This window comes from Daucus carota, chromosome 5 (assembly GCF_001625215.2).
Source record: "Daucus carota subsp. sativus chromosome 5, DH1 v3.0, whole genome shotgun sequence".
Lineage (NCBI taxonomy): Eukaryota > Viridiplantae > Streptophyta > Magnoliopsida > Apiales > Apiaceae > Daucus > Daucus carota.
Genome location: NC_030385.2, coordinates 7,997,170 through 8,066,023, shown reverse-complemented (window position 1 = coordinate 8,066,023; position 68,854 = coordinate 7,997,170). Strand labels below are relative to the sequence as shown.

At 34.6% G+C, this 68,854-nt stretch overlaps 11 protein-coding genes across 12 annotated transcripts; 1 reads left to right on the top strand and 10 right to left on the bottom strand.

Annotated features, from left to right (window-relative positions):
- Positions 1 to 10,821: 10,821 nt before the first annotated feature.
- Positions 10,822 to 11,743, bottom strand: LOC108222022 (auxin-responsive protein SAUR71). The gene has a single exon (XM_017395902.2). The coding sequence runs from the start codon at positions 11,477 to 11,479 to the stop codon at positions 11,090 to 11,092; it is 390 nt and encodes a 129-aa protein (XP_017251391.1). The 5' UTR covers positions 11,480 to 11,743; the 3' UTR covers positions 10,822 to 11,089.
- Positions 11,744 to 34,054: 22,311 nt separating this feature from the next.
- On the bottom strand, positions 34,055 to 35,587 carry LOC108220931 (alkane hydroxylase MAH1-like). Its single transcript, XM_017394830.2, has one exon. It carries the CDS (start codon positions 35,585 to 35,587, stop codon positions 34,055 to 34,057), a length of 1,533 nt encoding a protein of 510 aa, XP_017250319.1.
- A 3,319-nt stretch (positions 35,588 to 38,906) lies between these two features.
- LOC108221275 (alkane hydroxylase MAH1-like) lies at positions 38,907 to 39,810 on the bottom strand. The gene is made up of 2 exons (XM_017395163.1): positions 39,543 to 39,810; positions 38,907 to 39,214 (listed from the first exon to the last, which is right to left on the bottom strand). The coding sequence occupies exons 1-2, from the start codon at positions 39,808 to 39,810 to the stop codon at positions 38,907 to 38,909; spliced, it is 576 nt and encodes a 191-aa protein (XP_017250652.1).
- Positions 39,811 to 39,950: 140 nt separating this feature from the next.
- On the bottom strand, positions 39,951 to 41,483 carry LOC108221274 (alkane hydroxylase MAH1-like). Its single transcript, XM_017395162.1, has one exon. It carries the CDS (start codon positions 41,481 to 41,483, stop codon positions 39,951 to 39,953), a length of 1,533 nt encoding a protein of 510 aa, XP_017250651.1.
- A 3,307-nt stretch (positions 41,484 to 44,790) lies between these two features.
- LOC108221273 (alkane hydroxylase MAH1-like) lies at positions 44,791 to 46,395 on the bottom strand. The gene has a single exon (XM_017395161.2). The coding sequence runs from the start codon at positions 46,393 to 46,395 to the stop codon at positions 44,791 to 44,793; it is 1,605 nt and encodes a 534-aa protein (XP_017250650.2).
- A 1,704-nt stretch (positions 46,396 to 48,099) lies between these two features.
- On the bottom strand, positions 48,100 to 49,635 carry LOC108221271 (alkane hydroxylase MAH1-like). The gene has a single exon (XM_017395160.1). The coding sequence runs from the start codon at positions 49,633 to 49,635 to the stop codon at positions 48,100 to 48,102; it is 1,536 nt and encodes a 511-aa protein (XP_017250649.1).
- Positions 49,636 to 52,024: 2,389 nt separating this feature from the next.
- Positions 52,025 to 53,865, bottom strand: LOC108220603 (alkane hydroxylase MAH1-like). The gene has a single exon (XM_017394410.2). It carries the CDS (start codon positions 53,699 to 53,701, stop codon positions 52,190 to 52,192), a length of 1,512 nt encoding a protein of 503 aa, XP_017249899.1. The 5' UTR covers positions 53,702 to 53,865; the 3' UTR covers positions 52,025 to 52,189.
- Positions 53,866 to 56,000: 2,135 nt separating this feature from the next.
- Positions 56,001 to 57,987, bottom strand: LOC108222168 (alkane hydroxylase MAH1-like). The gene has a single exon (XM_017396072.2). The coding sequence runs from the start codon at positions 57,670 to 57,672 to the stop codon at positions 56,161 to 56,163; it is 1,512 nt and encodes a 503-aa protein (XP_017251561.1). The 5' UTR covers positions 57,673 to 57,987; the 3' UTR covers positions 56,001 to 56,160.
- A 671-nt stretch (positions 57,988 to 58,658) lies between these two features.
- LOC108221094 (alkane hydroxylase MAH1-like) lies at positions 58,659 to 60,366 on the bottom strand. Its single transcript, XM_017394996.2, has one exon. It carries the CDS (start codon positions 60,334 to 60,336, stop codon positions 58,819 to 58,821), a length of 1,518 nt encoding a protein of 505 aa, XP_017250485.1. The 5' UTR covers positions 60,337 to 60,366; the 3' UTR covers positions 58,659 to 58,818.
- A 404-nt stretch (positions 60,367 to 60,770) lies between these two features.
- Positions 60,771 to 68,533, bottom strand: LOC108220877 (hevamine-A). 2 transcript variants are annotated; one of them, XM_017394759.2, is made up of 2 exons: positions 68,345 to 68,417; positions 60,771 to 61,684 (listed from the first exon to the last, which is right to left on the bottom strand). In XM_017394759.2, exons 1-2 carry the CDS (start codon positions 68,400 to 68,402, stop codon positions 60,846 to 60,848), a joined length of 897 nt encoding a protein of 298 aa, XP_017250248.1. In that variant the 5' UTR covers positions 68,403 to 68,417; the 3' UTR covers positions 60,771 to 60,845. The 2 variants fall into 2 exon arrangements, with proteins under 2 accessions (XP_017250248.1, XP_017250246.1); XM_017394757.2 differs by lacking the exon at positions 60,771 to 61,684 and having other exon boundaries at positions 66,724 to 68,533.
- Positions 65,393 to 66,418, top strand: LOC108220878 (hevamine-A). Its single transcript, XM_017394761.2, has one exon. It carries the CDS (start codon positions 65,441 to 65,443, stop codon positions 66,335 to 66,337), a length of 897 nt encoding a protein of 298 aa, XP_017250250.1. The 5' UTR covers positions 65,393 to 65,440; the 3' UTR covers positions 66,338 to 66,418.
- Positions 68,534 to 68,854: the final 321 nt, after the last annotated feature.

Below are 68,854 nucleotides of genomic sequence, written 5' to 3'. Positions count from 1 at the left end.
TTCACATTACTATTCTAAATAAATGCAAGAAGGCAGTCTGTAAAAGGGAACTGTCGTGTGGCACTTGCCAGATTAATGCAAAACTCTTGCTCCCTTCGTCCCACCCAATTATATACATTGGGCGTGGACACAAAAATGAAGTAAAAGTGTAAGAAATGAGTAAAATTAGATGAAAAGTGGGTAAAGTGGTGGGACTTATTTATATTAAATAATAAATTTGAGAGAGTGGGGAAAGTAGTGGGTGTAATAGTGTTTATATTATTATAGAATAGAGATAGTGGAAAAAAGTAGTAGGTGTAATAGTATTTTATATTATTAAAATTTGCTATTTTTGGAATATATATAAATGATGAGACATTACAAAAAGGGAAACTGTATAAAAATGAATGGGACAGAGAGAGTAATGGCTACGTCTGTGTTACGTTTCTATTTGCAGGGTTTTTAGTTGTATTTGATTGCACTATTGACTTGCTTTGTTGCTTGACATTGTATCATGCTTGATTTATTTTATTATTTAAAATTATTCTGAGATTTTTCTTGGAGCTATCTAGCTAGTTTCTTTTTGTTGCTATATTTTGAACAATTTAGTGTTGTTTATTATTTTTAGGAATATATCAATCTTGCTGATAAGTAGTGTAGTTTTATTTGTATTAAAATGTAGCTTATCAACAAATAGCATATTATTTGTAATATTCGTTGATCAGATAAATCAATAACGGATTATGAAGTGTTGCAACAAAACAAGTACTTTTCGGTGTAGTAGTTGGCAGAATAGGTTGATCAACTGAAGAAAAAAAATTGGCCCATCAACGGATGTGTAGTTAGGATTTCAAATTATAAATATTCTAAATCATGTAAACTTTGTGATTGAACTTAAGATCAACGGCTAAATCATACTATCAACATATGAGGAATAGAATATTCATCAATTGTTATTCACCATCAACGGCTAGTGAAAAATGAATTATCAACTGATAATTCTGGAAGCCATAAACGTCTAATAATGAAGCTATCAATGGTTGTTTATTGATTCATCAATTGCTACATTTGGAGATTATCAGTTCATAGCTACAACCCAAAGAAAGGACAAGGGTCATATGGGCTGAACAGAAAAAGTACAAACTATTTTGGAAACTAAGCTATAAAAAGTCTTAGTCATATGTTGAAGAACTCGAAGCCTACTATTTCAAGTTGTAGAACAAGAAAATATTCGACATGACTATTTTATCAAGAAGACAAATATTTCCTCAAATGTATGATCAAGAAAAAGAGTAGGGATGACGACTTTTTTCTAGAATAGTAATTTTGTTTATCTAGATTAGAAAAAAAATGTGAACTTGGATATATAACCAAGTATTTTAAATCATTTTGAGTCGTCCAGAATAATAGTGAAGAACAACAACCTAGTGCAGAATAGCAATATATTGTAAAATTACCTCTATGATCTTGTAAGCAGTTGTGTTGAACAACCATAAAAATGTTCATCCACATATAAAATTACCAAAGTGGAGAAGAAAACACCCATCTGAAATTTTGAAAGAGCTTTTGTTTATTTCGAAGTTCATTTTAGTGTTTGATTTTATTTGTTCTCTGTCAGATACATTTCTTTATCTACAATTTTTTTTTAAGAATGTATTTTAACACCCTTTCTACAATCCTTTCATATTTTGAATTGTTAAAATAATGATTATTATCAGATTAGCCTTCTAACATACAAGAAGAAAAGATCTCAAACAAATCAACTAAGGAAAGAAAAGATGAAGGTGTTTAAATTCCAATGCTAGATAAAGAACATTTCTTTCACTGAAAAGTAAAAATGAGGATGCATCTTTTATCTCTTGATACTAGTTATATTAATTGTATTCATAAAAGGCCACATGTACCAGTCAAGATCAACAATACTGTTAGATTGGATTAAAATAATTTTGAAGATAAAGAAGTCCCAGAGAACATCTCTAAATGCAAAGATGAAGATGAAAAAGACGTGCATAAGGACAATAAATCCATGAACATTTTGTTTCATGACATTGATTAAGATATATTTGATAATTTCATAAGTTGTACTACTACAGAAGAGGTGATGGATACCATCCACACTCTATGTGAGGGTCTGAGAAAAAACATAATATAGTTGTTTGTTCAACAATTCGAACACTTTCATTCCAAGACTAAAGAGTTTGCAATGATTTTTTTAGTAGATTTAAGAAACTACTAAATATATTGAAGTTGTATGGGAGAATATATCTCGTTAAAACTCAAAATAAGTTTTTAAGGTCTTTGTTTAAAATATGAAAGTTTATGATAGTTGCTTTAAGGCAAGCTCAAAATTTCAATAAGCATACCTAGGATAAGTTGTATGGTATAATAAAGACCTATGAGCTTGACATCCAACAAGAAATAGCGAAAGGATCAAGAAAGAAAAAGACTATGACCTTAATTGCTGAGAAGGCTGATGAGCAAGGGAATGTACAAAAGACTGTAACCACCAAAGCTACCCCAAGCATGGAGGCTTTTGGAGGTCGAGCAGATGCTGGCAAAGGGAGAGGGAAGCTGGTAGAAGAAGATGATGAATCTTCTATACAAATTGAGCTTGATATATTGATGAACATATGGCCTTCTTGTGTAAGAAATTCTTCAAGACCAAATTTAAGAGAAACTCTACAGCTCCTAGACAATTTAGAAGAAGTATATATTGAACCAAAATGATCAAATTTGGTTGAAAGATCAAAAAATAAATGCTATAATTGTGGTCTAGCTGGGCATTTCTATAGTGAATGCAGAAAATAAAAGGAAGAGCTCATCAACTAAAAATTTTGAATATAAAAAAGTATTTTGAGCTTTAAACAGCAAAAGGAGAGGGCACTCATAATTGAAAACAAGGACTGGGCTTCCAATGAAGATGACTCATATGATGATTTCTTATCGGTCTTGTCTTGATAGCTAAGGGTGATGAATCAGAGGCCAACCTATAAGTAATGCACAAGGCTCCAAAAATTTGAACTTGCATATTTTCAGTATTTTATGGAGTTGTGTTGCTTCATTTGAAGTTATGCCAGACTATGATTTTTTCGGTTTCAACTGTAATGTCGTTGTATTTAGATTTTATTTGATAAATTTATGACATTTTAGATTTAAGATTTAGCATGTAAATGAAAGTTATTTACTTAAAAAACTAGGTCGTTATTATCATATAAAATGATATAATTTATTTATAATAATTTGAAATAATAATAACATACTCTTTTAAAAATATAGTCAATCAATATAACTGATACTATTGAAGCAAAATGTGTTACAAGTTCAACAAAGTTTTACACAATGTCTTATAGTTCCAATTTAGCCAACCATTTTTGTCAGCACCGTTGGAGATGCTCTAAGAGCAACATAAATCAATAATTATTACTTATTTTAAAAAATTACAAATTTATATGTCAACCTTCATTTATAAATAAACCTCTTTATAATAATAATTCTTCTCAATATCAAAAATATTAATAGAGAGCAGAGGTTTTACTAGAATAAAAGAATTGTAGGAGTGTTGTGGGTTTTGTAAAGTTTATTTGGTTAACTTAAAACAATAACTTATAAATTAGTTTCAAGTGCTAAGTTTAAATTATAAATTATCTATTTGACTAATTTTGTATTATGAGTAAATTATGAGTTAGTAAAAATGTAATAATAAATACAAATTTTATTGTTTATCATTTTGGATGTTGATATTGGCTTTTATCATATTAAATCAAATAATTAAAAGAGTTATATGCAATTTGCACCCCTTATGTTTGGACAAAATGCATTTTAAAATTTTTGAACTTAATTGTTCAAATTTTGGATATCAAATATCAACATCCAAAATTTGAACAATTTATTTTTATTGTCTAATTAAAAGAGTTATTTAAATTTTGAACTTAATTGTTCTAAAAAGATCTTTTTATTCTCTACGACTTTCGTTCTTTAAGTTTTTCCGAAAAATATCGTTTAGATGGTCAGAAAATTTAAATAAAGGTCCGATTTTAATTAAATATAATTAAATTTCCCAAAATGCCCCTGCAAAAGTTAACGGTAACGGCAGAAATTAACGGAAAGGGTGCAAAGTGTCTACGGGTTAAAAGTCTGGGGTTGCAAAGTGTATTATCCAACACTATTAGGTGCAATGTGCATTTTGTCCAAACATAAGGGGTGCAAATTGCATATAACTATAATTAAAATAAATTGTTCAACAAAATGCATTAAATTATCTTTTTGACTTTTTTTAAATAATTTAAATTACACAAATAATATTTTTTTAGTTTAAGATCTGATATAATTTTAAACCAGACGGTCCAAACATGCAACAAACTAGACCAGTCAATTGTGTCCTGTATTTTCGTATTTCGTGTACCTAGAAGGGAAACCTTTATTTTTTATTTGTATCCGACTCGTTTAGGATTTGTGTACCTAATCTCAAACTCATGTTTGATTATAGTTCGCGTAATTTTCATGTGTATTTAATATAATTAATCATAATATATATAATAATTCTAATATTTGCATACATTTGTGTACAAAATTGCACATGTATGTGTGTGTGTTAATATGCTTATTTATTCAAAAATATATTTATATCATGTAATTTCATGTATATACACTGAAAATCTATATTTATTATAAATTTATCATGTATTTTCGTGTACTAAAACTTAAAAATTCAACACTAACTTTTCATGTTATGTATCAAATTATCAATTCTACTCCAAGAAAGAGCTAGAGCTAGACATAGGCATGCACTGCGCCCCGCTCGACCCCGATCGGATCCCCAGCCTCTTCAGATCGGTGATTGAGGACATTTTCAGGACAGACCAGAAAATCTGGACGGGATTAGTTCTCTCCTTGTCCTAAATACCCGGTCAAGATTATATATATTTATATAAATAGTAAGTATATTTATATATATCATGCTAAATAAATTATTAAAATTTGATATCATTTACAATTTTTTTGAAATTAAGAAAATAATCTGTAACTTTATTGATCAATTTTCTTTACATTGTGATATAATTTATGTTTATAATTATAAAATTATTTTTTGTTTATATTATACCGCAGTCAACACTGCAGAATGAGGTCAACATAATACACAGAGCAGAGCAGATCAAGTTTTCAGAAGACTTTCTGCACACAATCATACGGCTCACTGAAAGTGTTCCAACTACTGCAGAATTTTGAAATGACTAGACCGGGGATGCTGTTGAATTGATTTGGCAGTTGGTGATGCATTATTAGTATGATCAGTCCAGGAGTGTTGCTTTTAAATCATGGTTTAAATAATTGATCATTCCAGCATTACATTAAGAAAATGACGTTACTCCCACTACTCTTTGTCTACAACTACAAATAATCATTTTAGAAGACTCCTAATCTTCCCTAATGACTTTTATATTGTCATTTGGTCATCACGGACTTTCAGTTATCCAGATTAAACTATTGCTTGCTTGAAAATGCAGACTTGCTGCAGCATTACTCAACTCCATTCCTCTGACATTTATTTATTTTGCTATATATATTCACTTACGACAACATTTTTAAATTCCGGTACTCTGACATATTTATTTTGCTAAATATATTTTAACATTTAGTTGCATTTTCAAGATGCAACTCTATAACACATTAGTGTTGTAGAAGTTTGGTTCATCTTGTAACATTTGTTATCTGAAAAAAGTTTATTTAAGATTATGTTTGGGATAAATATATTTTATTTTGAATTTTAAATAATATAATTTGAGGTGTAACTTTAAGATCTCAGTTTTATATTAATATTTGAATATTTCAGATTTTAGATGAAATTAAAACTTATTTTTTTATCCAAACATGTAATTTGATCAAATTCAGGATTTAAAATGAAATTTGAATTTTAAATATGTCGCTAAGGATCGAGTCGTTTTAAAATAAGGAATGACGGAATATGATAAGATGTGAATGTGATTGCATTTTTGGGTTTATGCAACGTGTTCTCAAATCATAATGAGAAAATCGATGGGCGGTGTCAACTATAGTTATTAACCACCATTTTCATCAATGATTAGATTGTGGGATTATAAAAATTCTAGGGAAATTGTTTGGAAGGCAGAATCACAAATTAAATGAGGAATAATTTTCAACTGCTATAGGAGTTGGACTCTATAAATAATTCTTGTACGTTGATAAATCACAATCAACAACCGCAAACCATGTGCACTTGCAACAACTCAAACGTACTTAGGTACGTCCTTTGCAGAGGACCATCTTGTAATGTGCTCGTCGTCGCCGCATATCAATTTCACCGTTTTTTAGCTGAATTTGAGTCTTTTCACTTTAGAAAAATGTAAGTTGAGCGTGTGTACAAATTTCATTACTTGGGACGTTAACCGCAAGGACATAGCAATATTTGGATTTCGAGTTCTTCACAGATTCTTCTTGATTTATATTGTCCAACTCGAGAACACGCAAGAGTTGTCGGACTAAAACTACAGTTTAGTAAAATTTTATACTAAAACGCACACAATGTATACCATCTATACTTTTTGTTATATATTTTTTATTTGGTCATGTTTTTTTTGTTATTTTGGATCCTTACTTAAAAAAAGAAAAAGGAAAGGTCGATATTTAAAAATTCGCCCGTATAACTACAGATTTACAACATGTATATCTATCATAATCTTACATCATTATAACTTCATCATTAAGCTATTACATAAAATTTATATTTGGTTTCAAAATTTGTAAAAAAGAACAAAACTACTGTCAATAACATATATTAATATTAAATAGTACTTATAAATAGATGCATAACTTATAATTAAAGATAAATCACAACTCTTACATCTTTAACAATTTCAAAAACTAAAAACACATGTGATGTACTACAAAGCAAAAACTTCATTATTATCTTTTTAAAAGGAAAATAAATTTCCATTGATACTAAGTATCGAGAATACAATATCCAGCGGAACAGAGTTTCCTTCATTCATATAAGAATATATCTAACCGAAGAGTAAGTAAATACTTCCGGATGTTTAGACGTTATGATCTTTAATGTCTGAAAAGATAACTTACAAACTAAGCCTCGTTAAAACTCCTCAAGAGTAAAATTTTATGAAAATAAACTCAGGGCGAAAAATTGTGCCTTACAAAACAAAAATATATCAGTTACAAGAATTTGCAAGTAAAAATCGTATCTTCGGATAACTATGTGAATCCCCCTACTGTCAATCTTTGTAGCTACAATGACTTGTGCATTTATGTTCTTTTCCATCCACTATCTTCTGCCTCTAAACAACCAAAACTCCGTAAAATGGAAAATTTAATGCTGGACCTGTAAGATGAGCGAAGAAATTAATATAATTAAGTGAAAAATGTTAACAAACACTAAAATAAATGAATAAAATACAAACAAATTTTTTTTTTTTTTAAAAAAGCAAGCTAATAAATGGCACTTGATTGACTCTCCTAATCAAAATATTCCCACAATGAAGATTACCCATAAATGAAACAATTAAGACACAATTAACACCCTCAATTAGCACCACAATTAACGCACTCAATTAGAGTCACAATTAATGCCCTTTCTTTCCGCAACTGCCTAATAGACCCCTCGTCGATCTTGAAACAACAGTCATCGACCTCATCCTTTTTCTACCACTGTTGCACTTTCACTCTCACACGCGGTTGTGCATCTGATCTCCAAGTTTCGAAACCACAACTCGTTATCTTCGACTTTTAAGAATGTGCGATCTTTCAATGAACGGATCACCATTGAGAATGTCGAACAACAACAAAAGGCTTTCTCTTGGCCAACTATAATCGTCGATCTCGTTTGTGACTTGGTGTTTATCATTGTCTCAGTTTGTGTGATGATTATATATGTTGATAAAGTTGCGAGATCAATGTATTTGAGGTTTGGATAGATGGATTCTATTCATTTCAGAAAGTTTTGATTTCAAGACTTTTGTAAGCTTATTTTACCCTTTAAATATCAAATTCAATATATTATAATTTTTTATATAAAAAATATAATGACGTGGCTGCCTAAAGATTGGAAGCAAATGACAATTACTTTTAAGCAAGTCCAATATTTCATTGAGAATACTCTAGATAAGTTGTATGGTATACTCATGACTTATGAACTTGAGATCCAACAGGATGAACAAATGAAAAAGGGTTTCCGATAAGAAAACACCATAAGACTGAAGAACAAGAGAGTACACTGAAGGCTGTTGCTGCTAAAGCTACATCAAGCATGAAGATTTGTTAAGATAGTGTAAATGCTGGAAAGGGTAAGATAATGTAAATGCTGGAAAGGGTAAAAGAAAGCTGATAGAGGAAGATGATGAGTCCTCTACTCAAGATGGAAATGGTGCAACCATCTGTGTGCTGCCTGGCCATCCTCTTTACACAAAAGTCAAAAATAGATTTGACTCTATTTGATCATAATATATTTAAATAGTCATATTTTTAGACATAATGAAAGTAAGATAAGTGTAGAAATTAATGAAATAATTAATTTTGGACAGTTTGTTGTTAAAAAGAAGTAACCAAAAAAATTTGGAAGGAGGCCATTTCAATTACAAACTCGTAAACCCCTTGTTACTTTTTGTTGTACATGCAAGAACTCGAAGTCTCAAACCACCCTGCATACCAATTACCAAATGACAAATGGAACAACCAAACACCTTAATTATTGTCGTGACCAAACATGCTGCAACTACACAACATACATATAGACAGTACGGAGTATTATTTGATACCTTGTCTTAGTTACAAATGTACCCTTCAGTACAACCTTCTTAGCTACCCACCTACCGCGAAGACCTAATCGGTTCGACTACAGTACCCACACCACATATTTCTAGCCGCAAAAAGCCACCGAAATTACCGGATATCACAGAAGTTGTCCCCCTTTTTTTTTTTTTTTTTTTTTGATAATGAGAATGAATCTCAACAAAATTGATCCGGCAATTCACCGAGATAATTCTTTCATTCAAGAAAGCTTATCATCTAACCATCGGACATGCAAGATGACCGGGGAAATTTAGATAATAAAACTTTAATGTCCGAAAAGAAAAACCCGTCTTCTTCCAAGCATCCTGAAAATATAAACAAAGGAAACAAGGAGAATATAAGTCTATATATATAACTGATTATATATATATTATTAAAAAATAAAGAATAATATATCCAATAACTAATAATAATTAACATCATGTGATTATCATTCAACAAGTGAAAAAGGAAACTAAGTAAAGTCTCAACCAAAGATGGATCTTTGGTGAGACACTAACGAAAAAGATAATATACCGAAAAAATATAACAATTATTAACAAGCCAACAAAGTGGCACATAATTGCAGCCAACAAAGTGGCACATAAAAGCCTCTTACAAGCCAAAAATAAGCCATCAATCATGGTCACCCATAAATGGTACAAAATAAGCCATCAATAGATGCACAATTAACGTACGAACTCATTAAATGACAATCAAGACAATTTCAAAAAAATTCAAATAATTTCCAAATATACAAAATAATCAACTTTAAAATGATAAAGGAAATTTTAAATAAGAAAATTAAAATTTTTATATAAAATCTTTATAAAATTTAAGTAAACATCAATCAAAGATGAGAATATAACAAATACTAAAAAGGTTGATATCTAAATTTAAAAATATATAAAAATGAGTCGATCACTATTTAAGGAAATATCGCATAATACAAATTCCTTATGTTACAACCAAAATCATTAAAACATTAAATGCAGACAATTAAAAACCGAAAATTAAATACAATTATACAAAACTGAAATCATAAATTATGCCATAATTATAGTCAAAAATTTTATAGCCGCGAACCACCATCGCAAACCACCGTTAGACCACCATCAACTCGAAAATACAACATGTTAACACTAAACCAAAACCTATTACTGGTTGTGGTTGCATAGAAATTAATCTTTTGCAAGCAATATCAAAATGCACAAGATCTATATTATGAATAACAATATTAAGAATAGATGCACATATCTAAATTATCAACAGATCACATAAACAAGTAAGATTGTGAATTAGAAAGAGTACACCTTGATTTTGTGGAGTATGTTCACACAAAAAGAGTCATTTTCAAATATGATCCATCCTTTGAAGATATCCTTGCATAAGTCGGTGAGTAGATCGATATCCCAATATTTGAATCGGTTGAAAACGCAAATCAGATGGATCGGAATTGAAAGTGTGAATAAGAGAGCAAAAGTGTGAACTAACACGTAGACACGCGTTAGTTTAAAGAATTTTGTTGTATTTTCCCGCGAGGAGGAGACCGTTTGCAGACAAGAAATGGAATGGTGATAGCGGTGTAAAGTTGTCCCCCTTTAGTTTAGAATAAAAACACAGAACCCATACACTTCTCGAGGTAGTCCACATTTTATTCAACTATCCAACCGTTCGTCCGTTTCAAACTACTACAGTACTTTCAAACCTAACTATCTCCAAATATTAATGGATTATACAGGTATGTTTTTTCCGGTATTATAAAAACGGTCTTGATCTTTCTAATGTGTGCCTAAGGGCACACAATAAGCACGTACTTATCGGTGAAATCACGAAATATGAATTAATCAGAAATTAGTTGGATTAATTAGAAATTAATTGAATAGTCAACTATTTATCAATCGACGAGTTGCGAAATATTAGAAATTAATCTATAACTAAACGTGATTTCACTGATTTTCAGAACAATTTTTTATCTCAATATTGTGATTTTTTAAAATAAAAAAGCACACTCCTTACAAACAAAACACACACAACATTAGCATAGAAGCAGAAAAAGCAATATATTAGGGCAAAAATACAGGCAGCGATATCATTTCATGTATCACAGCGAGGAGAGAATACACATAAGATCCCTCAAAAGGCTCTCACTACACTGTAAAGTGTAAACAACACAAAAACAAACCCTAATTTAACTCTTTCGACATCAAAAGCAACACACGATATATACAAATCACATCTCGATCTACTCATAACATCACGATCTACTCATCTACCTAATCTCCATCTCTAACATGCTGAAAATTCATACCAGCTACGAAAAATCAAACTCATCGGAGATGGAATTAATCAGATCCTGCACATCAATTGAAATCTCCCCGAGTTTCAAGGCTTGTAGAACCTTCTCGAAGTCGACGACGTCGCAGGGGATCCGAAGCACGCCTTTCTGCTCGTAACCGTACTCTTGCGCCGATTTGTTGAGCAATTGGATGAAGATCGGGTGATTTATCAGCTCGGCGGACACGATGAACCGCTCCATTTCGTCGCCGACGTAGACAGGGAGGTGACCGACCGGAACGGTGTTGGATCGCCGGAGCTTCAGTGACCGGAACGAGTTTGAGCTGAGCGGACGAGTCGAGGAGCGGAGGAGAGTGTACTGTGATGAGTCGGCGACTCGGGAGAGGCGGCGAATTAACTTCTTCATGATGAGAACTGAGAGAAGAGGTGTGTGTACAGAGAGAAAGAGGAGGAGAGAGATAGAGAGAGATAGGGAGAGAGAGTGAGGGGTGAGAGGAGTAATTTATAGAGAGGTGGGACGTACAGGTAGGCGTACTTGGCAGGTACAATTATTTTATTATTATTTTCATTTGTTTAGTTATTTATTTGTTTAATTGGTTGTATAAAGAGGAAAAGTAAAGAAACATATATTCCGTATTTTCTTGCTTTTTGTTTGGGAGGTGAGAGAGAATGACATTCCAAGATATTCCAGATTATAGCAGCTCACGAGAATATTAAGAGGCATGTGATGCGAGTATACCAGTGTTTCTGTTCGGACACATAATGCTCTCGACGCCAACGGGTCGGGTCAGATCCGTTTTATCTAAATTCAAATTCTCTCTCCGTTTCAGGCTAGATGTTCACTTGCAAAAAACATAATATATGAAATGAGATTGATCTGAGAAATATAAATAATAGATATTTTCTCCGTCCTTTTTACCTATTTATTTTCAAAGTAAATTTTGTCTCTACTTACATGTCCATTTATACTTTTTTTTGAAACCATGTCCATTTATATTTTTAAAACAAATTTAATGATAGCTTTTCAAATCTATCTCCATAATTACAATTTTTATTTTCAAATCTTGACTTATTTAAAATTTGGTTGAATTCACGTTTTCAAGACATTGTGCTTGTTTGGCTATTGACACTTCTGGTGTTTCTTTCGATAAAAAATTGGTTTCTACTTTTTTTGATCCGTTTGTGCCAAAAATCAGAAGCACTTGTGAAAAACTGAAAAGGCTAGCTTTTGTTTTAAAATTTTGGTATGCGCGTTTTTTTCAAAATGAACATATAAAAGATGAAGGAGAGAGCATGAGAAGTAGAATTAACTTTGGAGTTATAATTTTTCATTAAAGGTTGAAATGGATAACTAAAGTGAAACAAATTTTTTTTTCTTAAAAATGGACATGTAAATCTAAACTGAGGGACCGCAAGTTCAAATATTTATGAGTCTAAAATTAATTTTAAATCCAGCAGATTTACGGTGATTTTGGGGGTCGAATCAGAATCAAGTTTTTATATATATTTAAAACTTTTAAATTAATTAAATTCAGGGATGTACTCTCATTGATTTCAATACTGTGTAACACTGAAATCATGAAAGAAACAAATATATATTATTTATTTTTATTTAAAATATTACTATATGTATCTATATTCTTATTGAGTGGAACCCCTTCTGTGGGAGAAATACCAAATATCCAATTATCAAAATTTGGTGACGAATTTTTTTAATAATAATTATTATCATACTACTATACTTGTATATTGGCTAAAATTTTGTAATATAATAATTATACGGCTAATAAAATTACATGGCCAACAAAATTATTTATTTTCATTTATAAAAACCAAAAAATTTAATCTACGAAACAATTATATAAAATACCTATCACGTTTTAGAATTCAAAAGAATAAGGATTCCATATTTATATTATCAACTAATCACATTAATACAGAATTTATTTCAACCTTTATCGGCCTATCTTTTACAAGAGGGCGATAAATATGAAAAAATGGTGGTAACAGTGTCGTAACACTACCAACACATTATCAAGAAGACTGAAACACAACATATTATAAAAAAAATAAAATAAATATTTTTGAATTAAAGTTATTTTACTTAAAAGATCAGTCAGACTTTTGTATTAATTTATCAAACAACCACAACTAGAATAGAAGAATTGCAACTGATGTTAGATATAACATTTACTTATTAGAAATCTAAAATAATTATAACTTAAGAAAATTTATATTTTACTAAATATTAAAGACCGTACAAACAATTGTCCATGTTACAACACATGATAAAGAAATGACAACACAATACATTGTTAGAAAATATTGATAACAAATTAATTTTGAATTAAAATTATTTAAATTAAAAGCTCAGTTAAACTTTGTCCATGTTGCAGCATAGTGTAAAAAGACGAGAAGACAACACATTGTCAAAAAATTGATTGATAAATTGTATTTGAATTAGAAATATTTAACTTAAAAGTTTAGTTAAACTTCAATATTAATTCTTTAAACAACTAGCACTACTAGAAAAACTCCAATTAATATTAAACATAACATTTACTTAACAGACATCTAAAACAATTACAAATTTTAAAATTTACCAAAAATTAAAAACCTCACAGACCAACTTTGTTAGGTCCAAAGTATCGTAGAAGGGGGGGTTGAATACGATACTCACTACAATTTAAAATTCTTTCGAATCTTGCGGATAAACAAATTGCAGTTCTGTAATGGGTTTCGTGTTCCGGATATTTATTGGGTCGGTTTCTGAGGATATGAAAATATTAAACCAATACACAATATTTTCCAAGGTATATCTGTATATTGATAAATACCTCGAAGGTGCTACAAATCCAAACCCGAAGGTTGGCTACAATGACCACTCCTCTAAATATTACAAGCCCTATCCACTACAAATATTTATGGTACAAAACTAGGCTAGGGTGTGTGTATATTTGAGAGAGTTTGTGCATAGCACTTGGCCATCCATCCCGAAGGATGATGTAAATTGTGAGAACCACAATCACATATTTATAGGCTTTCATAAACTAACCATGGTTAACGAGTTCGTCCTGGACGGATTGAGTTCGTCCTGGACGGATTCAGATATCCAAAATAAATCTAACTCCAAAACAAAGTTGCGCCACAGCTGTTGATTAGAGGAGCAACATTTGACCAGGTCAAATGTTGTTCCAATATAGTGCTTCCCTTGTAGAGTTTGTGACTTAGAAATTATTCTAAGTTACAAGGAGTTTGTGCCAAGAGTTGTTGGTTAGAGGAGCAACATTTGACCGGTCAAATGTTGCGCCCGGGTCAAACCTTGCGCCCGGGTCAAACCTTGCGCCCGGGTCAAATGTTGCGCCCGGGTCAAATGTTGCGCCGGGGTCAAACCTTGCGCCTTGGTCAAATGTTGCGCCACAGAGTGTACAAGAGGTACTTGGTGACTTAGAGAAATTCTAAGGCAAATATGAACTTGCTCCACCATTGTAATGCTTCCCTTGTTATCACTCCTTTGACTGAGATTGACTTGAGTTTGCTCCTCTCCCTACTTAGCCAAATTAGCTCAAATCTTGAGTTGGCACAAATCATATATTATATATATTATATTATATTCATAATATTATATAAATGTATGTATAAATAAAGATATACATATAAATATATATAAATAATATTTATATAAACATATAGTAATATATATATACATATATTTAAATATATTCTCATATATTTAAATATATATAATATACATATAATTATATGTAAATATAAATATAAATATATATATAGAGATATATATAATTACCTATAGATATAAATATACATATATTTATGCACATAATATAATATATATATACACTTAAATATATAAATGTTTATGTAAAATATAAATATATATACTATATACATATATATTTATTTAAATATATATACATATAAATATACATATACATATGTTTAAAAACATATATACATATATATTATATATATTATATTTAATTAAATATACATATATACATATATAATTATATTTGTACATATACAAATATATAAGTGCACACATATATAAAATGTCACTTCCTGATATGGCTTTATGTGGAAGCTTTGACGTATGGCATTTGAGCAGTAAGCTTTGGCATAGCTGGCATTTGGCTTGACTTGGCTTGGCTTTGGAACAAATGACTTGATATGACTGGATCAATTTTTCGATCGATAAATACTTTGCAAAACTCCGTACGTGCTGACGCTTAGTGCACTGGTCTGGTTCACAAGCGACTAACACTGAAGTTAAACATTGTACCGTCTTGGTCAGCAAACATTGATCAGTCGGTTCCGGGTTAGTTTATGCTTCAGTTTGTTGATTATAAATAACCAACCAAGATATATAGAAATATCTTGCTTCAGAGGTTGCACTGAAATCTTTCGAGTACTTGGACAACATCTTCATTGCTTCCACAATCTTGAATACTTCAATCTTTATTCTTCACTGAGGCATGAACATATTAATGAACTTCTTCCAGTGAACTTATTCCTTCAAGACTGTAGATGGCTTCTTCAACCTTTGTCTTCGTATCTTCCAATTCCGGTGCAGGCGTAGTGTTATTTACTAGTCCTGTTCTATTGTTGAGTTATCATCCCTATGTAACAGATAGGGTTGTCTTTACATTTAGACTTACAATCTCCCCCTATTTGTTTGTTAATCATAACAAGCAAATCCTCTGGAGGATAACTCAACTAACACTAGAAAAAGTAAAATCCTGGACTAGTAAATAATGCTACAAAGTTTCTGGATCATATAATACATTTCCAGATTTCATGAATAGAAATAACAGATGTGCATATCACCTTTATTTCTCTGGTTCTTGCTTACCTGCCAGATAATCCTCATAGTCTGTCTTGAAGAGAATTCAAAACATTCCATTATGCAAAGACCAATCAGCAGCTTCATTGAATTCTTCAGTGGTAATGAATGAGTTCATGTCTACCACTTACTGAAGAATAATTGTATCACCTTATACTTCTCCTCCCGTTACCTTGATCAGGTTCCCCTTAGTGATAAGTAGTTGTCTCCCCTTAGATGAAAGATCAATCCTCCTCCTTAGTTGAAAGATAAATCTCCCCTCAGTAGTACACCACTAAAGAGTAGTTTACTCCCCCTTAGTTGTAGACAATAGAAGAACGCTAACTTACTTTTTCTTTCCCCTTTCATATATTCTCCCCCTAAATATATTCTCCCCCTTAGTTGTGGAATCCTCCGAGGATATGTGGTATCAAATAGGTCAAGGAACGTGTACAATACTTCCTGTACCAAAAGATAATCTCCCCATAGAGAACTAAACAACACTAAAGCTGGGGTCGAAGAAAGAGTTCAGAAGAAGGGTTTACTTTAATTGGGTTGGTCCCTATACTGAAAGAATAGGTTCCAAACGGAAAAGTAATGAGTAAAACTGACATTCCAGTAACAACATCCACTTTTTCTTTAGGTATAAATTTGGTAATTAGTGGGTGTCTCACTAAAATGTTCTGCAGGTGTATCACTCAACACTCAATTTTCTCTCGGTTTTTTTGGGTAAGGGTGTCACTCACGAGTTCTGTAAGTGTATCCCTCCACACAAATACTGAGCTTCCAAAATGCTGAGTACCTGCAAGAAAATCACCTTAGCCACCCTTAAAGGGGGTCACCGGTGGTGCAATGGGAGTTCATAATTCCCAGTCCCTGTAGACTCATCAGATAAATCCGAATCATGGTCCACAAGTTGCCAACCACTAAGTGGCTTATCCAATTAAGGATCCAGAGTTGTTTGCTCTGGGAGGTTAGACAAAGGCTTAATTATGGCAAAGGCCTAAGTCCTCCTCAATGTCTGTGAAGACACTCGATTCATGAGAATCATCAACCATAAGTTCACACCATGAAATGGAATGAACCGTAGTTGCTTCCGTCAATTCTTTCAACAACTTGTGAGCTTTCAATACTAAATATTATAATATGTACCTCACAAGTGTTTCACTCTTCTCAATTTCCTATGTGTTTGCACTCACTCATGCTCACATATTTCTCATTCTGATATCTCACTGGTCCTTCTCAGAATCTCACCAAGTGTTTAACTCTCAGTGTTTGGCTCACAGTGTTTCTCTCAGCACTCAAAGTATGGTCTTCTGTACCTGCATGAGAAAATCACCATAGCCCCTTCAAGAGAGGTCACTGGCGGTGCAATGGGGTTTCGTAAATCCCCGATCCTCAACTGACTCATCAATAAATTGACTCATAGTCAGAGAGTTGCCGATCTCCTATAAATAGGAAATCCATTCCGATTGGATCCAGATCTGTTCTTATCTGGGGAGGGAGACGAGAATCCTGAAGATTTGGCAATTGAGATCCTCGTTTCCTCCTTACACCTGTAAAGGCATCAACCATCTTATCCACCGTAAAATGGTAAATGAAGAAGTTGCTTCTGGAACAAAACCTTTAACTTTACTGTGCACTCTCTTGTATTGTGTCCATAAGATTTTTGTTTAGGCTCTTCATCAGAGTGATTACTGATGATGTGCTTGACTCAATACAAGATGCTCTGGCTGACGAGCGAATTTCAATGGACTCATCCTTTTGAGAGAATGATTCCAGAGACTGTTTCATTGCCTTTTCAGCTCTATATTCTTTTGAGAAAATACAGATGAGCAACAGTTACCTCAAGTTCAAAAACACCTTTTCTTCTTGAGAGGTAGAGCTGTGGGTACACTATCCCTCACATCCTTATTTGCTGCAACAAGTACAGTTTCTCCCTCATTGACTTTTTGTTTGAAAAGTTCCTTATTACTCCAGGGGGAAAGTTGGGATGTGTTTAGAATTTGGTTTTATAGTCTGGGATAAAGATTGTTGGTTTTCAACCTTATGACTATCTAGGAAAGCCAAGAGGCTGATAGAGTTCCGAAAAACATAATGAGATATAAATGCACTTTAGAAAATCTATGATTTTGAATGAAAGCAATTGCATTTAATCTTTTGAGAAAAAAATGAATCAGTTGTGATTGTAAAAATGATTTTCATAAAGAGTGACAATCACAACCGATGAAAGAATCAAAGCTTTCCATTAAAAACTGGTTTGAGTACGAGAGTCTGAATCTATGCATAAAAGGTTTAAATGAACTTGTCTTTAAAAAAGACACAGACTCCTGTTTCTCACTACAATTTAAAAAGGAAAAAAAAAAATTTATGTGCTACAGTGTATAAAGCGCTCGCCACAATAATTAGTGAAAAGGCATCATACTAGCACATCGTCAAAACAGACGCTGCAAGTGACAGAGATCACCAAGTACACATATACAAGATAATCAATGTCTCGTCTTAGGACGCTACATGTATGGATGCAAAATATTCTAAGAGATATTTATGAAATAGAGTAGTGGATACCAATTATTGAAATCAATTGATAAGAAAATTTCTTTACAGAAACTCACCACCCCAGAACATAAATACGAGACAGAATAAAGATTTTGTTGTCTCCCTTATACTCATAATATTAAACACCTAAAGTATATTAGCACTAGTGATTTTTTAGAAATATGCAACAATATTTCACCAGTGCCAATACATCACAATTAATTCACAAATAAAACATCAATAAAGCATCAAAAATAGATACCAATTAAATATTTCAAAAATGAATTAATCATGCATCTATTATTCTATCAAAGTCAATCATGAAACAAATAAGCATATAATTGTCATGGATCACAATTTAACTAAGATAAAATAATAATTACCTACGCAATATCATATAATTATCATATCAGCATATAACAACTAAAATCATGACAATCATACAAAGATATACGCAAGCCCGAGGGAAAGTTGAAGAAAAGTTCACGAGTCTTACACAGATAATCATTAAACACAAGTGAACTCACACAACTCCTCGCAGAAAAATATTAACAATTAATATTAGTGATCTACATATAAGCATGCAATAATATCACTAACACTAAAAGTATCACAACTATATGCAGTTAGACATGAAACAAAATATCAATTAATAAATCATCAAATATCCAACACAAAAAGTTATGCTTCAAGTATATACACTAATATAAATGGATTTAGCCTAGTGAGAATCTAAGTAACTCCACAAATACTAGTATATCATGACTAAATTCTAACTAGATTCTAACCACATACCAATTACTGATACAAGTCACAAGTCTAGAAACAAATAAGTCATGCTTCAGATTTTATACCTATAAAAATGAATTCAACCTAGGAAATAATCCTAAGTATGTTCACAAATACAGATATATCGCAACTAGATTATGATAAATTTCTCTACTAGATACCAACTGTTAAAGAGGTATAGATCAAGAAAAATAACATAATTAAGTCATGCTTCATGTCATCCCTAATCATTTAAACCATGAACAAATAAGTCACTTAATTGTCATGCAACACAATTTAAATAATTGAAATAACAAACACTCATGCTAAAACATATAATCACCATCTAAGCATGCAAAGCAATAAACATGGCAATCACATATAATAGCAAAAAGCACGAGGTACTGGATTTTAAATAAATTCACAAATCCTATGTATAGACAATTTAATACTCATGAATTCATTCAAGAAATACGATAGACATGCTCATGAAAGAAGTAATACCTTATAGAAAATATAGTATGTGATCTACTTGCAGTTAAGTAAAGTGATAAGTTGAATACCTCTTAGACTTGACATTTCAGTTGATGTACCTCTCTTGTACTGATCAAGTCCAGTGGTTGTTGGCATAAGTCTTGGCAGATCTAGAATCTTCCAAATTGCGCATATTCAAAAGATCCTTGACTTCCTTTTATTGCCATCATTCTTTAGACTAGCTAGTAGACCAGAAAGAATTGCAACTTTCCAACAAACTCATCATATCACTAATCTGCATTCACTTAGCAATTATCTTGCACAAGTGACGTTAGTCCACATATAATATAATCATGGTATCACAGCACAGATAGTTGTATTGTGTGTGCCTTGTATCATGAGAGGTAATAATTTGGATACCAAATATGACTCTAGCAAACAGATATTAAAATAATATGCTAGTCAAAAGTCATACCATGTCTGTGACGATCATCAGGTGTTGGATAGCAACTCAATGAGAGCTGATGAAGAAAGAGATATACAAATTCCGTTGGATCTGCAACTGCAAAGTCCTTGAAATGTTGTATGAAGCTTCATCTTCTAGCTCACTGTAATATCCTGAACCCGAGTCTCGTCAATGGTGCTTTAGTTTAATCATGAAGGTCGTTGAGTCCTCTAAGATGTAGAGTCCTGAACTTGAAGATTCTATTTCCATCATCTTCATAACCTTCTCTTTTGAAGTAACTCTAAGCAACCAAATTGGCTTGTCCCTCGTAACAGAGCCAAAAACATCCAGTTGGAATCTAAATACCCGACAAGTACTAAGTACTGAATTGTCATTAGGTCAGGTATTAGAATCCGCACAATCTGCTTTCAAACTGATTGAGATCATCTTGCTGTGCAATCACTCAATCTGGATCCATTTAAGAGCTTCTGAATCTTCCTCAAGTTTCACTTCAGATTGAAACTCAAAGAAATAACATCCTTTCACAATAGCTCTCCCAGTCTTCACTTCACCGTCAGGAACATATAAGAACTAGAACCAGAGAATGATATTGACTTCAAACCCTTTGTCTAAGCAGATACGTTCTTCATATGTCCTGTTCATCTTCAATGTGGTGTTGAGTTTGACTAGTGGATCCACCAAATGCTCCCCCTAAGCTGTTGCTGGGATTTCCTTAACAATCCTTATCCTTGCAAAGAGATTCTGCTTGGATTGAATCATCATAATACCAATGATATCACCTTTAACAGCTTGGAGCAAGGTGTCGTTCAATCTTTTGTCCAGACTTACAATCACCTTCTGTTGATTAATCACAATCACCCTGTAGACTGTAGACTCCATAGAGTAGCCGAGGAAAATATTCTTTGATCTACAAATGCAAGACTTGTAAAGAGGCATTTTCCTCCAAACACATACCAAGAGTTAGTGTTTGCTTCTGATTAGCCACTAACAAGAATGGTGCCTTTCTGGATTTATCAACGATCAGGGTTCATCATGATCAACCTCTATCTGTGACGTCTTGTCCTTCGAACACATACGAACAACACGAAAGAATCTAGAGTAGTCAATGATCATCGCAAAAAGATATCTGGATTTGTTGTAGACATGACATTAACTGATCCGTAGAAATCCATACGTATCATCTAAAGCGGCTCAGTAATGTTGATCATATCTTTGCTTCTCTGTGATGCTCCTTTGACTTCCCTATTGACATACCTCATAATCTTCATCCATAATGAATTCCAGATGAGGTAGTCCTCTCACCAATTCTCTTCTTACTAATAAAAAGAGCTCCTTGTTTTGACATACAAGTTTGAGAGCTTCAAGTGCCATAGCTAATACTCATCTGATGAGGCATCACTATCAAAACAGCTCACTTCATCTTCAGTTGAAATTCCATATTAGCTACGAGAAAAATTCACATCCTTCTTGATTTAAGATAAAACACTATTCCATGAACTGACATAATGTCCTTTGTCAGAGAACAGTCTGATACTAAGAATTTGTGTGCTTTGACTCCTTGCAAGAAAGATATGCTTCCCTGATGACATTCCAGGAAAACAGGCATGTCCCGTAAGAGAATCTTTGTTGTCATCTTTCAAAGATTATTGATGGAACTGCTCACACAATCACATTTGCTAACAGGGTACTTTTTGTGAATCATATGATTTCAGCTACTCAGCAAACAGAGTGCACCAAAAATCATATGAAACATATGTAACCTGCAATAACAAATGGAAAGAGTTCTATGGTCCCCAATCATAACTGGGTTCGGATGGATTAGAGATTTTTCTTTAACAGTGGTAACAACAGAATCAACCTTAACATGCTAATTCTTATTTAGACATTCCCCTAATGTGATTCTCAAACATGCTTTTCTAAAATCAATGCAAGTACAAAGACATGCATTCATGACATGAAAATAAGCAGACATGATGTTGAATACACATGGCAAACAATCAAAGATAAGACAAGAGCAAGACAGGCAGTTATGCAATTCAGAAGATTCAGTACTCTCTACTTAAACCAATTAACACAAGTGCAATAGGTATAAAGTAGAATTACAGATATTCAATAATCTTCGAAAAGCATATGGATTAGACACAAGAAATTAATAATCACATTATCATTTCATACTAATCCCAATCTGTTGTTATATGGCATTATACTATCTCTATTACCAAAGTCAGTTTTAGATCTAACATGAAGTTCTAAAAGTTCTACTGACACAAGGTAGACATTCCATCATAGAACAAATAAATTCCTTAACAAACAATTCAGATAAATAAGCAAATCTAGTTGTACTAGGGAATCTGAAAGTAAATGTTTTAACAAAGTTATACATGCTAGGATCATAACCCCTAAAACTAAGAGTTGTTTTCCAAAGGAAAGCTTCTAATCTCACCATTGCAAATAATCAGATCCTAAATATTCATACACATGTTAAGAATCTGCTAAAGACACATGCACAAGATTATCATCAATCCTAGTTACCAGAACAGTGATCTAGCATACTAGTTCAACATTATCTATTGTGATGCTATCATGCTTGTGCTTGTGTGTTAAACAATTCTACTCAGAGATTTATAACATGCTTTGAATATAAAGAAATATGTAATGCATAGTTAGAAAGAATTCGTACCTGAGATGTGCGAGTTGAGTCATCTTCAGAGAATGCTAGGATAGCCAGATAACCATAATCATCCTTCTCATCAGCAACTGATCCAGCTCACACCTTTCCTAAAATAGCATAAGAACTTGTTGTGATGCTTCTTTCAAACATCCACTTGAATTTCAGACAAGCCCTATCATCCTTGTTTGTCGAGGCTTCAATATGTATAGCAACCTTCTTTTGCTAAAGATACCAAAAATATTGTGTGCGCTGACCAACTCAGTTTTCAAACAGCCTGTTGAATTGAACCCTGAAGAGTCTCCACTTAAAACCAATAGATTCCATCTGAATCTGACATGACTAAACCTCTCAGACAGTGTTATGCTAATCCTAGAAGTTCTGTCCTCACATTCTTCAAAAGTGTTAACTTTCGTCGACTTGAGCTTCCTCAAATTCAGCAGTTACAAACTCTTCTGTTCAATCCTAAGGTTCTGACATAAATGCACGAAACTGATTTGGTGTGGTAGTAACTCGATAATTATATCCATAAACCTCCACAGTTCTCTGTCTTTGGTTCAGTTGATTTTGGATGGATTTAGCATTGATACAATTCACTGTGTAATTGTATATCCCTGAATCACTGAGTTAGATTGAAATCCCTTGAAGATTCTTCTGTAAAAACTTCTCTTTTCCTACTACTAGTGGTGCCATTCAAAGTTGACATTCCGAGCCCTGGAAAGATGCTTCATTGTAGATGTAGCAAATTCCCATCCTGATCTGGTGATCTGATAATCAAGTCGGAGTAATTATTCAGATCAAGGCCTGAAGTACCTTCTTCAAAATTCACTGTCAGTTAGTGTCCAATCAGTCTTCAATAGAATCTTCTTTGAATCACAATCATCTTTGTTGAACATAGAAAAACTGCTTCTAATAATCCTTTGAGAAATCAATTGGATTGGGTCATCAATGTACTTCTATTACCGGTTCTGAGAATCTTGTATTTGAAAGCCCGGTGTTTGTCTTGTAATCTGTCAGCCAGATGTGTCTCAACTAAATGTCAATCTGATTGTCTTGGAGTAGAATAATTAAAAAGGTTACGGGACACTTGATTATTTAAACTAAGTTTAAATTATAAAGAAAATAAATTTAAAAATAAGTTTTAAAAGATGAAAGAAAATAAAGTATAAAATAAACTTAGTTAAATCTATAAAGTAAATTTAATTATATTTAAAAAATCAATTCAAATAAATTCATAATAAACTGAACAAGTTTAGAATAAATTTATTACAAATTCATTTAGTAAATATATTAAAATTTATTAGATAGATTTAATTTTTTAAAAATATTCAAGTGTATCGTCTCCAATTAAATCATAGCTTCCAAAACAAACTAAATTGAACCCTTGAACTTGAACTTATATCCATAATTAGTTAAATCATCTTAAATTTATATTTTATATTTTAACTTAAATATAAATTATAAACTATAAAAATTTAAATAATAAATTTATAAAATTTATGATAAACTTAATAAAGTCTAAGAGTAAACTTTACAAGTCTAAAATAAATTTGAACAAATTTATTAAATGAATTTCATAAGGTTTATAAAATAAATTTAATTAAGTTCATAAAATAAATTTAATTAATTCATAATAAACTCAATTAATAAGTTTAAAATAAATTAAATCAAATTTATAAAATAAACTTATTAAAATTTAAAATATAAATTTATAAGTCCTGGTCCAAAGTTCAGTATCCAACAGATAATCCTTGCTTAGGCCTACGGACAAATTCAGCAACACAAACCGGAAGAACATTTCCCCTAATCAAATATCAAAAGCTAGGTTCTTGATTTTCCGTACGATAAGGATCCTGATTTGTATATCAATCAGCCTGGCTCTGATACCAATTGTTAGGTCCAAAGTATCGTAGAAGGGGGGGTTGAATACGATACTCACTACAATTTAAAATTCTTTCGAATCTTGCGGATAAACAAATTGCAGTTCTGTAATGGGTTTCGTGTTCCGGATATTTATTGGGTCGGTTTCTGAGGATATGAAAATATTAAACCAATACACAATATTTTCCAAGGTATATCTGTATATTGATAAATACCTCGAAGGTGCTACAAATCCAAACCCGAAGGTTGGCTACAATGACCACTCCTCTAAATATTACAAGCCCTATCCACTACAAATATTTATGGTACAAAACTAGGCTAGGGTGTGTGTATATTTGAGAGAGTTTGTGCATAGCACTTGGCCATCCATCCCGAAGGATGATGTAAATTGTGAGAACCACAATCACATATTTATAGGCTTTCATAAACTAACCATGGTTAACGAGTTCGTCCTGGACGGATTGAGTTCGTCCTGGACGGATTCAGATATCCAAAATAAATCTAACTCCAAAACAAAGTTGCGCCACAGCTGTTGATTAGAGGAGCAACATTTGACCAGGTCAAATGTTGTTCCAATATAGTGCTTCCCTTGTAGAGTTTGTGACTTAGAAATTATTCTAAGTTACAAGGAGTTTGTGCCAAGAGTTGTTGGTTAGAGGAGCAACATTTGACCGGTCAAATGTTGCGCCCGGGTCAAACCTTGCGCCCGGGTCAAACCTTGCGCCCGGGTCAAATGTTGCGCCCGGGTCAAATGTTGCGCCGGGGTCAAACCTTGCGCCTTGGTCAAATGTTGCGCCACAGAGTGTACAAGAGGTACTTGGTGACTTAGAGAAATTCTAAGGCAAATATGAACTTGCTCCACCATTGTAATGCTTCCCTTGTTATCACTCCTTTGACTGAGATTGACTTGAGTTTGCTCCTCTCCCTACTTAGCCAAATTAGCTCAAATCTTGAGTTGGCACAAATCATATATTATATATATTATATTATATTCATAATATTATATAAATGTATGTATAAATAAAGATATACATATAAATATATATAAATAATATTTATATAAACATATAGTAATATATATATACATATATTTAAATATATTCTCATATATTTAAATATATATAATATACATATAATTATATGTAAATATAAATATAAATATATATATAGAGATATATATAATTACCTATAGATATAAATATACATATATTTATGCACATAATATAATATATATATACACTTAAATATATAAATGTTTATGTAAAATATAAATATATATACTATATACATATATATTTATTTAAATATATATACATATAAATATACATATACATATGTTTAAAAACATATATACATATATATTATATATATTATATTTAATTAAATATACATATATACATATATAATTATATTTGTACATATACAAATATATAAGTGCACACATATATAAAATGTCACTTCCTGATATGGCTTTATGTGGAAGCTTTGACGTATGGCATTTGAGCAGTAAGCTTTGGCATAGCTGGCATTTGGCTTGACTTGGCTTGGCTTTGGAACAAATGACTTGATATGACTGGATCAATTTTTCGATCGATAAATACTTTGCAAAACTCCGTACGTGCTGACGCTTAGTGCACTGGTCTGGTTCACAAGCGACTAACACTGAAGTTAAACATTGTACCGTCTTGGTCAGCAAACATTGATCAGTCGGTTCCGGGTTAGTTTATGCTTCAGTTTGTTGATTATAAATAACCAACCAAGATATATAGAAATATCTTGCTTCAGAGGTTGCACTGAAATCTTTCGAGTACTTGGACAACATCTTCATTGCTTCCACAATCTTGAATACTTCAATCTTTATTCTTCACTGAGGCATGAACATATTAATGAACTTCTTCCAGTGAACTTATTCCTTCAAGACTGTAGATGGCTTCTTCAACCTTTGTCTTCGTATCTTCCAATTCCGGTGCAGGCGTAGTGTTATTTACTAGTCCTGTTCTATTGTTGAGTTATCATCCCTATGTAACAGATAGGGTTGTCTTTACATTTAGACTTACAAACTTATTTAATAAATTCATTTAAACTCATATTTGACATGGGTCATGAGTTAATAAACTAGTACCTATATTATGTATATATCACAAAGACAAGTGCGCGCGGGGTGTGTGTGGGTTATAGGGAGAATGGTTCTATACGGGGATCGAGAATATAATGATCTTAGCTGTTGATTTGTTTTCAATTTTATGGTCAAGATTTATTTTGATAAAAATACGTATTTGTAAATATTATAAATAAGGATAGCATATCAAACTTTAAAATACAACTTTAACTTTATTCTAAATTTAATCACATTTATTGGAGAAAGATTCCAGAGTCGGCCGCTCCATCTTCCTCTAACCCTAGCCGCCTCCACCTCCTTATCCACCTCTTCTACCCATCTCTACCCTTGTCTACTTTCATCCCATCTCAATTCTCTGGTCGCTTCTCCATTCACACAACACCTCTTTTCTTCCTTTTAAGTTTCTATCAATAATCCTCTTTGTTTGTTTTCTCTTCAATAAAATCGAATTTTGTTCCACAAAATTTGAGAAATCCATTTGGGTTTTTTCGTTGTCTTATGTGTGAGTTATTATTTGTGTATTTAAGTGTCTCGCTTTGCGCGATGTGTCTCGCTTTATGCGATGTGTTTGTGTTGAAAATGAATTTTGTGAAGCTATTGTTTTCGGGGGAGATACATGTTGGATTGCTGAAGAAACCATTTTCTTCATTTTTGATTTTCAGAATATTTGTATTCAATTTGTTAAGCAATCCGGAAACAAAACAGCTAATTATTTAGCTCGTTTATTTGTTTTTCAATCTGGTTGCATGATTAGTTGGGGGTTTATCCTGATTAAGTCTCTTTCAAAGTATCAATGAAATCCGCTCTAAATTTTGGGGGGGAAAAATAGCTTGCACACATATGATATGATTATGATTATAATTAATTACTTGTGGGCAGTGTTACAAAAATCGTAATCGAACCTAATCGGTTGAGCTACCGATTCAGGATTAATCGGAAATCGGGGATTACTCGGAGTGAAAGTCAGATGTATCTTAATATTAAAATATTATTTGATATTTAGTTATTGTTATATTAGTTATTTAATAACCAATATATTTACTATATTCATGAATTCCATAATTGTTCAAATTTAAAGTAATATAGTATTTTAATTTTAATGATTTGTTACATATACTTCGATTAAAAAAATTATATAAGGATTAATCAGATTTCAAAAATCTAATCGATCGACCATCTTGTAGGTGATCAATCGAGATATTAATCGATTAATCGGGAATTTTTTAAAACACTGTCTGTGGGCAAGGAAGTTTGTACGCCAATTTCACGAGTAATGTCTATGAAGAGCATAAAATCGTAAACTTACTTATGAAAAATATTAATGATTCGTTTGTAATTATGAGCACGTGAGAAACTCCTGAGACATTCACGGCTCACTCATGAGTCATGAATAATATTTTTCCGTGAAACCAAACTCAAATAATTTTTTTTGGCATTGTTATGGTTCGAGCTTGGGTTTCAGATTGTTTTTTTTAAAATAAACGATGCATGAGAATTCGGCTCAGCTCATTTTATTTACAGCTCTACACATAGCATCGTTTTAAATAGATATATTATATGTCTTTTTTTTTTTTTGAAGGTAGATATATTATATGTCTCACCATTACCACTAAAGTGCACTATACCTTACAAATTTAAAAATATCAGATTATCAGCACATAATTAAAAATTTTATATAAGTTAAAGTTAAAAACTCTCGTAAATGAGTCTATATTAAGTTTTCATGAAACTTTTATTATTATTTATCTCTTCCATCGTTAAGATATATTAATATATAATCACGAATTCACGAGAGAGAATTATTTAGAGATTCGGAGATGAAGAAGGGAACAAACAGAAAACGTCGGGGGCGTGATTGCCGGTTGAGTCACGCACTCTAAATGTCCATTTCTTAATGTAATCATGTGAATGTCTATCTCAATCTCTATCACCTTCCTGTTTGTTAGCATTTGTGTTAGTAATTTTTTTCCGTAGTCCCATACAGTACTTTTTCCGTGATACATGTCCTGTCTGTTTTATGCCTTCTTTCTTTCGCACTCCCTCTATTTTGAAATATAAGTCGTAAAAATGATTATTTTTGAATTTTTTTTTGAATAAAAATATATGATTGATATTATTATTCAGAAAAAATATTTCAAAATAATAATTTTAAACATGCAGTCAAAGAACTTAAAAATACGTGCAAAACAGTCAAACAACCTATATTTCAAAACGGTGAGAGTACCATTTTATTAGGAATTGTATTCGGTTTATTAAAATTTTTAAGAAACTACTTATAATTTATTCAATTTAAAATTTTTTAAATAAATTTTAATTTTATGCTTATTATTACATGTAAGCAATATTGAATTTTGGAAAGTTGATATCTTGTATCACGTATTCGGATTATGAAATACACTAGAAAATCTCCTCAAAGGAAAATATTAGAAGATCAGAATTTTATCGGCTAATAAAGACAAAAAATTTCAAAGGGTGTTAGCAATTTAATTGAATATTCTAAAATTTATTATTTTCTAAATATATTAACATCCTTAATCAACAATTTTGAGTACATGCAGTTATAACTTTTGAATTTTTTATTTTCTTAAAATATATAATTGAACTTTATAAGTTGCATTCATTCTTCAATTTCCGTACCCCAAACGTTGGGTAAAACTTAAAAGACATGCACACCACTTGAATATGATGCCCTTGTCGACAAGAAATGCCAGGCATCTTGTTCCTTTATTTTCTTTTGACATTTATTATATTTGTCGTCTCATAAATCGGAAAAAAATAGTTAAAAAGATGGGAAAATATTGCCTATCCCAAGTATTAAAGTAAAATTAGATAACTGAACCAGAAAATTGAAGAATATCGAACTCTCTTTTTTGTCTTCGTAGACTCGTATTGAAGATTACGCACCTTAGTCTCTCTTGTTTAAGCTTTTAACTGTCATCAATATTAGTACGTACAGTAGTACTCATGTTATACAATCTGTGTGATAAACCAAAACTGTGTACATATGTGCAAAGTATTCAAGACAGAAAAAATGTAAGGTGACAGAAAATAAACCAAAGATATGCGAATGGAATCCGAGTCCAGTGCATAACTGTCTCCTTAAAGCGTATTTCGCCCTCACCGTATGTGATGAACAATAGCCTTCCAGGATAAAACGGATTGACGATGCAAGAAGCATCTTCGACGAACTAGAACAAAGACACTATCACCGACAGAAGACGAGAGAGGCTAGGATTTTATGTGCGGCTCGTAATTAATTAAACGCGTTAATTAATTTACACGGTTACAAATTAAATTCGTAATCAAAAAAAGAATTAATTTAAACCAAGCAATTAATCCGAAATCAGCAAAACTAGTCTGTAATTCTTCGGGCTCAAATTTTGCTGCATTCGTGTCCGCAGATCGCACACGCGGAAAAGCTTACGGGCTCAAATTTTGCTGCATTCGTGTCCGCAGGTCGCACACGCGGAAAAGCCCGAAGCTTGCATCGAAATTCCACGATTCGCACCCCCTGCGCGCACGTAGGTGGTGGAGCATAACACACTAAACACAAGTTAAATACCACATGGGTGTTCTACTATATAAAATCATTGAGGACCCATATTCTTTTCAATGTGGGATACAAGTTTTCTTTTTCAATTTTCCACTATCAAGGAAGCAACTTTGGATCATCACAACTCATTCATTCCTTAGTCGTTTTGAGTGAATAAACATACATTGGAAAGTTCTCTCGGAGGAGAACATAATCCAAGCATAACCCGCCACGAACACGTAGCCGAGTCTCACTCAAATTGATGCTCAAAATGACAAATATTCCAACAAATCATTCCTAGAAAAGTTTGAGAATCTTATTGATTGTTCTCGGCGCCATTCAGATAAAGAACGGCCACCTTAATCATGTGTAATCTTTTTATTTATTCTTTTTTAGATCTAATTTAATGTAAATTAACTATTTTAAAACAGAATGTGTTGAAACAGACTTCAAATATCTGTACTAAACAAAGAAATCTGAAAAATACAAAAGAAAATTCTAAATATTAAAGATTGTGATAATATAAGATTAGACATCTGGGGTGCAAATCTAATGAACAATATGTCATGCGCAAGTAGTTTGTGGAGAAGGTGAATAGAAACAAATTGAAGTAGGTAAAGAGGAGGGATTTAAGGTTGAAGGGTGACAAATGACAATTGGCGCCAACCATATTTCATGCAAGTTTACCGACTACTATAATTTTTGTTTTTTTAAGAATTACCAACTACGATTCGAGCACAATGTTGTGCAGCGTGTTCGTACATATGTACCAACTTTATTATTCCTCGTATAGTTTATCTTGTGTTCGATTGGGAAGAACGGAATAAAAATGAATTTTGAAACTTATTGTGTGAAACTATTGATTTTATGTGGGTGAAATTATTGATTTTATGTGTGTGTATGTGTTTCATTTGTTAATAAGTTTCAAAATTTTTAAGAGAGAAAAAAAAGGTGCTGCATGATAGCTTTTAATTTTTTTCTAAATTTTTAACGGATATTATGATAAGTGATCTAAATGAAAGTTTTTTGAGTTTGATGACCCGATTGCAAATTTGTAGTCATTTGAGTGATCAAAATGATACTTCAGCTGACTATACATGCCACAATGAATTTATTTAAGCCAAGTCACGACGCTTAGTCAGTTTTCCGTCAAATATTTAACGGAGTGTAACGACTAGTGACCTTAATGAAAATTTTTAAGAATATAATGATGTGACTGATTTTTTTTGAAGTGAATGACCTAATTGCAAATTTCCGATTAGTTGAATGACCAAAACATCATTTAGCCCTAAAGAAAACATAGAGAGGACTTTCTATGTACGGGAGACGGTGGGCTGGCGGGCCCAGCTTGGTGGGGATAGTGGCACTGTGACAGTCGTACATCTAGATGTCGTACGGGGAAAGCACCCGTCTCTTCAATTTTCAAAGGGCCTCTAATTTCTTAATTCTCCAATTTCTATACTACTAAGTCTACTATATCACTCCTTTATGAACTGATAACCGATAAGTGTGTTCTTTAATAATGGCGTTGCTGGGGTATGACATGGATACCAACCAAACTTAACAGTTTTGTGTGGATCCATGTCATTTTATGCTTAAAGGCTTAACTGAACGCAACTTTGGCCGCGTTTATTGAATCACACCCGTAGTCCCGTACGAATCTACAAATAGTTAAGATTTGTATATAATGATTCTCTTTGAAACACTACTCGTACTATATAATCTTGTTAAACAAATCAAGGATGCTGGTACTAGTGACTAAGAGCATCTCCAAGAGGCTCCTTGTTGGTTCCTAAATATAATATAAAAAATGTGGCTCTTAATAATTTAGGATAAAGTTAAGAGTGTAAACTCCAACAATACTCTCTACATCTCTTCTCTATTTCATATTTTATTAATATATTGGGCTCCACTATAACAAAAGAGAGGGAAAGATGGAGGTTGATGGGAGGGAAGGATTTTTTTATTGTGAAAAAATAAGTTAGGAGCCATGTGGTGGCTCTTAACTTTGAGGAGAGAGGAGAGAGAAACAAGAGGCTCTTAAGATTTAAGAGCCACTTAAGAGTCTCTTGGAGCAACATTTTGGTTCTCCCTCCTCAAATCTCAAGTTAGGAGCCTAAATAAAGAGCCTCTTGGAGATGCTCTAAAGGGATCGAATTTCAAGAAGTGAGTTATTCATATTTCATACAAAGCATTTTTCTTACGATTAGATCCAATTTTCTGGTTCTTATAAAAGGAAAAAAATTTCACCGTTTTTTCTTTTGATAAAGGAGGATTAGGGAAATCCATTTGATTTCAGTTTTCTCCGGAATGAAAGGGGTGAGAAATTCCTCTCACAAATATTGGGCCTGTTTGGGAAACGGAATCTGCTTCTGGCTTCTGCTTTTCTTGACCCGTTTGTGTAAAGAAGCAGAAGCACTTTTAAGAAACTGAGAATGATAACTTCTCTCTCACCGCTTCTGCTTCTTTCTTCTCACTTCTACTCCACTTCTTTATTTTAAGCAAAAAATCACTTTTTTTAAGTTTGGCCAAACGGTCTCATTGAACACTAAATTCATGAGTTTATATTAATTACATATCGTGAAATATGGGGCTTATATTTCGAGAATAATATGAAATTATTAATTCTATCAAGAATATGATTGACCCATATTTTTCGAACCACAACAGTAGAAATCATGGAAAACGAAACAAAGTGAAAATCGTATTCAATAAATAAGACATAATTTAAAATGGTTTTCATTCGACTTCAAAAAACCAAACCAGAACTAAGGTCACACATTTTGCCACGTAATACCCAAAATAAAATAATTAGAAAAAATTACCTCAATTATCATTTATATTCACGCGGAATAGTCTAGTATTTTTTGTTTTAGAATAAAATATTAGATTGAGTAGGGTTTTTTTTTTTACCCCAGCAAAACATTACATGAAGCATCGTTCTTCTTTAACCTCATGAAAACGCTATATCGCGTAGTATTTTGTTCTTTTAATCCCAATAAAAACACTACACGAAGTAGCGTTATGTTATTTTAGCCCTAGGCGCAAACGCTAGACGATGTATCGTTATTTACCGATATCCAAAATGCTACGCGTTCCGGCTTTAATAATTGGTTTTCCAGATCGTCATCTTTTCGGATCTTGGTATTTCGGACATTAATGATTGATATTGTGATAACGAGGACCACACGCCAAACTTTTACATGTTAGAAGTATGTTGAGTTCTGCAGGCTTAAAAATACTTCTGGTGTTAATTTAGCAACAGCGAAGAAAAGAAGCATTCTGCATAGAAAGCAAAATCTGCAAAACATTCATTAATATTACGTAGGTTGACAAGTATCCATATTCCTCTCTTCTTCCACCACAATCTTGCAAAAATTATGCCTCCTCTCTCTTTTCTGTCGAGTACGTTTATGGAATTTATTTGCAAAGAGCAACCCTGTACTTGTAAGATTATGCTAGCTACGTACACACTTCTATGAATGTTTGGAACTAAGCAACAAGTTTTTATCTGTTTTTACCAAGTTCTAAAGAAATTCAGATAACCAAACACAATTTATTGAGTCATTCTTACTACAAAATGACCAGGTCTGCTTGAAATGAGCGTCCAAGTTACTTTCGAGTGGGATTTATAAATCCCTACAATGGTTATTCTTTATTTCATATGGATCAAAGAATACATATTGTATAGATTACGTCGCAGATCTTCTGGTAACTCTGACTCTCAAACCATGCATCATGTGAAGAATGACTGAATGACTAGGACAAATGGATTGGCCTTCTACTAGCTGAATCTTGTAATGAAATATAATGGAGGCTGCCACAATTTTCATTTGCATGAATGTCATTTCTTTGCCTAAGCATGACCTAGGGCCTGCATTGAAGGCACTGAACTTATAAGCTGGCTCATGTCTGATCCCTCCTTTTTCTGTGATCCATCTTTCGGGCTTGAAATCTAAGCAATCTTTTCCCCATATCGACTCCATTCTCCCCATTGAGTAGAAGGAAAGGAATGATTTTGTGTGCTTTTTGAGGCGATGACCACTTGGGAGGACATCGGATTCAGCTGGAGTTTTCTGCTGCAGAGGAACTGGAGGATACAGGCGTAAGGCCTCACATATAGCTCCGTGCAGATAAACCATTGACTTCAGCTCCTCCTTGTCAAGAACTCTCCAGTTTCCATCTCCTTTCTCTTTCAGAAGTGTTGAAACTTCTCTGTGGATCTTGTATTCTTCGAAAGGGTTGGTTGCAATGAGCCAGAAGAGCCAAGTAAGAGCAGCACTTACTGTGTCTCTACCTGCAAACAATAAACTTAGTACTTTATCTCTCAAACTCTTGTCGAACACACTTGCATTTTCATCCAGGTCCATAATGTAGCTTGTCAACAAGTCATGGTGATCATCAAGGCGTTCACCGCCTTTTGGCATTCTTTGCAGTTCCTCATTCTTCAATTTGACACAGTGGAGTATAAAATTGTCAATGGCCAGACCAGCATCAGCAAGTTTCTTTTCCATTCCTATTCGAAGCCACTTTTGAAATTTCCAAATGAATTCAGGAACGATGTGCCGATATGCCAGTGCTTGTTCTGCTTCGCCAAATGCCTTCTCGTATGGAACCTCTGGAAACTCCACCGTAAGAGTAGCAGGATCATGGCCCAAGACCAAAATGCATGTTGCATCAAATGAGAAACGCTGGAAAACATGTTGTAAATCCACCTCATTTCTTTTCTCCAAGACATTGTCAAGAACTGGAATTAGGCCACTGGCCACTTTTTTCCAGGTAGTATCCTTCACAAACGTATGAAAATTGCGATGACCAAGTAAAAATTGAATGGTCTTTCTCTGATCTTCCCATGCTTTGTGATCGACATTGAAAATACCTTCACCCAAAATTTCAAAGATTCTGGCAAAATCATGACCCTTTGGGTAATTGGTGAAATTTTTGCTCAACATGTAGTGTGTATTAGTAAGATCGCAGGTCGCGAAAAGATCCATGTTAGAAAACCAAGGGCCTTTGAGATGGAACGTGCCATCAGTATTTCTTAAAATGTCTGTCACATATTCCTGGATGCGATTTCTATTTTGAAATAGCGATATTGACATACCAACAACTGGCCAATCAACTGGAATAATTCTTTTAGGACCTCTCAAGATCCATCTTTTGTAGAGCAGTAAGGCAAAGAAAATAAATGCTGACAATATCTCAGCTAAAAAGACTGTATTCATAGCTTTTACTTGAAGAAAACAGAATAAGCTATGATCCTAAAGCTAGCCAAGATTAAAATTTATAATGTGAAGGTTACATGTTTGAAAGGAATGATCTTAGCACTATAATGTCAGAAATCAGGAGCATGACTTAGGCACTGGTGTGTTCTGTTTCATAATTTTATCAGAAGAGTGCAGAATTTTTTGGTAGATTCAAGGAGGTTGGTTTTGGATGAAGTGCTTAATACTCTCTCCACCTATTTTTACATCTCCTTTTGAAAAAATTACACACCTTAATAAAATGTTACTCCCTCTGTTCCCAGGGCAGTTTACCTTGGGGGACAAGAGTTTAGCATGCATTCTAATGCTCCTAGAAAATATAGTTTCATAATTCTTTTTAATTTTCTTTCTTTTGAATAAAAATTTGATGTTTGAATTTTTATACGAAAATCACAAAAATAAGTTACGGGACTATGTTTTTATAAGAGTCTTAAATGCTTGCCGAGCAGTGAGAAAAAACTGTAAGAAAATGAGAGGGATGAGGGAGTAGTTGAGTTTTTGGTTCTTTTTCTATCCCTAATAATTAGAGTGAACTAAATTGAGTTTATGTATATATGCGTACTACTCAAACATTAGAAATATTTGAAGGGTATTCTTTGTAAAAATATTCAAAAAGTTACTTTAGATACATGGAGAAACAAAGTACTTTTGAGACTTTTTTTTAAGACATGTAAAAGGTACGGGCCGAGCATAATAATATTTAATTGTTATTAAGGGTGAGGTTACTATGTTTTGTATGTTGATTAACAAGTTCAGAACAGCCTGCTTATCTGGATTAGCAGCTGTTATTACTGATAGAATGAGGGGTTATAATTAGATAACAAGCTTTCATTGCCATTGCAATGAACTCAGCCTCATCCCTTCCCCTTGTAGTGAGTATAATACAGATAAGATTTTATTGCGAAAATGTTATCTCTATAATATTTTTAAAATTACTATTAAGAACTGTACCTGTAGCATATTCCCTGCACAATCTGAAACATATATTGAAAAAAAACTCTGAAAATAATAGTTCAGCGAGAAGGGGATGACGCTGAGTTTATTGAAGTCGGGAACAGAAAGAATGATTAGCTGATTCTCCACCGTTTCTAATTACCTAAAGTATTTACATAATGTATGATATGGATCAACATAGAGATAGCTTATGTATGATATGGATCAGCATAGAGATGACAATGAAAGAAAACACATCATACTAAAATTTCAAATCTTAAGTTTCGTTGTACTGTGATAAATAATGGTGAAAACCCTGCACTTTAATTTTATTAGACAACCGATACTTGTTTAAAGTGTAAAAATGAACCAACGATGACAATTCAATCAAATGCAGGACATTATTAATCAAGCAGGTGATTTTTTAACCTTCACCTTCAAACCATGTTTCATCTGCAGCACCACTGACTTCTTAGGATAAACTGGTGGATGACGTTCTGCCATATTGATTTCATACCGATATATGATGGAGGCCGGGGAAGAGCATGAGCCGGTTCGGCTCGGTTTCTGGGCAAAATCGGAACCGCAACCATATATCCTCGGTTTTTAGAATCAGAAACCGCAACCGCCGGTTTGGATTCGGTTTAAAAAACTCGGTTCGGTTATAATCGGTTCAGTTTAGGTTACAAAACCGACAACTACAAATAAAAATATTAAATTATATATTACACAAAATCTAAATACAACTACTAAAGAAAAAAAATAACTGATGGAGTAATTTGCAACTAAAATTATACTCTATTAGTGATTACTAGTACTCAACTCCGTTTGTCTCGAAGTCTCTGCAATATAAGCATTCAGAGGAAGAAAAAATTGTCATTATTTTTTCTAAAGAACGTGAAGATAGGCACCAGATCATTCCAAACCTTAATTGTTTCTAAACTATATTGCTACTGGATGCAGATATGCCTTGTCCAGAATCCAGATAGGAAAGGAATTTACAAATACAAGCCCAACTATTGTCAGCCAGTATTATAACTAGGAAGCTTGATGCAGCTGATTGATGTGCATATATATATTTTTTAAAAATTTACAAATATTTATTATATAGATTATAAAATATTATATTTAATTATTCATTTTAATAATCCGTTCGGTTCGGTTTTGCAATATAACCGGAACCGAACCAATTAAAACAGTTCGGTTTAATTTTTTTCGGTTTCGGTTTCGGTTCAGTTTTAACCGGTTCTTCTCGGTTTCGGTTCGGTTTCAGATCGGTTTTTTGCTCACCCCTGATGGAGGCTGCAATTATTTTTGCTTGCACAAATGACACTACGGTGTCTTTCAGCAATTTGTCAAAGTTACCTGAAGGTAGTGGTGGCCAAACGGGCGGTCCGGGCCGGGCCGGGCCGAATTTTTATCGGGCCGGGTTATAGAAACATGATTCGAAACCGGCCTGTTTGATTAGGCGGGCCGGTCCGGTTCCGGGCCGAATTCGTCCGAATCAGCTCGTGAACCGATTCGCGGGTTCACGAGTTGAAACGGTTCATTTTTAATTTTTTTTAAATTTTTTGTTTTATATTTAAGTTCATTTAATCAATTATTTTTTAAAAATAAATTCATTATTCTGTAAATAAAAGAAGTCAAAAAAAAAATCGAGACAGGACAAACATTCAGCGTCAGCCTTAAACTCGCCTTAAACTGCGAATCATTCGCGAATCGATTCGTGATTCGCGAATCACGAATCGATTCGCGAATCGCGAATGATTCGCGTCTTTTCTCGGATTAGTTTGTGTTCAGTTATCTTATATTACCATATTTTTTAATTAAAATAAAATAAAATAAAATAAAAGAGGATGGTACCTCGTATAAATTTTATTAATTAAAATATATTTTACAATTAATTTGAGAGGACTCCTCTCTAAAAAAACGGAACAAACTACATCGATACATAAAAAAAAAACTACACTAGACAAATTTTAAAATTACAAAACTAAATTAATCTAATTCATTTATGAACCGTTCGTTCGGCTCGTTGAGCCGTTGAACAGCTCGTTGACTCGCGGTTCATTCGTTCGATTCGTTCGTTCGAACCGCGGGTCGTTCGCATTGTCACCAACTCGTTAATTCGCGGGCCGGTTCCGGGCCGGTTCCGGTTTCTGATATTAGGATTCGTATTCGCTTCGTGAAATATAACGAGTCGGTCCGGGCCGAATCAAGCCCGTCCCGAATCGAATTTTGACGAATTTTTTGCCGGGTCGGTTCCGAACGATCGGTTCAAAACCGCTCGATTGGCCACCTCTACCTGAAGGTGTACTAACTCCTTTGTACAGATGCATGAAATTTGTTAACAAGTCAAAATCATCCTCTGTGTCTCTGAGACAAGATCATCACTTGCTGAGCTCTTGCTCAGTTCCTCGCGTTTCAATGCAATGCAGTGTGCCACGAGACTGTTGAGTTCGTCTGAAGCTATCTTCATCTTCTTCTCTAAGCCTATGTGCAACCATCTACTTAACTTCCAATAGCTTATGGGCAGAATATGTCTATAAAAGGCCCCTGTTTCAGTAATATCAAATGCTCTTTCAGCCTTAACATCAAATGCTTCTCCAGCTTTAGGACACATTGAGTCGATAGAAAGGCAATGTGGATCATAGCCTAAGATCAATTTGCAGCTAGTATCATACGTAAACTTTTGAAGTAAATCAGCCAGATCAATTTCCTTACTCTCATCCGCTACACGTTCCAAGATTGGGATTAGTCGCTCTTCCACCTCCCCCAACTAATTCTTTCCAAGAATGCGCGGAACCTTGAATGATTCATCAGGAACAATGTGGTTTTTCTCTGTAGTTCCCAGAAATCTGCATCAGAATTGAATATCCCCTCTCCGAGGAGCTCAAATATCTGATTGAACTTGGGACCTTTCAGGTAGTTTTGGAAGTTCCTGCTCAGAATGTGTTGGTCTGTTGGATATTATCAGGATCACAAGTTAGTATGTCATCTGAACCAGAAAAGGAATGCTTTTTCAGAACAAAAGTGCCTCCTGATTCACGAAGAACCTCGGTTACATACTCATGCATGCGATGAGCATTGGATATAAGGCCAGGCATCATACCAAGAAAAGGCCAGTTTGTGGGATAACTAGGGTGCTTCTTAGTGTTTTTCAAGTGAAGATAGATAACAACAAGAGAGCAGAAAGTAGCTACAAAAAACATCGGTAAATATGAGTTGAGGGCTTCAAGGGATATTGCCATTGGAGATGTTTACTTGTTATGATTCCTTCTGTGCTTAAAATGAGCGTCCAAGTTAGTTTCGAGTGGGATATTAAAGATCCCTACAATGTTTATTCTTTATTTGATATGGGACATCTAATGCTTAATGCATATTGTATAGATTACGTTGCAGATCGTCTGGTAACTCTGACTCTCAATCCATTCAGCATGTGAAGTATGACTGAATCACTAGGACAAATGGATTGGCCTTCTACTAGCTGAATCTTGTAATGAAACATAATGGAGGCTGCCACAATTTTCATTTGCATGAATGTCATTTCTTTGCCTAAGCATGACCTAGGCCCTGCATTGAAGGCACTGAACTTATAAGCTGGCTCATGTCTGATCCCTCCTTTTTCTGTAATCCATCTTTCGGGCTTGAAATCTAAGCAATCTTTTCCCCATATGGACTCCATTCTCCCCATTGAGTAGAAGGAAAGGACTGATTTTGTGTGCTTCTTAAGGCGATGGCCACTTGGGAGGACATCGGATTGAACTGGACCTTTGTGCTGGAGAGGAACTGGAGGATACAGGCGTAAGGCCTCACATATAGCTCCGTGCAGATAAACCATTGACTTCAGCTCCTCCTTATCAAGAATTCTCCAGTTTCCCTCTCCTTTCTTGTTCAGAAGTGTTGAAACTTCTCTGTGGATTTTGTATTCTTCGAAAGGGTTGGTTGCAATGAGCCAGAAGAGCCAAGTAAGAGCAGCACTCACTGTGTCTCTACCTGCAAACAATAAACTTAGTACCTTATCTCTCAAACTCTTGTCGAACACACTTGCATTTTCATCCAGGTCCATAATGTAGCTTGTCAACAAGTCATGGTGATTATCCAGGCATTCACCGCCTTTTTCCATTCTTTGCAGTTCCTCATTCTTCAATGTGACACAGTGGAGTATAAAATTGTCAATGGCCAGAGCAGCATCAGCAAGTTTCTTTTCTTTTCCTATTCGAAGCCACTTCTGAAATTTCCAAAAGAATTCAGGCAGGATGTGCCGATATAGCACTGCTTGTTCTGCTTCGCCAAAGGCCTTCTCATATGGAACATCTGGAAAATCCACTGTAAGAGTAGCAGGATCATGGCCCAAGACAAGAATGCTGGTTGCATCAAACGTGAAACGCTGGAAAACTTGTTGTAAATCCACCTCATTTCTTTTCTCCAAGACATTGTCAAGAACTGGAAGTAGGCCACTGGCCACTTTTTTCCAGGTAGTATCCTGCACAAACGGATGAAAATTGCGATGACCAAGTAAAAATTGAACAGTCTTTCTCTGATCTTCCCATGCTTTGTGATCGACATTGAAAATACCTTCACCCAAAACATCAAAGATTCTGGCGTAATCACGACCCTTTGGGTAATTGGTGAAATTTTTGCTCAACATGTAGTGTGTATTAGTAAGATCGCAGGTCGTGAAAAGATCCATGTTAGAAAACCAAGGGCCTTTGATGTGGAATGTGCCATCAGTATTTCTTAAAATGTCTGTCAGATATTCGTGGATGCGATTTCTATTTTGAAATAGCGATATTGACATACCAACAACTGGCCAATCAACTGGAATAATTCTTTTAGGACCTCTCAAGATCCATCTTTTGTAGAGCAGTGAGGCAAAGAAAATAATTGCTGACAATATCTCAGCTAAAAAGACTGTATTCATAGCTTTTACTTGAAGAAAACAGAATAAGCTATGATCCTAAAGCTAGCCAAGATCAAAATTTATAATGTGAAGGTTACATGTTTGAAGGAATGGTCTTAGCAGTATAATGTCAGAAATCAGGAGCATGACTTAGGCACTGGTGTGTTCTGTTTTATAATTTTATCAGAAGAGTGCAGATTTTTTTGGTAGATTCAAGGAGGTTGGTTTTGGATGAAGTGCTTAATACTCTCTCCATCCATTTTTACATCTCCTTTCAAAAAAAACTACACACCTTAATAAAATAAAATGTTAGTTGAGTTTTTGTATAATTACTTAGATTCTAGATAAAATGTCATTGTTCCTACTTCCTATTGCCTTCCAGTTAATTTCAAATGTTAAACAACCCAATGCAAAACAACATTCAATTTTGAATAGGGTCACAACCAAACACTTTGAAGTTTCAGACTGGGGATGGAGGTGTATATTCTTTGCACCAAAATGACTTAAAAACACAATGTTGGCCTTGGCCTTGGGTAAGAGTTTTCGTTTAGATTAGAATGAAGACCTTATGTAATAGACTTACAGTCCTCCATAATAATACTCTCCTCCTTCCACTGACATGTCAATACAAGCTCTCTAACCTGAACCTATATTCAATTACTCATACCAGGCTTCGAAACTACGCTTTCCTTTTAAAGAAGCATTGTATTATCTTGAAACATACAAAAAAGAAGGTAATGTCTTTGCCCATCAAATTCTCTAAAGTGGCTTTTATAAGAAATCAATTGCCAATGAAGGTAGTTATCCAAAGTAAAATAAGTCAAGAACCAGAATAACTTTACTCAGGATTAGCATCCTATATAAATCCTCAACTAAAAGGAAAGTATATACTTAACCACATTTGTCCAAAACCGATTTAACAGCTAAACTGCTGCTTTAAGTTTTCATGAAATATCAAGTTGAGGAGCAAAGTACAAAACAATTTGACTCTAATTTTGAGTCTGCAAGGGAGCGGGGGATTACCACCCCCCCCCCCCCCCCCCCCCCCCCCCCAACATCCAACATGACCGTTGCTTGGGACGAAACTCGAAAGTCATAGAAAGGGGCCAACAAGATCGAAACCCATATCCGACACGAAATCTATCGTGTAATTTTGTTCGGGTACTTTCGTGTTTCGTGTATCGAAAATCAAAACCCATATCCATTTTTTTCGTGTCGTTTCGTTTCGTGTTAGCGTGTTACGTGTCAAATTGCCAGGCCTAATTCATATGCAAGCCTTTGTGGAAACTATTTACTGTATAAATTATCTGCAACTTGATAATAAAGAATAGGATATGATATTCAATTATTCGAAACGTACCTCCTTGGCAGATGGGTCACGGTGCCATATATCGATTGCCCTGGCTGTTAATTGTAGGACTAGCACTACCACCGATAGCATACATTCTTCATTCTATAAAGTCATTGTTTACAACATGAAAGTATCCTTGTCTACACTAAGGCATCCGTTGTATCAATCCTTGTCCAAAATGATTGAATGCGATTGTCACCTACAACCACATTATACTAATTTTCAGTGATCACTTTCAAACAAATAAGAGAACTAGTGATGGAAAGACGAGTAAGTGAAGCTATATGGTACCTGCATTCTCTATCCCGCATGTAACGATCATCGTGTCCCATTAACATAACTTCATCATGATGCGAAAAATAGTTGTTTCCTCAATTTTGGTCACATTTCCAACAATCATCAATTGGATTACCCGTGTCACATGATTCCTGAGCTTTCGAGATAGTAGAGGCAAGTATTCTTCTGTATATATGTATACTATTCAAACGTTAGAAATTGTATTTGAAGGGTATTCTTTGTAAAAATATTCAAAAGTTGCTTCGGAAAGAGGGAAAAACAAGTATTTTGAGACTTTTTTGAATAAATGAGTTCATTCAATAATAAAAGGCCATGCGTCATTTACATAAACAGTCCCGTCGAACAAACAAAATACGGAAACAATCACCGATCAATCCATTCTTCTTGGAGATAAAATCATGTGATTTGTTGAAGATGATATATACACATGCTTGGTCACTTTCGTTTCCGCCATAAACAGTTTGAGCTATCGACTAAAAATGCAATTCCCGAACAACTTTCATTATTAAATCAAACATCATATTCACACAAATGGTGAGAAAATAACAAAACTCACACAAACGGTGAGACAACAATTACCAAAACCACAACCTAGCAACCTTAAATTTGCAAATGCATAAATGAAATACTAGCTAAACCAAAACAATCCTTAGATCTGGGGAACAAGCCCACAAAAACAAGATAACTCCGACCACTGTTGAGAACAAAATTACCGGGAAGAACGAGAAATCTGTAGCACCGTGGAATTGAGATCTAAGAGAAAGAATGTCAAATCGGAAAAGACTTTGAATCCTTAGATCCGAAAACACAAACTAATACCAAAACTTAAGAAAAAAATTTTAAAACGAATTTTATTGAAAGAAGGAAAAACAAACATAGAAGATAAAATTTTTTGGGGCTTTCCACCGGTTGAGATCCGGTGGAAGCCCCCGGCGAGAGAAGAAAGAGGCGTACGAGAGAAAGGTAGGGTTTGGGGAGAGTTACGTAGTATTTTGAGACTTAATTTTTTTCTGTAAAAAGTACGGACCGAGTATAATATTTAATCGTTGAGGGGGAGGTTACTATGTTTTGTATGTTGATTAACAAGTTCAGAACAGCCTGCTCATCTGGATTAGCAATTGTTATTACAGGTAGAATGAGAGATTATAATTAGATAGCAAGCTTTCATTGCCATTGCAATGAACTCAGACTCATCCCTTCCCCTTGTAGTGAGTATAATGCAGATAAATTTTATTGCGAAAATTTTATTTCTGTAATTTTGTTAAACATACTATTAAGAATGTACCTGTTGCATATTCCCTGCACAATTTGAAACATATATTAAAAAAAAAACTCTGAAAATAATAGTTCAACGAGAAGGGGATGATGCTGAGTTTATTAAAGTCGGGAACAGAAAGAATGATTAGCTGATTCGATCTCCACCGTTTCTAATTACCTAAAGTATTTAGATAATGTATGATATGGATCAACATAGAGATAGCTTATGTATGATATGGATCAGCATAGAGATGACAATGAAAGAAAACACATCATACTAAAATTTCAAATCTTAAGTTTCATTGTACTGTGATAAATAATGGTGAAAACCCTGTACTTCAATTTTATTAGACAACCCATACTTGTTTAAAGTGTAAAACTGAACCAACGATGACAATTCAATCAAATGCAGGACATTATTAATCAAGCAGGTGATTTTTTAACCTTCACCTTCAAACCATGTTTCATTTGCAGCACCACCGACTTCCTAGGATAAACTGGTGGATGACCTTCTGCCATATTGATTTGATATCGGTATATGATGGAGGCTGCAATTATTTTTGTTTGCACAAATGACATTTCCTTGCCTAGACAAGTCCTTGGCCCGGAATTAAATGCCACAAATTTGTAAGATGGCACATGCTTCGTCTTGCCTCGCTCTGATATCCATCTCTCAGGCTTAAACTCCAAACAATCTTCACCCCAGACGCTCTCCATTCTCCCTACTGAGTAAAATGATATTAGTATCCTTGTGTTTTTTCCAATTGAGTGGCCGCTTGGCAGAACATCGGGCTGGAAAGAAGCTTTATGGTTTAAAGGCACTGCTGGGAATAGCCTCATGGCTTCACACAAGGCTCCATGCAGATAAACAAGATTACCAATGGTAGTTGTATCAAATAGCTTGATATTATCCTCCTCGGTGTTTGTAAGATCCATATTTCTCTTGATCTCCTCTCGGATCTTGAGTCCTACTGATGGATGAGTTGCAATGAGCCAGAAAAACCAAGAGAGAGTAGCACTTGTGGTGTCTCTAGCCGCAAACAGTAAATTCATTACGGTGTCTTTCAAAAGTTTCTCAAAGTTACCTGAAGGTGTACTAACTCCTTTGTACACATGCATGAAATTTGTTAACAGGTCAAAATCATCCCCACTCTGTGTCTCTGAGACAAGATCATCACTTGCTGACCTTTTGCTCAGTTCCTCGCGTTTCAATGCAATGCAATGTGCCACGAGACTGTTGAGTTCGTCTGAAGCTATCTTCATCTTCTTCTCTAAGCCTATGTGCAACCATCTACTTAACTTCCAATAGCTTATGGGCAGAATATGTCTATAAAAGGCCCCTGTTTCAGTAATATCAAATGCTCTTTCAGCCTTAACATCAAATGCTTCTCCAGCTTTAGGATACACTGAGTCGATAGAAAGGCAGTGTGGATCATAGCCTAAGATCAATTTGCAGCTAGTATCATACGTGAACTTTTGAAGTAAATCAGCCAGATCAATCTCCTTACTCTCATCCGCTACACGGTCCAAGACTGGTATTAGTCTTTCTTCCACCTCCCCCCAACTAATTCTTTCCAAGAATGCGCGGAACTTTGAATGATTCATCAGGAACATTGTGGTTTTTCTTTGTAGTTCCCACAAATCTGCATCAGAATTGAATATCCCCTCTCCAAGGAGCTCAAATATCTGATTGAACTTGGGACCTTTCGGGTAGTTCTGGAAGTTCCTGCTCAAAATGTACTGGATATTATCAGGATCACAAGTGATTATGTCATCTGAACCAGAAAAAGAATGCTTTTTCAGAACAAAAGTTCCTCCTGATTCACGAAGAACCTCGGTTACATACTCATGCATGCGATGAGCATTCGATATAAGGCCAGGCATCATACCAAGAAAAGGCCAGTTTGTGGGATAACTAGGGTGCTTCTTAGTATTTTTCAAGTGAAGATAGATAAAAAGAAGAGAGCAGAAAGTAGCTACAAAAAACATTGGTAAATATGAGTTGAGGGCTTCAAGGGATATTGCCATTGGAGATGCTTAGTTGTTATGATTTCCTGATTTCCTCTGTGCTCAAACAAATAGAATTTATATAGGAAAATTCTAAGCATTGGCAAGATGAACAAATAGGAGATTTTGCTTAATTTGGATAGCATTAAATAAATTCTTAAGAACTTGGTAGTTTAAAAGGATAGGATAATACCACTTTAAAAATCATTAATGAAAATGAGTCAATCAAGCAAATAAAATGTATAACGTTCAACATATTTCCTTTTAAGTTGGAGATTTTTAGTTCAAAGATTAAGATTTCAGTTACATATATCATCCTATTTACTCAAAGATTTAGGAGAATATTAACAGCAAGATCAAATGTGGTATATATTATAGCATCACACTTTAATGACTTTGCTTATCTTTGGTTTTACTTGTGGACTAGTAAGTGTCATTAATTTTTAATTAACTTGGTGATCAAAGTATCAAAGTTATTTAATTATATTGTTTTAACTATGCGTTTATGGTAAGACAGAGAATATTCATAGCATAGAATCAGTAGCATTTAGGATTTCAGTTTTCTTTATTATCTTATACAACTTTACTATGACTTGAGTCGTTTAAGACTTAACTTTTAAGTGCATATTCATTTTTTGAATTCTTGATTAAGTTTTAACTTTTCAACAAAATTTATCTATATCATTCCTAGTTTTTTGTTTCCCTCTAATGAGATCGTGCATTTATATCAACTTTCAGTTACAATCGAATTTACTTTATCTTTTCTTATATATTTTATCTGAAGTATAACTTCATATTAGTTATTTCAAATAAAAAAACTTCATATTAGTCATTAGTACATTTGCTTATATCCATCTTCTGATAAATTTTCAGTGTGAAGTATCTGTAAATATTATTTTTTCTAAAATTTGTTGTTTAAAAACAAATTTAAAAAATTTTATTTATAAGTACCTCTTTCGAACCCATTTAAATGCTAGCAAAAAGAAGCGGCACATATTTTTTGGGACAGAGTTAGTATTATTAAACAAGTTATTAATAACTAAATATAATTTCTAATGATGTTGTTTGGATAAATGTATGTATAATTTATTTATTAGTTTTAAAACTCGTAATATAATAACAAATGTTACAAATTTTATTGTTCAAGTCAAAATTAGGATTTTAAATTAGCAAATTTCAGTTTATCGGTCAAATCAACCAAAAAATTTATTTGGCAAACATTACAAACTCTTAAACTTGCACTAAATTATTTACACTTCATATTTATTATTTTTCACATTTTTTGTTTTTTTTCTTGCTACAAATCAAGAAATCATAGCTTAGTTTCATGTTGACGACCACCGTCGAATCGCAAATGCTGTAAACATAGCAAGGCCATCTCCGAAAAAAATCAGGCCATATTCATCATCTAGAACTGGATATTTAATTTTTTATAACAACTAATTTTCCTAGCGCATATCTAACTAATCAGGGATATTCAGGATATTCATCATCTAGGACAATTTTTTCTTCGTGCAAATTTGATTCAAGTTAGTCTGTGAATGCTGCTGTTCAAATTCATGTAAGTTAATCCCAGAACAACTGAAAAACTATGATAATACAAACACCCCGCTAGAAACAATGAATTAGTTGCAAAGAAATTTTATTTGATTCGCCAAAGTAGCGTACAAATTAGAAGCTGACTTAAAGTCCTTATTCCAGTCTTCAACTAATTAGACTCCAGCACTAAGAACTTCTTTTGGAAACCATGACTTTCAAACCATACTTCATTTGCAGAATAACAGAATCACTTGGAACTACCTGCTGCCCCTTCACAACTTCGATTTTGTAATTATGTAGAATACTTGTCGCAACCATTTTCATTTGTATGAACGCCATTTCCTTGCCTAAACAAGTTCTTGGCCCTGCATTAAATGCGGGAAACTTGTATGAAGGCTCGTGTTTGATCCCTCCTTTATCAGTTATCCATCTCTCTGGCTTGAACTCTAAGCAATCTTTTCCCCAAATGCTCTCCATTCTTCCCATGGAATAAAAGGATAACACAATTTTAGAGTCCTTATTCACCGGATGACCACTTGGAAGAATGTCTGGCTGCATTGGAGCCTTGTGCTCCAAAGCAACTGGTGGGAAGAGCCTTAAAGCCTCACACAAAGATCCGTGTAGATAAACCAGTTTACCTAAGTCCTCCCTTTTCCTAAAAAGCATCCAAATTTCTTCTTTGGAATGCAACTGTGAGTCAATCTCTTCAAGAATCTTGCGTTCCACTGCAGGGTTCTTGGCAAGGAGCCAAAAAAACCAAGATAGAGCTGTACTAGTGGTATCTCTTCCAGCCAGCATTAGATTCAACAAAGTGTCCCTTAAAAATATTTCAGGATTTCCGGTCTTTTCTTTGTATGCTTCCATATAGGCTGTAAGCAAATCAAGTTTATGGCCTTCAGGTGGAGAAAACTTTACAGAATCTTTGATTTGTAATTGTTGGCGCTTTGTGGAGATGCATGAATATATGAACTGATCAAAAGCTTCTCGAGCTTTACTCAAACCTCTTTCTTTACCAAATCCAGTCACACTTTGCAGCTTCAAAATGCTTTCGGGCAATACATGCCTGTACAGAAGTGCCTCCTCAGTGGCTGTGAAAGCCTTCTCACATGAAATATACGGTAGCTCAAGCGAGAGGCTCTGTGGATCATAGTCCAAAAGCAGAGAACAAATGCTATCAAAAGTAAGCCTTTGAAATATCTCCTGCAAATCCACCTCAATATCATCTCGCGAGGCATGATCAAGAACTGGTATCAGCCCTTTCTTCACTTTATTCGTCGTCGACTCTAGTAACATCTTGTAGAACTCTGCATTGTTGAACAGAGAGGTTGTAGTTTTGCGATGAAGTTCCCAAAGATGAGCATCAGCATTGAAAATCCCGTCTCCAAGAATATCAAAAATCTTGCGAAAGTCAGGGCCTTTTGGATAATTGGTGAAATTTTTGCTCAAGATATGGTGGATGTTAGCAGGCTCAGAAGTGACAAGCAAGTCTAAGTCGGCTAATACCGGACCTTTGAACTGAAAAGTACCATGGCATTCTTTCAGAACATCTGTAACAAATTCATGTATTCTATGAGTATTCTTGAGAACTCCAGGTGTCATGCGAAACACGGGCCAATCTGTTGGAATAGAGCTTTTACAACCGGCTTTGATCCAAAATTTCAGAAAGACTAACAATGGAATGAGAAAGATGGTAAGAATATGAATGAGGAGATTAAAAGCCATGAAGCAGGATGATGTTTAGCCTCCCCGGATTTGATTTATATATAAGTTCTTGGTCTTCATAAAAACACAATCAGCACAATCATAACTGAAATAGCTTTTCAAAAATGTCATTACATTTTTCATAGTACTTCCTCGAGATTTTATAAAAATATTAACTCTAACATCAAATGTGTTGATTACTTTCTATATTTTGATATGAATTAGAATCATATCTTTGTTATTTATTCATAGCTAATTTCATATATTTACTATTGTTTGTAATTGATTAAAATTGGAGAATCGGAGTATTGAATTATTCATCTCTACTAATGCATCTCAAATCACATTTAATTTTATTTTTTACAATAAAAAATCCTAGATAATGCAAAAATTATTCCCGGTCTTTGTTAGTATTGTATGTTGATTTTAATCACACTAAATAATAATGATGGAGGCCTCTTGTGTGTGTATATATAAACCATCTAATTAAAATCAACCATGTGTATCCATCTAATAAATTATCATCTTTCAGCGACTCAAATTTGGCCACTACATATCACACAAATGACACGATACAATCAAATTTATTTGTAGTAATATTTTTAACATAAGCAAGTAAAAGAAAGTATTATTTTGGAAAAGATATTTGTAAATATTAATTTGAAATCTTTTTGTTTCATCTAAAAGTATGAATTTTAAAATTTTGTATAAAATAAAAAAATGAAAAGTATTATTTACAAGTACCTGTGTTGAGTTTTTTGGGACTGAGCAATTATTAGTAAGTAGGTTATTTTTAATTAAAAAATTAATTTTGTTGTTTGGATAAATTTATATATAATTTATTAGTTTTAAACTAGTAATATACTAATAAAATATTACAAATTATATTTTTAAAGGGAATATATGGAGTCAAATTTTAAAACTCAAAATAAATTATAAAAAAATTTAAAATTTTTAACTTCCAACATTTCAATTTCAATCAAATCAACTAATAAATTTATTCCACAAACATTACAAACAGTTAAACTTGAACTAAATTATTTAGATTAATATTTTTGTTCTTCATCTTTATTATTTTTTACATTTTCTGTTTTTTTCATACAAATCAAGAAACCATAGTTTAGTTTCATGTTGACGACCGTTAAATCGCAAATGCTGTAAACATTACAAGGCTATCTCCTAAAAAATTCATCATCTAAAACGGGATATTGCACATTTGATTCAAATTATCAGATGTTACTGTCCCAATTTCTTCCGAGATGGATTTTGAATTTCTAAAAACGCTGCAAGTCACCGAAAGAAAAGCTATATATTGAACTTGTTGGATGCATCCATCCTCTCAGTAATAAAAGGTCAGGAGTTCAAGTGAATCCTGCTGTACAAAATCATGTACAAATTAGGAGCAAGTATGCAACAGAGATGTTTAAATGAATTAGTTGCAAAGAAATTTTATTTGAATCGCCCAAGTAGCGTACAAATTTGGAGGTGACTTAAAATCCTTATTCCAGGCTTCACAGACTCCAGCAAAATGCATACATGATATTCCTGTGAACCACTAAGCAGTAAGCACTTCTTTTGGATACCAAGACTTTCAAACCATACTTCATTTGCAGAATATAACAAAATCACTTTGGACTACCTGCTGCCCCTTCACAAGTTCCATTTTGTAATTATGTATAATACTTATGGCAACGATTTTCATTTGTATGAACGCCATTTCCTTACCTAAACAAGTTCTTGGCCCTGCATTAAACATAGACTATCTCATTTTTGTGATTAGCAGTTCTTTCTTTGTATGCTTGATTAGCAGTTCTTTCTTTGTATGCTTCCATATAGGCCGTAAGCAAATCAAGTTTATATACTACACTTATTTAACATAGACTATCTCAGTTTTGTGATTGAAATTGAATCAAACATTTATTTCTTAAGAAGGGTGCTAGTGGACGGAGTGAATATTTATTAAGGGATTTGAATCCATAACTTCATAAACCTAAACAAATCGTTCAACCGATTATGTTATACATGCGCATTTAGCTTAATATTTTTTCGTCAAAAAAAGGTTAGGTACGAAATTAGTTCTCGCAATTGACGACTCGTACCCTGAAAAAAGATGGGCACATATTACTCAAGGGCCCAATTTTTAACTTTAACCAAAATTTTCCACTTCGGTGGATTTGAGGGAAAAATAATTGATTCCTTATCAGTTTCACCCTCTTGGATAGCTGTTGGCATCTTTTTCTTGGAGCCTTTCTCATCTTGATGTATCCCATCTCCATATCGGTCATCTTCCGTATTCCCATGGATTTAGGAGTCCATCCGAAGCTCTAATATAGTTGAGCGTAAAAAAGACTACACAACAGAAATGCTTCAATGTCATGTAAATTGCAAAGCCAAGGCAAGAAAAACTAAATTAGTTGTGAAGGTGGGCACATATCATGTGGTTTATAGCAATTTTATTTAATTGGTCAGACTACTATACAACTCAGATCTTACATTTGATTCATATGCCAGTCCATTACTAGTAGTCTAGTACAATACTTTTAAGAACACGAAGTGCTGACATTACAAGTGAGGATCAAGTACTTCTTCTGGAGATCCTGGCTTTCAAACCATACTTCATTTGCAGAATGATGGAATCACTTGGAACTACCTGATGACCCTCAACAACTTCCACTCTGTAATTATGTATCATACTTATTGCAATGAATTTCATTTGCGTGAACGCCATTTCCTTGCCTAAACAAGTTCTTGGCCCTGCATTAAACGCGGGAAACTTGTATGATGGTTCGTGTTTAATTCCTCCTTTCTCAGTTATCCATCTCTCGGGCTTGAATTCTAAGCAATCTTTTCCCCATATGCTCTCCATTCTTCCCATTGAATAGAATGATAACACAATTTTAGAGTCTTTATCTATGGGATGACCACTTGGAAGAATGTCCGGTCGTATTGGAGCCTTGTGCTCCAGACCAACAGGGGGGAAGAGCCTTAAAGCCTCACACAAAGCTCCGTGCAGATAAACCAGTTCACCCAGGTCTTCCCTTTTGCTAAAACGCGTCCAAATTTGTTCTTCTTTCGAATGCAACTTTGATTCCATCTCTTCAAGAATCTTGCATTCCACTGCAGGATTCTTGGCTAGGAGCCAGAAAAACCATGAAAGAGCTGTACTAGTCGTATCTCTCCCAGCAACCATCAAATTTAACAGAGTATCTCTTAAAAATACTTCAGGATTACCAGTTGTTTCTTTGTATGCTTCCATATAGGCTGCAAGCAAATCTAATTTATGCGTCCCATTTTGTGCTTGCTGGCGCTTCTTGGAGATGCATGAATATATGAACTCATCAAAAGCTTCTCTAGCTTCACTCAAACCTCTTTCTTTACCTACTCCAATCAAACGTTGCAGCTTCAAAACGCTCTCAGGCAAAAAATGCCTGTACAAAAGCGCCTCCTCAGTCGGTGTGAAAGCCTTTTCACATGGAATATAAGGCAGCTCAAGCGAGAGGCTTTGAGGATCATGGTCTAAAAGCAGAGAACAAATGTTATCAAAAGTAAGCCTCTGAAATATCTCCTGTAAATCCACCTCAATTCCATCTCTCCAGACACGATCAAGAACCGGGATCAGCCCTTTCTCCACTTTGTTCTTTGATGTCTCCAGTAACATCTTATAGAACTCTGCATTGTTGAAGAGAGAGCCTGTAGTTCTGCGATGAAGTTCCCAGAGATGAGCATCTGCATTGAAAATCCCGTCTCCAAGAATCTCAAAAATCTTGCGGAAGTCAGGCCCTTTGGGATAATTGGTGAAATTCTTGCTCAAGATGTAGTGGATGTTAGCAGGCTCAGAAGTGATCAGCAAGTCCAGGTCAGCTAGTACTGGACCTTTGAGATGAAAAGTGCCGTGGCATTCTTTCAGAACATCTGTGACAAATTCATGTATTCTATGAGCATTCTTGAGAAGGCCCGGTGTCATGCGAAACACGGGCCAATCGGTTGGCAGAGAGCTTCTGGAACTGCTTTTGATCCGCAAAGTGAGGAAGATCAAGAATGTAAAGAGAAAGAGGGGAAGAAGTTGAATGATAATATTGATAGCCATAAAACAAGATGATGTTTAAGTTTCCAGGACATGAGTATATAAAGTAGATGGGCTGCTCTGGTCCTCTTGTTGTAATACTACTAGCTTGCACTATCATGTGGTCACCTCTACGTATCAATTATCTCTTTCTCTCATCCTACCTTATCGTTGAAAATTATTATTGCACGGTCTTTTCCAAAAATGTTGAATCTCTGCTGCCTCCTCCAAAGAGATATATCTTAAATCACATATGATGGGAGGTCATCCCGATGCTCTCAACAATCTTCGGTTGTAAAAGATGAGTTCTTGTAATAATTACTGCCGGTTTAGATCTGACGCGGCTTTTCAAATCCCAAAAACAACAAGAGAATCATTCTCAACAGATCCGACATCGAAGAGATCAAAATATAATTAAACAAAAATATAACGAAACACTACAAACGGGAAGACAAAACAACTACTCCAAAACGAGAGACACACAAACACCAAAAAATATGGGTTTTCTAGGAAGAAAATCAATAAAAATAAAAGAAAACAAAGGGGTTGGGGATTTTCACAAGAGAAAACTAGTGGAAGCCCCTCAGATTAACTTGAAAAAAAGATAAAGACTAGGGATGGCGACGGGTCGGGCGGGTCGGGTTTCTTGAGATCCAGACCTGATCCATTATATTTCGGGTCGGTTCGAGTCCGGGTAACTAAAATGAAGATCCAAATTCGATCCGTCGGATTTTTTCGGGTTTCGGTTCGGGTTCAGATTTATTTTGAGTACTTGAAGAAAAATTTAAAATAAAAACTAAAAATTATATACCTATCAAAAAATTGATGTTTTTTTTAATTTAGGAATATAAAAAAGCGGCTTCACATGTTTCATTTAGTACAATAAATATGTGAAATATGTTAATTTAATTGTTTACAATCATTCAATTTATCGTTTATATTTTTATTGTAATTTAATTATTTAATGCACAATAATTAAGAAAAATGAAATATTGGTGATATGAATGTAAATTATGTATCACACATATAAAATTAAGTAAAATGTTAATATACATAACTAATACTTTATAATATTTCAATATATATATATATAGAGTCCTACTCCAATAGAAACCAAATTAGCCTAAAAACTAAAAACCAGTTTCTGGACAGTTTTTTATCACTATTTTTACCTACAGAAATCACTAATTTGTACATAACATATCACTAATTTATGTATAACATATTTCGCGAATATAAATATATATATATACACATATATGCAACGTATATGAACATTATCTTCACCCAAATCGTAATAATGGACCTCTTACCACAATTACCAAATGTTTTCATGACTTGCCACCATTGTCTATCATCACCAATAGTCACATACACTTTCCATCATAACTTACAAAACTAACGACTACTTTCCATCATCATACAACTTCTCTTGCGGCTTTCTACCACCAAGAACCTTCCTACAGATGAAATTAATCATCTATAATCGATTATCAATAGTTTAGATAAGTATATTTTCTCAATTTTGATAATAAAAATCGCTGTTTACATAGTGTACAAATACAGTGATGAGTGCAGTATAAATTAGTGATACCCGTAGTTATAAATAGTGGTAGGGAAACTGGTTTCTAGTTTTTATTTTAAGAGTGGTTTCTATTTGATCATGAGCCTATATATATATATATATATATATATATATATATATATATATTATACATTTAAAAAAAAACACACACATATAATATTTTGTATCGGGTTTTTTCAGGTTTCGGGTTCAGATCGGATTTATATCGGGTTTCGGGTCGTGTCTCAGTACGAAATACCTGAGATTCAGATCCAGATCCAAACTTTTTCGGGTCTAAAAATAAGATCCAGATCCAGATCCAAAAAAAATCGGGTTCGGGTAGATCCAATCAGGTCGAAACGAGTCGGGTAAAACTGCCATCCCTAATAAAGACAAAGGATGAGACGCGGCTCAAACCCTAATCTTTGAGAGAAAGGATGAACCGAGGACTTGTTAATTCTGTAATATATCCCAATAAATTCCCTAAATGTGTTTTTAAACTCACATTTAGATAATGTATAAAAAAAGAAAGTATTCCAACACAATCATGACACGTCCACGAATTTGCTAGTCGATACCTATTTTTTCTAAAACATATAGTCATTATCTATTTAATATTTATGAATAAGAAATTTATTTCCCTCCTTTTTTTTCTTTATCGATTCCCTCGTTTCCCCGCTTCTTTTCCACAAATTTATTATTAAAATAATAATAGAAACACAAACGGGGAATGCTAATGGAGTTAACACTAGAAGTAGATTACTTAAATAGGATCCATTATTTTATATTATTAATAGGTACTAAGACATGTAACTTGTTATACTTGCATCATTACATTTGATTCATGTGCCAGTGTCCATTACTAGTAGTCTAGTACAATACTTTTAAGAACACGCAGTGCTGACATTACATGTAAGGATTAAGCACTTCTTCTGGAGATCTTGGCTTTCAAACCATATTTCATTTGCAGAACAATAGAATCACTTGGGACTACCTGATGACCCTCAACAACCTCAACTCTGTAATTATGTATCATACTTATTGCAATGATTTTCATTTGCGTGAATGCCATTTCCTTGCCTAAACAAGTTCTTGGCCCTGCATTAAACGCTAGAAACTTATATGATGGTTCGTGTTTAATTCCTCCTTTCTCAGTTATCCATCTCTCGGGCTTGAACTCTAAGCAATCTTTTCCCCAAATGCTCTCCATTCTTCCCATTGAATAAAACGATAACACAATTTTAGAGTCTTTATCAATCGGATGACCACTTGGAAGAATATCCGGTTGAATTGGAGCCTTGTGCTCCAGACCAACAGGGGGGAAGAGCCTTAAAGCCTCGCACAAAGCTCCGTGCAGATAAACCAGTTCACCCAGGTCTTCCCTTCTGCTAAAACGCGTCCAAATTTGTTCTTCTTTCAAATGCAACTTTGATTCCATTTCTTCAAGAATCTTGCATTCCACTGCAGGATTCTTGGCTAGGAGCCAGAAAAACCATGAAAGAGCTGTACTAGTCGAATCTCTCCCAGCAACCATCAAATTTAACAGAGTATCTCTTAAAAATACTTCAGGATTCCCAGTTGTTTCTTTGTATGCTTCCATATAGGCTGCCAGCAAATCTAATTTACGTGCCCCATTTTGTGCTTGATGGCGCTTCGTGGAGATGCATGAATATATGAACTCATCAAAAGCTTCTCTAGCTTCACTTAAACCTCTTTCTTTACCCACTCCAATCAAACGTTGCAGCTTCAAAATGCTCTCAGGCAAAAAATGCCTGTACAGAAGCGCCTCCTCAGTCGCTGTGAAAGCCTTTTCACATGGAATATAAGGCAGCTCAAGCGAGAGGCTTTGAGGATCATGGTCTAAAAGCAGAGAACAAATATTATCAAAAGTAAGCCTCTGAAAAATCTCCTGCAAATCCACCTCAGTTCCATCTCTCCAGACACGATTAAGAACCGGGATCAGCCCTTTCTCTACTTTGTTCTTCGCTGTCTCGAGTAACATCTTATAGAACTCTGCATTGTTGAAGAGAGAGCTTGTAGTTCTGCGATGAAGTTCCCAAAGATGAGCATCAGCATTGAAAATCCCATCTCCAAGAATCTCAAAAATCTTGAAGAAGTCAGGGCCTTTGGGATAATTGGTGAAATTCTTGCTCAAGATGTAGTGGATGTTAGCAGGCTCAGAAGTGATGAGCAAGTTCAGGTCAGCTAGTACTGGACCTTTGAGATGAAAAGTGCCATGGCATTCTTTCAGAACATCTGTCAGATATTCATGTATTCTATGAGCATTCTTGAGAAGGCCCGGTGTCATGCGCAACACGGGCCAATCGGTTGGCAGAGAGCTTGTGGAACTGCATTTGATCCGAAAAGTGAGGAAGATTAAGAACGTAAAGAGAAAGAGGGGAAGAAGTTGAATGATAATATTGATAGCCATGAAATAAGATGATGTTTAGGCCTCCAGGACATGAGTATATAAAGTAGATGGGCAGCTCTGGTCCTCTTGTTGTAATACTACTTAGCCTGCACTGTGATGTGGTCACCTCTACCTACGTATCAATTATCTCTCTCTCAGCCTCCCTTATCGTTGGAAATTATTATTGCACGGTTTTTTCCAAAAATGTTGATTCTCCGCTGCCTCCTCCAAAGAGAGATATCTTAAATCACAGATGATGGGAGGTCATCCCAATGCTCTCAGCAATCTTCGGTTGTGAAAGCCGAAAGGTGAACTCTCGTAATAATTACCGTCGGATTAGATCTGACGCGGACTTTTCAAATCTCCAAAAAACATCAAGAGAATCATTCTCAACATATCCGACATCAAAAAGAACCAAACATAATTAAACAAAACATAACGAAACATTCCAAACGGAGAGACAAAACAACCACTCCAAAACGAGAGACTCACAAACACCAAAAAATATGAGTTTTCTTGGAAGAAAATCAATAAAAATAAAAGAAAACAAAGGGGTTGGGGCTTCCACCGGAGAAACTAGTGGAAGCCCCTCGGACTAACTTGAAAAAAAGACAAATATAAAGGATGAGAGGCCGCTCAAACCTTAATTTTTGAGAGAGAGGATGAACCGGTGACTAGTTAATTCTGTAATATTTGCCAATAAATTACCTAAATGGGTTGCATTTAGATACTGTATAAAAAAAAGAAATACTCCAACTGATTACGTGAATCATTGGAACATCCACGAATTTGCTAGTCAATACCTATTTTTTTGATAACCTACGGTCATTATCTATTTAATATTTATGAATAAAAATTCCCTTCCCATTTTTTTTCTTTATCGATTCCCTCATTTTTTTCTTTATCGATTCCCTCATTTTTCCCGCTTCATTTACACAAATTTATTATTAAAATAATAATAGGGAACACCAATAGGGATTGCTAATGGAGTTACCACTAGAAGTAGATTACTTAAATCAGACCCATTATTTTATATTATTAATAGGTAATAAGACAGGTAACTTGTTATACTTGCATCATTACATTTGATTCATATGCCAGTGTCCATTACTAGTAGTCTAGTACAATACTTTTAAGAACACGCAGTGCTGACATTTCAGGTAAGGATCAAGCACTTCTTCTGGAGATCCTGGCTTTCAAACCATACTTCATTTGCAGAACAATAGAATCACTTGGGACTACCTGATGACCGTCAACAACTTTAACTCTGTAATTATGTATCATACTTATTGCAATGATTTTCATTTGCGTGAACGCCATTTCCTTGCCTAAACAAGTTCTTGGCCCTGCATTAAACGCGGGAAACTTGTATGATGGTTCGTGTTTAATTCCTCCTTTCTCAGTTATCCATCTCTCGGGCTTGAACTCTAAGCAATCTTTTCCCCATATGCTTTCCATTCTTCCCATTGAATAAAACGATAACACAATTTTAGAGTCTTTATCTATGGGATGACCACTTGGAAGAATGTCCGGTTGTATTGGAGCCTTGTGCTCCAGACCAACAGGTGGGAAGAGCCTTAAAGCCTCACACAAAGCTCCGTGCAGATAAACCAGTTGACCGAGGTCTTCCCTTCTGCCAAAACGCGTCCAAATTTGTTCTTCTTTCAAATGCAACTTTGATTCCATCTCTTCAAGAATCTTGCATTCCACTGCAGGATTCTTGGCTAGGAGCCAGAAAAACCATGAAAGAGCTGTACTAGTGGTATCTCTCCCAGCCAGCATTAAATTTAACAGAGTATCTCTTAAAAATACTTCAGGATTGCCAGTTGTTTCTTTGTATGCTTCCATATAGGCAGTAAGCAAATCTAACTTATGTGTAGAACCCCCATCTTGTACTTGCTGGCGCTTCGTGGAGATGCATGAATATATGAACTTATCAAAAGCTTCTCTAGCTTCACTTAAACCTCTTTCTTTACCTACTCCAATCAAACGTTGCAGCTTCAATATGCTCTCAGGCAAAAAATGTCTGTACAGAAGCGCCTCTTCCGTCGGTGTGAAAGCCTTTTCACATGGAATATAAGGCAGCTCAAGCGAGAGGCTTTGAGGATCATGGTCTAAAAGCAGAGAACAAATATTATCAAAAGTAAGCCTCTGAAAAATCTCCTGCAAATCCACCTCAGTTCCATCTCTCCAGACACGATTAAGAACCGGGATCAGCCCTTTCTCTACTTTGTTCTTCGCTGTCTCGAGTAACATCTTATAGAACTCTGCATTATTAAAGAGAGAGTTTGTAGTTTTGCGATGAAGTTCCCAAAGATGAGCATCCGCATTGAAAATACCGTCTCCAAGAATCTCAAAAATCTTGCGGAAGTCAGGGCCTTTGGGATAATTGGTGAAATTCTTGCTCAAGATGTAGTGGATGTTAGCAGGCTCAGAAGTGATCAGCAAGTCCAGGTCAGCTAATACAGGACCTCTGAGATGGAAAGTGCCGTGGCATTCTTTCAGAACATCTGTGAAAAATTCATGTATTCTATGAGCATTCTTGAGAAGGCCCGGTGTCATGCGAAACACGGGCCAGTCGGTAGGCAGAGAGCTTCTGGAACTGCATTTGATCCGGAAAGTGAGGAAGATTAAGAACGTAAAGAGAAAGAGGGGAAGAAGTTGAATGATAATATTAATAGCCATGAAATGAGATGATTGTTTAGGCCTCCAGGACATGAGTATTTAAAGTGGACAGGCTCCTCTGGTCCTCTTGTTGTAACACTACGAGCTTTCACTATCATGTGGTCACCTCTACATATTAATTATGCCTGCCTTATTGTTAGAGAATTATTATTGCCCAGTTTTTCAGAAAAAGGTTGTATCTCCGCTGCCTTGAGAGAGATGTTCTAAACCATAGATGATGAGAGGTCAAATCTCCGCGGTCTCGTTGAAAGAGAGATGTCATAAACAATAGACGATGGGAGTTGTTTATAAATAAAAAATTGGGTATAAAATTTATTATAAAAGTTTGGAATGATTTGATTGGAAAAATTAATACATATATGCCAAGTCCATTGTAATTATTAAACTTACGAATTTTCTAGTGTGTATAGATACAGGGAGAATAACAGGTCAGGTTCAGTAACAAACATAAACGATATTATAATATCCACGTGTTTAATAACAGAAATTGATACAGGTGTATCTAGATATTACACATCGCTCTTGATGGAAGAACTATATCCAGATTGATCATCGTAGTACTTAGACCAAAGCATCACACCGCCATATTTGTCAGAGCCCTTGATAGCTGGAAGGACTTGTGAAGTCAGGTCATTTACAGGAATGAAGCCGCTTCCAGCTGCATCAGGAGCGGCGGGCAGGCCTAAGAAAATCTTAGTTGCAGGAATATCAGTAGTCCATTGCTTCCAGGCATCCTCCAGGTTACTTGTCGCGGTAGAAGAGTACTGGCAAGGAGGGTTGTTGAAGAACTGCACCCAAACATAGTCGAACAGGCCTGTCTGAAGGGCTCCTCCTACCCAAGCATCAGGATAAGGGCATTGAGGGGCCGCTGTCAGGTAAACCTTCTTACCACGCTTACTATAAGCAGAGAGATACCTTGCAAGATCGTCCCAGTACTCTCCTGATCCTCCCTCAATATCAAAATCAACTCCATCCAAAACAGCATTTCCAAGAGGCCGCGTAGCTGACTGGCCTCCAAGAAAGTTGTTCCAAAGATATGTTGCCACTTCTCTGGCATCTGCAGCAGAAACAAGAGAGTAACTCCCTGAAGCTCCACCTATCGACAGGATCACCTTAATTCCTTGTGCTTGACATGATTTTATGTCGGAGCTAAGGCTGGTGCAACCATTGCTGTAAGGATCACAATGACCGGCTAGATTAATCATGGGTGTCTGGCCATTGCCAAAGGTAGCCAGAAACGCTAAGTTAACGTATTCATAGTTCCCCGTGGCACATGTATCTGCTAAAGTCCCTTCTTGTCCATTCTGACCCCAGTAGATTGAAATGCTTCCAGCATCTGAACCAACTACTAATAGTAGCACTAATGAGGAAAACATGGCTAGTGAAACTGCTAATTTAGATGCCATTATGAGTTTATATGTTTTGAACTTCAAGAAACTGATGAAGGTTTTGTGCTAAACTAGATCTTCAATACTTGATTTATATAGGATAATTTTTGGGATAGTTGGCAATTTTATAATTTTTTTTAAAGATAGTTGGCAATTGATTAGGTGTTTTCTTCTTGTCTGATAACATAATGGTAAATATAATGAGACAGTCTCTTGGTCAATCTGTCTCAAACCTGAGAATGAGGTTGGGATAATCTGACCTGCTCATATTAATTCTGTAACGCTCTGTTTTCAATTAAATTACTATCATCCTCAAATTTTCACTTGCGTATGAACAATGAACCAAAAATATATATTTCAAGAATCTAACGTTTTTATGAAAATTTACTTTGATGATAATATAATCCATGATTGATGAATCTAAGAAAAAAAAATAAAACAAGTCTGTACTATATACATTAGTACCTTTGTTTCACAAGGTCAAGAGTTTTAGAACTTTCTCACACAAAAATTGTTTTGGAGAGAGGACCATTCTCCCGCACCTCCAGACACCGATATGATCCCCGCCTCATTTGAGGTGAAAATCAAGGAACTTTTCCATCCTTGATTCATGCTAATTCATCCTATATACTTGGATATAATTCATGCTAATTCAGGCCCGATCCTGAACTTTGAGGGGCTCTAGGCCAAAAAATAAATTGAGTCCCCCTTAATTTTTTTTAAATATATTTTAAATCATCAAATATTTATTAACAAATATTAAAAAAATACAAAAAATTACAAGTCAAGATTTAATACACAATCTAGCAATTCATTTAAAATGAGTACGTTATAAAATATTTCGAGATACAAATCGTTGATGATATTATCGAATTTAATATTTTCTTGAAATCCTTTTTCGATCGATAAAATTGCAAGACCATTCAAGTACCATTCTCGTGACATTGAGAATCTCAAGTAGGTTTTTATCGAATTTAACTTTGAATAACTTCTATTCACTAATGTCATCATCACCGGAAATTTGGACACCTTCTAATTTTTTATCAATCAATTTTAATATTTGCTCCTATGACAGAAAACAGATATTATAATTACATTGAGTAAAATTTTACGAATACCACTTTTCATTGGAGACCTTGCATGTTCTGCAATTAAAATATTACAAAACGTATAATTTTGCAAATCATATTTATGAAAATTAGAATTTAATTAAAAATCTAGAAAAATCATATATGGTTTGCAAGCAGGACATTGCACAACATGTGTGCTGCAATATATGTCTAGCTTGTAAAATATACATTTTTTTTTAGATTTATAAATGAAATAACACTATTTATAGTTTGCATAATGAATATGCTTTGTAAAAAAATTAAATTTTGTTATATGTTGATTGTTGAACATGCAAGGGTTTTGAGTTCTCCAACAAGTGATCTGCACACGATTTTAACAAAAAAAATTGGCCCCCCTCCTAAGTTTGGGCCCTAGGCCGTTACCCCTCTGGCCTACCCTCAGAACCGGACCTGTGCTAATTCATCCTATATACTTGGATGAATGTAAATATAAATACATAAATTTAGGCTAAATGTCTTTTTAACTCTTAATGTTTAGGGGTGTATACCAATAAGTTTCGAATGTTTTAACTCGGCCGATTCAACTAGGGGTGAGCAAAACCGAACCGAACCGAACTAACCAAACCGAACTGTACAATTTCGGTTCGGTTCGATTTGGAATTTTTTAAAACTCCGGTTAGTTCGGTTTTCAGTTATAACCGAACTAAAAGTTCGGTTCGGTCCGGTTTTGGAAAACAAAACTTCGGTTTAACCGAAATAACCGAAATTTTACATAAAAATATATAAATTATATTTATATATAATTTAGTGGGTCTGAAGGAGGGAGGCCATCAGGGATTGTTTCGAATATGAAGCTGGGGAGACTATCCAGAGAGTTTAGTAATCCTTGTTTAAGAGCAAGTCCAACACTATGCTAAGAGGTTCCCTAAAAATATTATAAAATAATATGTCTTAGTGATTTAGCACAAGATTTAGCACATGAGCTCCAATAGTATTCCCTATATTCATTCCTTATTATTATAATAATATTAAATTTAAACAACTTTGGTGTGGAGGAGAGAGGGAAATGATGTGGAAGAGAGAGAGAAATGAATATTTTAATGATAAAAAATAGTTTAGAAGTGGCTAGCATATTCTAAAAATAGGGAAGAGGAGGCTTGTGCTAGTGATTTAGCACATCACTAGCATAGTGTTGGAGTGCAATTTTATCCCATATTCCCTATTTTTGGATTTAAGACTTGATTTAGCACACCTATTGGATTTGCTCTAAGGAAGCGTCTGTGGTTGAACTCTGTATTAACAAATGTTATGAAAATGGCTTTGCTGTAAAGGAGCTTTGCCATCTTCAGCATTGATATGGCTTTAAGTCGGGGAAGCTACGCAAACTACATGAACTTGCTTCCCTGCTAATCTTGCTTCACATTCCGTCCTTTCTAAACAAAAAGTATAGTCGGCTGGAATAGAAAGAAAGATGAAGTTGAGGCTCCAAAAACAAGTAGAAGAAACTAATGTTTTTCTTTTATATAAAAAGTTCGGTTCTAACCGAACCGAACCGAAAAAACCGAAGTAATTTCGGTTCGGTTCGGTTCGGTTTGAAAGAGAAGTACGGTTCGGTTCGGTTTCGAAAAATATGAAAGTTTGGTTTTCGGTTATTTCGGTTCGGTTCGGTTTTCGACCGAACCGACCGTTTGCTCAGCCCTAGATTCAACCCTTCAAGTATTCGATATATTCTGATTAGACCTCATACTAAAAAACGATATATAACGGATGGATAACCATGACATTTCACACTTGTTAGGATTAAAAGGACATTAAACATTGAAGGTCAGTAGGACTATTCAAATGTGTTCTTAAAGGGTTAAAAACAACATCTAATGTAATCTTTAGCGGTTAAAAAAAATAAGTAAATTTTATCTTCAATAATAATTGTCGTGTTTACTCTCCGTTATAACCATTTTTTGACTTCATCTCAGTATGAGGCTAATCGAAACATATCAGATAGTTGGATGATTGAATCGGCAGAGTTAAAATATTGAGACCGCATCGGTACGCCTCCCAAACATTGAGAGTTAAAAAGCATTAAACCATAAATTTAAGATTTATGAGGGTAGATAAGCAAACATATTGGTGATGAACTACTATTAATCTTGATACTGGTGTGTACTAGTTCAAGTTTAACTTTATCTGGTACGAACTGAATGCGAGAAACAGTCGAAAAACTATAAACTTTTTGTACTTATATTGAATTTCTATTCCGATTAAATCAGATTAATGGATTATAATTTTTCTACTGGAACTAATACCCAAGTGCAAGTTAAGAACGACAAACTAATAAAATCATATAAGAGCATTACAACATTTATTTAAGCAACACAGAGGATCAAAAGCCCATTCTCAAGTTGAGATATTGACCAAGATGCTGTCTCATCAAATTATCATTATGTTAACAGACAAGAAGAAAACACCTAATCAATTGCCAACTCTCTAAGAAAAATCTGTAGTATTTCTCAGGATGCCGGAGGAGGAACGCTAATCTAATGGCATGCAATAACAGAATTATTTATCCTATATAAATCAAGTATCGCGAATCCAGTTTAGCACAAATAATTCATTACCTCATTGAATCACACAAGCTAAAAACTCGCCATGGCATCTAAATTAGCATTTTCACTAGCAATGTTTTCCTCATTGGTGCTACTATTGGTAGTAGGTTCAGATGCTGGAAGCATTTCAATCTACTGGGGTCAGAATGGGCAAGAAGGAACTTTAGCAGAGACATGTGCCACTGGAAACTATGAATACGTCAACTTAGCGTTTCTGGCTACCTTTGGCAACGGCCAGACACCCATGATTAATCTTGCAGGTCATTGTGATCCTTACAGCAATGGCTGCACTGGCCTTAGCTCCGACATAAAATCTTGTCAAGCACAAGGAATTAAGGTGATACTGTCGATAGGTGGAGCTTCGGGGAGTTACTCCCTTGTTTCTGCTGCAGATGCCAGAGAAGTGGCAACATATCTTTGGAACAACTTTCTTGGAGGCCAGTCAGCTACGCGGCCTCTAGGAAATGCTGTTTTGGATGGAATTGATTTTGATATTGAGGGAGGATCAGGAGAGTACTGGGATGATCTTGCAAGGTATCTTTCTGCTTATAGTAAGCGTGGTAAGAAGGTTTACCTCACGGCTGCTCCTCAATGCCCTTATCCTGATGCTTGGGTAGGAGGAGCCCTTCAGACAGGCCTGTTTGACTATGTTTGGGTGCAGTTCTTCAACAACCCTCCTTGCCAGTACTCCTCTGCCGCGACAAGTAACCTGGAGGATGCGTGGAAGCAATGGACTACTGATATTCCTGCAACTAAGATTTTCTTAGGCCTGCCTGCCGCTCCTGATGCAGCTGGAAGTGGCTTCATTCCTGTAAGTGACCTTACATCCCAAGTCCTTCCAGCTATCAAGGGCTCTGACAAGTATGGGGGCGTGATGCTTTGGTCTAAGTTCTACGACGATCAATCTGGATATAGCTCTTCCATCAAGAGCGACGTGTAAATTCTAGATACACCTGTATCATTTTCTGTACTATTCAACATGTGAATGTTATGTTATAATATCAATATGTTTGTGCCTGGACCTCTACCTGCTTTTCTTCCTGTCCTTAACATAGTACCTAACAGTTCACAAATTGATTTGCTTAAGCTCACTCGGTAATAACTAAGATTCTTGTGTGAGGACTATATACACAAGAAGGCAAGATATCTGAGTTGAGGTTTCGGTGTGTGATTATCAAATAAACAAGAACACAAAATATCAGAGTTCAGGTTTCGGGATGGGAGTATTATAGTCTGTACCTATAGGAATGTTATGCAACAGAAAAGTTACAATATGATACAAACACACCACCAAGAAAACTAAATTAGTGACAATATGCTGGCCACTGTATCAAACAACCTGTATCATTTCATATCATTCATAGACAGACTTAAACTAGTAATATTACAGCATAGATTATTACATTTGATTCATATTCCAGTCTTCAAAAACCAAAATTCTAAATGCAGTGCTGATATTATTGACAAGAACTAACACTTCTTTTGGATATCTTGGCTTTCAGACCATACTTCATTTGCAGAATAATAGAATCACTTGGTACTACCTGATGACCTTCCACAACATCAATTCTGTAATTTCGTATAATACTTATTGCAATAATTTTCATTTGAGTGAAAGCCATTTCCTTACCTAAACAAGTTCTTGGCCCTGCATTAAATGCAGGAAACTTGTATGAAGGTTCGTGTTTAATCCCTCCTCTATCAGTTATCCATCGCTCTGGCTTGAACTCTAAGCAATCTTCTCCCCAGATGGTCTTCATTCTTCCCATGGAATAAAACGATAGCACAATTTTAGAGTCTTTATTCACCGGATGACCACTAGGAAGAATGTCTGGTTGTATTGGTGCCTTGTGCTCCAAAGCAACCGGTGGGAAGAGCCTTAAAGCCTCGCACAAAGCTCCATGGAGATAAACTAATTTACCCAAATCTTCCTTTTCATTAAAAAGCATCCAAATTTCTTCTTCTTCTGAACGCAACTTTGATTTGATCTCTCCTTGAATCTTGGATTCAACTTCAGGGTTTTGGGCAAGGAGCCAAAAAAACCAAGAAAGGGCTGTGCTAGTGGTATCTCTTCCAGCAATCATTAAATTCAAGAAAGTGTCCCTCAAAAAGATTTCAGGATTTCCAGTCTTTCCTTTGTATGCTTCGTCGTAGGCTGTAAACAAATCTAGTTTATGGTCCTCCTGTGCAGACAAGTGATCAGAATCTCCGGTTTTTAATTGTTGCTGCTTTCTGGAGATGCAAGTATATATGAACTCATCAAAAGATTCTCGAGCTTCACTTAAGCTTTTCTCTTTACCAAATCCAATCAAACGCTGCAGATTCAAAATGCTTTGAGGCAATATATGCCTGTACAGAAGTGCCTCCTCAGTTGCTGTAAACGCTTTCTCGCATGGAATATAAGGCAGATCAAGGGAGAGGCTTTGAGGGTCATGGTCTAAAAGCAGGGAACAAATGTTATCAAAAGTAAGCCTCTGAAATATCTCCTGCAGATCCACCTCAATTTCATTTCTCGAGACATGATCAAGAACCGGGATCAGCCCTTTCTTCACTTTATTCTTCGTCGACTCAAGCAACATCTTATAAAACCCTGCATGATTAAACAGAGAAGTTGTAGTTTTGCGATGAAGTTCCCAAAGACAACCATCAGCATTAAAAATCCCATCTCCAAGAATATCAAAAATCTTGCGAAATTCAGGGCCTTTCGGGTATTTGCTGAAATTTTTGCTGAGGATGTAGTGAATGTCAGCAGGGTCAGACGTGACAAGCAAGTCCAAGTCAGCTAATACAGGACCTTTGAACTGGAAAGTACCGCGACTTTCTCTAAGAACATCGGTCACAAATTCATGGATTCTGTGAGCATTCTTGAGGAGTCCCGGTGTCATGCCCAAAACCGGCCAATTAGTTAACGGAGAGCTTCTGCAACTGTGTTTCCAAAACTTGATACAAATCAACAGCATAAAAAGAAAGAGGAAAAGGAGTTGAATGATAATATTCATATCCATTTGCTGAAATTTTGTGTAGGGGACTTGAGCATGTGACACATCTATATATGCATACCAACCACCAGGCAGTGATTTTCTTTTGTTCCATTATTAACTTGCATTATCCATGCGGTCACCTCTGCGTGTAATCTTCCTATCTACTGTCCCTTATCCTGTAAATAATTCTTCGTTATGCAAGGCCCATAAAAACTAATGCCCTTGTAAACTTGGATAGCTTTAATGTTTTAACTCGACCGATTCAACTTTTCGAATTTCCGATATGTCTTGATGAGCTCTCGTACCGGGATGAAGCTGAAAAACGTTATATAATGGAAGATAAACTTGACAATTATTATTGAAGATAAATTTTGTTCATTCTTTTTAACTTACATTAGATGTTCCTTTTAATCTCTAAAGAATATATTAGACGTGTATTATAACCCTTTCAACGCTCCATGTTTATTGTTTTTTTA

What these genes read in the sequence shown, in the direction of transcription:
- LOC108221273 (XM_017395161.2), bottom strand. Translation starts at nt 46,395, where the DNA reads ATGGCAATATCCCTTGAAGCCCTCAACTCATATTTACCAATGTTTTTT.
- LOC108220931 (XM_017394830.2), bottom strand. Translation starts at nt 35,587, where the DNA reads ATGAATACAGTCTTTTTAGCTGAGATATTGTCAGCATTTATTTTCTTT.
- LOC108221275 (XM_017395163.1), bottom strand. Translation starts at nt 39,810, where the DNA reads ATGGCAATATCCCTTGAAGCCCTCAACTCATATTTACCGATGTTTTTT. An exon ending in TTCAGATGACATACTAACTT is followed by an intron (nt 39,215 to 39,542) that starts GTGATCCTGATA and finishes AATTGATCTTAG; the next exon opens with GCTATGATCCACATTGCCTT.
- LOC108221094 (XM_017394996.2), bottom strand. Translation starts at nt 60,336, where the DNA reads ATGGCTATTAATATTATCATTCAACTTCTTCCCCTCTTTCTCTTTACG.
- LOC108222022 (XM_017395902.2), bottom strand. Translation starts at nt 11,479, where the DNA reads ATGAAGAAGTTAATTCGCCGCCTCTCCCGAGTCGCCGACTCATCACAG.
- LOC108220603 (XM_017394410.2), bottom strand. Translation starts at nt 53,701, where the DNA reads ATGGCTATCAATATTATCATTCAACTTCTTCCCCTCTTTCTCTTTACA.
- LOC108222168 (XM_017396072.2), bottom strand. Translation starts at nt 57,672, where the DNA reads ATGGCTATCAATATTATCATTCAACTTCTTCCCCTCTTTCTCTTTACG.
- LOC108220878 (XM_017394761.2), top strand. Translation starts at nt 65,441, where the DNA reads ATGGCATCTAAATTAGCATTTTCACTAGCAATGTTTTCCTCATTGGTG.
- LOC108221271 (XM_017395160.1), bottom strand. Translation starts at nt 49,635, where the DNA reads ATGGCTTTTAATCTCCTCATTCATATTCTTACCATCTTTCTCATTCCA.
- LOC108220877 (XM_017394757.2), bottom strand. Translation starts at nt 68,402, where the DNA reads ATGGATATGAATATTATCATTCAACTCCTTTTCCTCTTTCTTTTTATG.
- LOC108221274 (XM_017395162.1), bottom strand. Translation starts at nt 41,483, where the DNA reads ATGAATACAGTCTTTTTAGCTGAGATATTGTCAGCAATTATTTTCTTT.